The following is a 72,089-nucleotide window of genomic DNA, read 5'->3' as shown; positions in this document are numbered from 1 at the left end:
GGTATTGCAGTGGTGCCTCGATATTGAGGCATCATTGCAATACCCTTTTTTACCCACCGATGCAGAGAGGGCCACAAATAGACCATCAATGGTTCCGATCGTTGGTGGGTTGGAGCAGCAGCAGGGAGGTGGGTGGGCAGCCCATCGATGTTTAGATTTCGATATGGTCACACAGAAGTGTGCGTGATGTGGTGGGAGTGCGGCGGGGGCGGGCCTGGGGGGTTGTGCGCGCATGCGTGTACACGCGCCACATTTACATTAATATATTGCAAATGTATGGGAAGAAGGGAGAGGTAGGGGGGAATAAATGTTAGGCAAGGGATCTGGGAGGGGAAAGGGGGTAGAGTATTGAGGGGAGGGGCAGCTATACTACAGAAAATGTTTTATTTTGCACATAAAAAACAAAAAAAATTTTTGGCAAATAGATAGATGGCAGCAAATAGATAAAGGGTTAGAGAGCTATATGGGGGGGATCAGGGAGGTTAGGGCTAAGGGGGATCCAACACTGCAGAGTCAATATTAAAAAAAAATGCTTTTTATTTTAGTTCTGCCAGTACTTAAGATAGCAGTGACAATTGTGAGGTGGGGGAGGGAAGAGAGCTGTTTGAGGGGGTCAGGCTGATCTCTACACTAAAGCTAAAATTAACCCTACAAGCTACCTAATTAACCCCTTAACTGCTGGGCATAATACAAGTGGGGTGCGCAGCGGCATTTAGCGGACTTTTAATTACCAAAAAGCAAACGCCAAAGCCATATATGTCTGCTATTTCTGAACAAAGGGGATCCCAGAGAAGCATTTACAACCATTTGTGCCATAATTGCACAAGCTGTTTGTAAATAATTTCAGTAAGAAACCTAAAGTTAGTGAAAAAGTTAACGATTTTTTTTATTTGATCGCATTTGGCGGTGAAATCTTGGCATGAAATATAACAAAATGGGCCTAGATCAATACTTTGGGTTGTTTACTACACTACACTAAAGCTAAAATTAACCCTACAAGCTACCTAATTAACCCCTTAACTGCTAAGCATAATATAAGTGTGGTGTGCAGAGGCATTTAGCAGGCTTTTAATTACCAAAAAGTAATGCCAAAGCCATATATGTCTGCTATTTCTAAACAAAGGGGATCCCAGAGAAGCTTTTACAACCATTTGTGCCATAATTGCACACGCTGTTTGTAAATAATTTTAGTGAGAAACCTAAAGTTTGTGAAAAAGTTAACAATTTTTTTATTTGATCGCATTTGGCAGTGAAATAGTGGCATGAAATATACCAAAATGGGCCTAGATCATCACTTTGGGTTATCTACTAAAATATATATATATATATATATATATATATATATATATATATATATATATACATGTGAAGCATTATTCAGGGATTCCTGACAGATATCAGTGTTACAATGTAACTATCGCTAATTTTGAAAAAAAATAAATGGTTTGGAAATAGCAAAGTGTTAGTTGTACTTATTGCCCTATAACTTGCAAAAAAAGCAAAAACATGTAAACATTGGGTATTTCTAAACTCAGGATAAAATTTAGAAACTTTTTAGCATGGGTGTTTTTTGGTGGTTGTAAATGTGTAACAGATTTTGGGGGTCAAAGTTAGAAAAAAAAATAGTTTGTTTCCATTTTTTCATCATATTTTTTTATATAGTAAATTATATGATATGATGAAAATAATGGTATCTTTAGAAAGTCCATTTAATGGTGAGAAAAACGTTACATAACATGTGTGATTACAGTAAATGAGTAAGAAGAAAACTACAGCTAAACACAAACACCGCAGAAATGTAAAAATAGCCCTGGTCCTTAAGGGTAAGAAATTTAAAAAATGGTCTGGTCACTAAGGGGTTGATAATACTTCTGTTAAGTTTCTAAAACATAGTATTGATAATATTGTGCATGTTTATTTAACAGGTCACTCAAAATAGGCATAACTAGAGGTCTCAACTAAGACCTGGCCTTCACCTCTAGGGGGCTCATTTTGCCATACAAAAACTAGCGGCGTCACTACAGGCAGGCTCATTATAGGGGGTATCCTGACCCCTTATTTATATAATAAATGGGAAATGATGATTTACAGGCAAAGAGAAGCCACTTTTCTTGTTCCTATGTGGCTGTTAGCTGAGCTTCTGCCACTTGCAGAAAGGGGACTACTGAAATGGGGGCTAGTGAGGTATAGTTATGCCCCTATCAATTAGCAATTTAATAAGAAAAGTGTGCGGAAATCATCAAATAAATGTTGTTTTAAATTTAACTAATAGATAATATATGTAAAGGACCTTAAACATTAGATAACAATTTTGTAAAATGCTACATGTTCTTTTATTATTTATTTTATCAGCTTTTCTATAATTTAGTTCTGAGAATTTAAAGGGACATTATAGTATTTTTTTGCATCTGGAAGAATATATGATAAAAGGTATTACAGTTTTTGCTTTTGAAATGCAGACATCCCTCTGCTGGAAAAATTTCTTTGTTACCCATGTAGGACACGTTACAGTGCACTAATGAGAGTTGTCAGATAATCTGTAGCTAGGGATTCATTTGCTCAGAGATAATTCCTTTTAAACAAATATAACATTTATTTTTGCTTTCTTGCAGAAGAAATTATTTTAACTTGTTTAAATAGTGATGTCATTTTTACAGAGTTGATTTTACTTTTATAGATATTGCTGCTTTCTGACAATGTAAACTGCTATAAAGTAACATTCACTAAGAGGTCTCACCAACATCTCCAGCTTTACCTACTAAAGCAGCAACTTCAACTTCCCCAACTGTTGAATGGAGAAATGTATGCAAAACACACTGGTCAATTTGAACTACAGAATATCAGTATTTCCTATGTTCAGATAGCTTAAACATTATGGCCCAGATTATAAGTAGCGCACTGTGGGCTAGATTACAAGTTGAGTTCAAACAATTTTGCAAGGGTTTTCGCGATCATTTGCGCTCCGTTTAAATTGTTCTCATATTACAAGATGAACAAAATTGAGATTACATTGCGATCTATGGGGACTGTGTGTTTGCTATAAATATATATGTATATGCTTATATAGATATATATATATAATTATGTGTTAATATGTGTATTTTAATATTTTTTGAACAAAAGATCAAAAGGTTAAACAATTAAGACAATTTTTCACAGCCTTCTTTGCTCATATTTACCAAAGGTGCCAATATTAGTGGGGGGAACTGTATATATATATATATATATATATATATTTATATATGTTCCCTGATGAAGTGCCGTAATTGGCAGAAAATGCGTCAGATGTATGCTACTGCGGTAATGGAAAGCTTCAATGATGTTTTTGTGTAATAAACCTTGAACTTTTTAACACTCTCCTGAGCTTGAAATCCCAGTAATTTTTTGTGTTTGTGTATATATATATATATATATATATATATATATATATATATATATATATATATATACTGTATATATATATATATATATATATATATATATATACACAGTCATGGCACCCCTGCATTTTTGTCAGATAATATAATGCACCACTTCACCCAGAAAATTGTTGCAATTACAAATGTTTAGGCATTCTCATGTTTATTTCTTTTGTTTGTATTGGTATGATGCAAAAAAAGTGGAGAAAAAAAGCTAAATCTGACACATTTCACAGAAAACCTTATCAAAATGTAAGAAATACTTACATTCCAAGTGTGTGATTCTCCTGTAGTTTGTAATTAAACTCACCTGTATCAATTAACAGGTGCTGAAAATATAGAAATCACACCAGTGTTCTATCCGATTTTCATACCTTGTCCGAATTTGCTACCCTTTAACTAAGCATGCTCAGTAAAGGTAATTGCATTCCACAGCTGACTCAAAAGAATTTGTGTAATGAAATCAGACATGCACAGACCTAGTGGTAGCAGAAAAAGAATAGAAACACATTTATCGGACAAAGGGATTCTGTCCGACATTCATACCCCAAACTGCCCATGAGTGGCAGCCATAGGCTTCATTACCAGAAACAAGTGTTTTATTCTTAAAGGGGCAGGTGGGGAGGAATTTATCAGATATTCATACCATTTATACATTGTAATGCCCTCAAACTGCATGTCTTAAAGGGTTAGATGTTTTTTTTTTTTACTGATATCCCTGTGTCTTAAAGGGGCATTTGGGGGAATTTTACTGATTACCCTGTGTCTTAAAGGGGCAGTTGGTGGTGATTTTACTGATCATCATGCGTCTTAAAGGAGCAGTTGGGGTAATTTTACTGATCACCCTGTGTCTTAAAGGGGCATTTGGGGTTGTTTTTACGTATTACCCTGTGTCTTAAAGAGACAGTTGGAGGAATTTTACTGATTACCCAGTGTTTTAAAAGGGTAGTTGGGGGAATTTTACTGATTACCAATTTATTATTATTACAAACATGCTCATTTCTGCTCGATACCAGTGATCTTATTAGACTATTGAGAGGAGTAATGATCCCAGAAGGTGACCTATTGGTCATGCTAGATGTTAATAGTCTGAATACGATCATTCCACACAAAGCAGGTCTGACAGCTGTTAAGAAACCTCTACTTGGCACTGCCAACTATAGGGGACCACCCATTGAATACATACTCTCACTGATTGAATTCTGTTTGATCAAGAATTACTTTAGATTCAAGGAACAGTTCTATCTTCAGATAGCAGGGACAGCCATGGCTCTAACAAGGCCCCGGCATATGCAAATATCTTTATGTCCCACCTTGAAGACACACATTTATGGGGACAGAACAATAAGTCTATTATCTTATACCGGCGGTATATAGATGTCTTTTTGGTCTGGAGAGGAGGTCATGAATTACTTTGCAAATGGTTCAACACAATTAATAATACTCACACGACAGTTAGATTTAAAATAACGATAGAAGAAAAACAAATTAACTTTCTAGATTTGAGTATTTATAAAGCTAAAAACATACTGGGAACCATAATATAAAACAAACCCACTGATAGGAACTCTATCTTAAGGGCAGACAGTTATTATCCCCCATCCCTATTGAAAGATATTGTAAAATCCCAGTTGATTTGAACCATTAGAAACAACTCACAGAAAGAGATGGGGGTCTCCCAGTTGGACACTATGGGAGCGAGATTCCTACAAAGAGGCAACAAACCACAATTGCTTAAAGCTATAAAAGAGGCTGTACAAGATCTTACACAGGAATATCTGATAACTAAAGGAAGAGATAAATCTACAGATGAAGATAGAATCATTTTTGTCACAACATTTACAACTAGGTCCACAAACGCTGGTAAAATCTTGAATAGACACTGGCCAATCATGGCTTCGGACCCAAAATTGGTCTTTACCCAGAATTTAAGACCAATGCTGGAATAAAGAAGGACCACCAATATGTGGGACTTACTTGTGAAAACTGACCCAAAGCCAAGTTGCCAACAACGGAGTCAAAATAATATTAAAGGGTGCACAAATGTCTAGGATGTGTAACCTGCAATGGCCTCATAGCCACTATAACATTCCATCACCCTAATAAAAACAGGGTATACAAGATTAGATTTTCACTGACATACAGTACCATGCATGTGATATACTTCCTGCACTGCCCATGTACCAAATTCTATGTGGTAAAAATGAAGGGCACCTTGAAAGAAAGGGCGGCAAACCACAGATTGGCAATAAGGTAAGCATTGGAGAAGGTACAACTGCACGGCATTGTGCAGAATTTTCACACCCTGTATTCTAAATAAGATATATACTTATTGATCATGTCCCGAAGTTGGACTAGAGATGTGACAAGGATAAACTCCTACTAAAATGGGAAGCACAATGGATGTTTAGGCTGGGCACAATGAATCCAAATTGACTGAATTCAGTACCAGACTATAAACTTCTGATAAAGATGGGATATAGTGCTACATACCAAGGGTGACTTTATATCATGGTGACATACAGAGGGGTGGGGTGTGTGATCAGATCGTTAGATGGTATATACCACCCATAAAATCCCTCTAATTGGTAGAACTGGGGCGAGTCAATTTCCTCCTGGGATACCTCTAATGGTCACACATGAGCTTATAAGCAGTCACCTTCTAATGCACATAGACTTAGAATAAGAATCAGATTGATTTGTGTAAGCCTTGTTAATGAAAATTAATTAAATAATTAAATAATTAATTAAATTAATTAAATAATTTAAAAAAAATCATTACAGTGGAGTGGTAACTGTATCTGTTTTTTTCCCCATGTGTATAAATGCATGTAATACATTTCTATGAGCAATAAGTTGAAACTATTTGATATGGTTTGAAACTATGTAAAACTATTCAAAACTATTTGAAAAAATCAAATATAATTATGTATAAAGAAAATATGATAAAGCAAAACAGGAAGATACTGTGTGATTTGCTGCAGATAACAAATACATGTGAGATTGTTAAACTGCAGATACATTTCTAGATAAAAAATATACAGTATGTAAACTGTCTATAGGGCATATAACAAATACGGTTGATTGTATAGTTTACGCAATCCTTTATTACTTGTGTGTAATTCACTTATGGAGATAAGATAATCTCATATGAAGTTATGTTTATTCACTGATTTGATATTGACAGGTTGTTGTTGGAGGTTACCATATCGCACTTACGTTTGATTTTTAAGTATGTGTTAAAGTTTGGCATAGTATGATAGCGGTTGAAGTAGCACAATATGAAATACACTATGTTGAATTTGTATTAAAGTGTACACTATGGGGCCTATCTATCAAGCTCTGCTGCTCCATAACCTGTCCGCCTGCTCTGAGGAGGCTGACACACATTGCCGCAATTCAACCGATCGAATACAATCGAGTTGATTGACACACCCCTGCTAGCTGCCGTTTGGCCGCAAATCTTCAGGGGGCGGTGTTGCACCAGCAATTCACAAGAGCTGCTGGTGCAATGCTAAATGCGGAGAGCGTATTGCTCTCCGCATTCAGCGATGTCTGTCGAACATAATTCGCTGATCGGATCATGTCGGACAGGCATTTAATAATTAGCCCCCTGAGTGATGTTGAAAAGTCAATAACGGAAGCTGACGAGTAGCAACTTCCAGTTTTACGATGTAGTGGAACGCAGGCTAGCATTCAAAGGAGTCCACTTGTTAGTTGCTTGGTGCCACAGAAATTTGAATAATGAGAATGGGGGCATGTACAGATAATTGTTTGCACTATAAATGTGTTGTGATTTCACTATGTTTGTTGTTCTGAAGAAGGGGATGTAACTTTCCCTGAAACATCAAATAAATTTTGATCTACACTTTTTTAAAAACCCTGAGTGCATTTCATTATTGGTTGCTATTTTATTTCATATCTGCACCCAGGTAGCTTTCATTTGGTGGGTTTATTTACTAATTGGATATATATATATATATATATATATATATATATACACACACACATACACATGTATATACATATTTATACATATATATACACTTTGGAGCCCTTTCCACTCAAATACCTTAAACGTTCGGGGGTATTTAATTTTTATATTTAATAACTGTGTTTTTACTATATATTTTTAACATTCCAATGTTCTACACGTACAAGAAAATGATATATATATATATATATAGTCCATGTAAAAAACAAGGTAATAGCACCACAGCACACAATCTTCTTTTAAAGGTGAAAAATCTTTATTTGAGGTTTAGCAACCAGTAAAAAGCGACGTTTCGGACCTACATAGTCCTTAATCATGCATAAGTTAAAATCAAACAAACAGACTTTAAAAAGGGTATCTGGACCAATCATGCTTCAATTCTCAGTGTTAATTGGTTTAACCCATACCTATCCAGGTTTGTAAATTTCAACAACACAGTGACCTCTAGTGGTACCAGAATATATTCCATCATTTAAAACCATTATAAAAACAAATACAAATCATAATCTCTATTCAGACCATATGGATGTAATGTGTTCAGACGTTTAATCCACCATACTTCTTTCTGTTTTAATTTTAATTCCCTATTACCCCCTCTTCTATGATGGGGGATATGGTCAATCACTTGAAAGTGAAGCTGGCTTACTGTATGACCCATATTTGTAAAATGTGCTGATACTGGAAGTGACATATCTTTTGATTTAATGGATGCTTTATGTTGACTAAACCTATCCCTGGCGGCTTGGGTGGTCTCGCCAATGTAACAAAGGCCACATGGGCATTTAAGTAGGTAGATTGCATAGTTAGTTTGGCATGTATATAACCCATTGATTGTATATTGCTTTCTTTTGTCATTTTGTGCTAAGAATTTCCCTTTAATAACTGAATTACATTGAGCACAGTGTAAGCAGGGGTAACAGCCTTTATTAGGGGTAGTTAAATAATTTACATCAGACATTTTAGTTGTACCTATATCAGCTTTTACTATGTGATCCCTAAGATTTTTTACCCTTCTATATGATGGCATAGGGGGGAGTTTAAATGATTCTATCTCTGGATTATATTTTGACAAAAGATGCCAGTGTTTTCTTACTATTCTAAAGATGTCATTGCTCTTGTCACTGTATTCCATTGAAAGCACTAATCTATCTGTTCCTTTCTCTGTTGGTTTTTTATCATGTATTCTATCCAAATCCTGAATGTTTTTAGCGATATTTTCTTTTGGATATCCTCTTTGGATAAATTTATTGCCCATAGACACTAGTCTTTCTGGCAATACTTTTTGATCTCTAACTATTCTTTTAGTACGCAAAAGTTGACTCCTGGGTATGGATTTAAAAACAGTATCAGGATGGAAACTTTCATATCGCAGCAGAGTATTTCTATCTGTGGGTTTTACATATAGATCTGTACTTAATGTATTTCCATGTCGATATACAGTTGTATCCAAAAAGTTAATCTTTTGGATAGAGTAAGTAAGGGTAAATCTTAGGCCTGTCATGGAGGCATTGATATCCTCAACAAACTGTATCAGGGACTCCAATGAGCCCCCCCATATGCCAAAAATATCATCTATATACCTTAGCCACAGCTTACAATGGCTGATGAATGGCTGATTAGTGTAGACAAATTTGTTCTCAAAGCCACTCATGAACAAATTGGCATATGAGGGGGCTACATTGGAGCCCATGGCTGTTCCCCGCTTTTGCATGTAGTAAGTGTCTTGAAAGAGAAAATAATTGCAATATAGGACAAGTCTCAACATGTCATCAAAAAAATCAATCTGAGATAGATTATATAAGCCACTGTCACTCAAAAAACTTTTCACAGTCAATAGACCTGCCTCATGGGGAATAGAGGTATATAGATTTACCACATCCAGTGAAAAAATTAACCAAGTATCCTCTATTTCAATCCCCATAAGTTTTGAAAGAAAATCATTTGTATCCTTAATAAAGGATTTTTGCTGTTTGACAAATGGAAAGAGGACTTTGTCCAGAAAGATAGAGATATTAGAAAAAATGGAATCGGTACAGGCCACAATAGGACGTCCTGGTGGATGTAATAAGCTTTTATGGACTTTGGGTAATGTATAAAAAATTGGTGTTATAGGGTATTTATTATACAAAAAATCATAGACCTGTTTAGAAATAATGTTATGACTCAAAGCTCTATCTAATATGCCCTTAAGCTCTCTTTGTATTTCTTTAAGAGGATCATGATCCAATATTTCATAAACCCCTCCATCTGACAGCTGTTGTAATATCTCCTGCACATAATAGTCAGTGTCTAACACTATTATTGCTCCGCCCTTGTCAGCATTTTTTATGGTGATATTTTTGTTATTTTTCAAAGTAGATATAGCCTCCCATTCCCCTTTTGTGAGGTTATGTTCTTTTGTGTAAGGATTTAATCTAGTTTTTTTCATTAGATTAGCAACATCTTGTTGAACAAATTTAACAAATGTTTCTACACCTGAGTTGCTTGTTGGAGGTACATATGAAGATTTTTTGTGCAGATTTAACTTTTTCAAATTCAAACATTCACTCTGCATATCATCTTCATTTATTGCATTAGTTTCACTTACATTGGCTACATTTTTACCACCATATATTGATTTCAACCTTAGCAGTCTGAAAAATTTGTATAGATCTTTGTCAATTTCAAACTCATCACAATCTTTCACTGGACAGTATGACAAGCCCTTCATTAATAAGCTATGCTCATTATCTGTAAGCTTATATTTCGAAATATTAATAACCAGATTAGTTTCAACATTTGCCTGTGGACTAGCATTGGGTATCACTGGTATAAACTCAGACAGTGTACTATCTACTATGTCACACTCTAGGGAGTTAATTTCAGTCAGTTCATTTCCCCCTATTATACCACACTCTAAGAGGTTAATCTCAGGCAGTTCATTTCCCTCAAGTGGATTTTCAGATAACACTGGAGTACTAGCAATATTAGACAGTTCGTTCCGTTCATTTCCCTTTATAAAGTTAGTAACAGGCAGTTCATTTTTGTTAAACAGTAAGGGGTTAACAACCGGCAACTTTTTTACCTATATTGTTGTTTTCTCATACCCCTGCGATGTCTGGCTCCTCTCCGTGACCGCTGCGGCTGCCCTTGCTGGTTCCAGGAACTCCGTGTGTTCACAAAAGAGCACACTCCCATCTTCCAAAACAACTACCAGGGTGCAGGCGAATAAACTATACAGTTCCATAAAAGGCATGCACTCTCTGGATTTGTGCAAAATAGGTGCTTTATTGGCACACAAGAAAAACAGTGACGTTTCAGGGATCAATAACCCCTTCATCACTATATATACATATAGAAAATTATATATATAAATATATATATATATTCACAACTGCCTTCAGGTTTAGCGCTGTAGGTCTAATGCGGTGTTGGATTTTCACTTGAGCGATAAGTGTGCATTTTATTTTTTATTTATTTTTTTAGTTCTGGGCACTCTAACTCTATGGGAAGAAGAAGTTAACCTGATATCTGAAGTCCAGAAGTTAGGTTTCGCTCATGTGCAATAATTTACTTTCAACTTGTAATATACACACCAACCCACCCATGTCAAAGGTTTACTTTGAGAGGTGTTTGCGCACAAGCAAAACAAAATGTGTGCGTCACTTGTAATATGGCCCTACTGGGTTACCTTTGTATAAGCAGACTTTTTTAAATAATTATCTAGCGTTAGAATACCCAGTGGCCAACAATCAAAAGTAAATAAACCTTTTAATTATACATTATACACTTATAATGCAGCATGCTTTCATGCAGTATCTTTTATTTGTCCTTAAATCTCATAAATTTAAATCTTCTAAATCTTAAGAATATTTTTTTACTTGTCACAATGCTCTATGTACATCAGTTCCCTCTCTCTGCCTTTAAATATAACATGAACTATAGCAATTATTCTCCCTTGTCAAAAAATGTCCTGGTTATAAGACAGATGGGATGTTCAAAATGAAATGTACCTATGACTGTTTGCCACTATATATATAAAACGTCTCATTTAGTCTCATATGTGATTTTCCAACAGGAAAATGTTACAGGAGGTGATTTATCTCAGTCCCACATGTTTGCATCATTGAGTACGGAAACTTCAAAAAAACATTTAGATGCAGTCTTAGAAAGTTGGCTATTATTGTGTTATTGCTGTTAATATATTGCTATATTGTTGTAGGCAACTTGTTTTTTATACAATAATTTTAAATTATTTTCTATTATAAATGAATTGCCTTTTTGTGCTCATCTTAAAGCAACTGAAACATTTTTATAGTATAATGGACAATTAGATTGGTTCACCTGGTACATATCTGACATTAAAATTGATGTTTCAAATAAAAATGAAACAGTTTAACATTTCTAAGGCTGATTCAACTCCCATGGTGCTACCTTTGAGGATATCACAATGTTATAAAATAAACTGCTATTTGAAACTAAGGAGTTAAATGTCATTTGTAAACAACATACTCTAGTTAACAAATTTAGAACCTGATGACTGAAAGCTCTGCGCTCAGAAGAGATGATCTAAAATGGTTGCAGTAAACTCCCACGGAACGCCTATATATTCATTAGCTCTGCGATCAACTTTGTTAATAAAGAACAAAAAAAACTACACTTCCTATGTTAGAATATATATGTAAACTGTAAATATGGTTGCACTAATTTTCTATTGTGTCCTATATAGATATATATTGTTAAAGAACACGTTTGCTACAGTGCAATTGTAATATTATAAGTAAAACACAATCCTGCAATCTGATTCGCAATATTAGGAAATATGAATATTACAAACGCAAAACGCAATTGCAATATTGTGAAATATGAAATTGCGTAAATGTGATCCCAATATTGTTAAAAATGAATATTGCAATTGTGAATGCACTTTCTCAATATAATGTAAATACGAATATTGAGAACACACAACTGCAGTTAAAATAAGTAAAAATACAATAGGAGTTTAGTACAATCACGTTTATAGTTTACATACATATTGTAACATTATACTAGCTAATACATATACAGTAAACAATGTATATACATATTTAATATACCCACAACCCCCCAGCTCCTATAGGTGTATGATATGTTTAATTATATTGTATTGTAAGAACAGGGACTGAGTTTCTGTTGACACATGTAAATTGTATTGTCATACAGTACTGTGTAAAGGGATCATTTACATTATGATGCTGCTTTAAATATATATCACTGGTATCAGAGAAACATTACCACCTGCTGAAATGTATGGTAAAACGCCTCTTGGCAATGCTGCCTTTAGACAGTACTGTCGGACTTTTTAAATATTATGCTGGCTTTCTCAACATGGCGACAGATCCCTTTTGAATTTCTCATTGACTCATGGCACTTTCAATCATCAGGGCCTGTATGTGAAGGAGAGACAAGCCCAGTGCAATATAGAACTGTATGACATGACAGTTCTGCTGCAGTTACACATTGTGCTTTGTATTCTATATTACTTTACAATTCTTATTAAGATTCTGATTAAGGGCTAGATTATGATAATAATATTGAAAGGACTCAATCTGAAATGTAAAGTAATATAAAATACAAAGCACAAAGTGTAAGTGTAACTATCTCCTATATCATGCAGTGCTATATTGCACTGGGCTTGTCTCTCTGTCAGATACAGAAATGATGAGAGAAATCTCGCAGTGTTGGAGAGTTCTGCCCTTTTTTATTCTGAGCGTACAATGAGTTCAGCCCCTGTGAAATCTGAATTACAATTTCTCTCCAAGCTGAAGAATCGTTGATCATCAGGGCCTTAATCCCTATTTAGGGCTAGATTACGAATGGCATGCTAGCTGTTGTGTGAGAGCGATAAGGGCTATATCACGGGTCTTTGCACACACATAAACACACATTCTCATGCTCACTATCTTCCAGGCTACAGCATATAGACTAGTATCTGGGACTACAATTCCCATAATCCTCAAATGCTGCTATTGGGCATATATTTCTTAATAAATTCTAACCTATATACAGTATATATCTTCAACCATTACTAATTCTTTTTCCCAAGGAAACAGTGCAGAACACTGTTATATTTCAAACAGCCATTGGCTGCACACTCTAGTAACCTATTTCTAACTATCCCTAATTTGCCACAGCAGAGATAGTAACCTGTTACAACATGGCAGCTCCATTTTTATGTGTTTTGTGCCACCTTTTTGTCACACGTAACATTTAACCAGAGCTCTAATGTCTCGCTTACTCGTAATATGCACGCTATTTCCATCTAGAGCAAAAAAGCAAAAAAAATCCAGTATCGCTCACTCACAACAATTAGCGCATCACTCATATTCTAGCCCTTAATGATTACATTTCTATTTTGTAACCTTGAAAGAATATTGTTACCATATATTACACTGCTATATAATAATATTTTAAAAAATGCATTTTAAAGAACAGACTGCTATATAAGATTGAAAATACATATTACGCGGTAATTTTCTATAAAATGTTTTTTTTCTTGCATACTTAATTTATTGTTTACATATGAGCACCTGCTATTATGTGGTACGATGCTGTTTAATTTCCTGCATCTCTTAGACCACTGGATATTGGAATCTGCAAATACAGCAAATATACCAGAATGTTTTCTTATTCCAGTTTCACCTATAATTTCATGGACCTGAGCCCTATTGCTACACACTCTTTGATTCCATTTCCATGACTAATGGATCTGCAGTGTGGGTATAAAATCTGTCCCACAGTGGATAATTACAGCATTCCCATGCCCTCCCATTACATGGTTAGCTAAGACTTATTAGCGAACAAGCTACCTTCAGCTTTACTTGGCTTGGTGCTTCATGTATATTTTGTATTTTTGCTAACACTTTCCTCCCTGAAGTCTAAAGTTCTTTCCCGACTTGATTTAATTGGCACTGCTTTTGGAAGTTTCCTCTATGAGGCATATACTGTAGTTCAACCAGTTCAGAATGATTTGAGGGAGATTTAATCACACTGGGACTTAAAAACTAGCTTAGCAAACATAATATACTTACTAATAATATATTAATAATGATGTCTCAGCACTTGTTTAACATTGATTCATATATTTATGTAATTACATTCTAAATATAAAGTACATTTTTCCTACTAATTACTTGTGTAAGTCTTTGTATACTGCTTGGCATCTAAAATGTAATTTAACCTTAGGTTTGTGTGTTTATGCTGCCCTAGAGCCATACAAATATGTGTGCTACATTTCAATTACTGTCCTATTTTTTATTACAAATGCATTTCCTAGAAGCTTCAAAATAACACTTTTCTTTATATGAGTATGTATATAACACACATGCTTTGGCATATAGATGCAGTAGTAACAAGTTACTTGAGACAAATGCTGCCTCTGAAAATTAACTTTGCTAGTACATTCCAATCAACTATACTCTGATAAATAAATAATCTTGCAGCAGTTTTAACAATCTTCAATGGTAAGCTGCCCAACATAGACGACCCTAGTGTTAGGCCAAATAGGCGGCTGCCTAAGACCTCGGTAATGATGGGGCCACATGCCCCAGGACATTAGCTTTTAAGTAACATAGTGGCCCTGCCCACCAACTTTCTCTTTGCACAGCTGGATATTCCAACCCTCACAGCTACTTATACAACTGCAATTTCTGTGGCTGTCAAGTGCAGGATTCTCACTTCCCTCTACCTTCTGCCTGCCTCTGTGCGGTGCTGTCATCCTCAGCAAAATCAAGAGGGAGGCGGGACACAGGCAACAATGAACATGTAAAAGGAACAAAGGGATTGCGTTTTGAGCATTTTAACCTTCTTTGCAAGCAACCAGGGCTGATAAACTTGTAGTCTGGCCCTTAATAGGTAATACAAATTAAAAATACCAGAAGCCTCATATTTTAATTTTATCTAAGGCCTCACCAACTCTAGGACTGCTTTTCTGCTTTTTTTTTTTCTGCATTTTAGTTCTGAATAGAAGCATTTTTGTAATATACTGTACATGTATTAGCAAAAATGCTTCTAATAAAAGCTATAGCTGTTTCAAAGGTGTATTTAAGTATGCATCGTGCACCAGCATTTTAAACACAGCCCTTGCTCAGACAGCCTAAGGTGCTTGTACCATCTGGTAATGACTTAATTTGTTAATTGCTGACATGATACAAGTCCCACTTGCACTCTGAGAAGCTGCAGTATTTAAAATGCTGGTGCACGGATAATATCTAACTATGCTTCACATTCACGTGCAGATAACAATGTAAACACTAAAACAGTAATAACTTTTACTAGAAACATTTTTTCTATTACATGTATATTGCAAATGTGTTTCTATTAAAATATGTAATTCATCTATATGTATTTAAATCAGTCACAGCTTTCATGCATCTTGGCATGCTCTCCAAGACACAGAATCTTTTTGTTACTTTGACCAGTTGTCAATTTCTACAAAAAAGGCTTAAATTACGAGTGGAACCCAATATTGCACTTTCACCATTGTGATATTTGCGTTCCACTCAGTAATACCAGTGTGCTGAAATGTGCACCGGTATTACAAGTTAGGTGCAATGCGAACGCGACCTCGCACTTAGCACCTAGCGTAGTGCAGGGGGCAATTTGTGTTGCATTGGGCAGCAAAATAAAAATATATATGTGTATGAATATATAAATATATATTTATGTATTTGTGTATATACACATATTAATTAACACATAAATATATATGTTTATAAGCATATACATATACAGGTAAATTTACAGTAAAAACACAGTCACCCATAGACCGCAATGTAAAGGCACTTTCAGTGCTATTTTTTTCTCAAACACCCCACATCCCCTCACTTTAACCCCTTATAACTGCTTTGTGCTGTTTTTATTTTAAAAAAAATACATAATATTTTTTTAATTATATTAAGGAACTGTTCTCTTTATTTTGAGGGGCATTTATGGCACATTTTATTCATTAACCAGAGGTCTGATCTCTGGTTAACTGAGCTAAGCACAAAGTGAAATTGCGAGCTTGCGGGAGCATTAACCAGCCACTTGTAATGGTTATTTAACGTGCACGTTAAAATATCGCTCTAGCCCTAAATTTTCTAAATGACAATATTTTATTTGGAATCTGGGAGAAATGTTGTCAGTAGTTTATAGAATAAAACAAAAATGTCCATTTTACTTAAACACATACCTATAAATAGTAAAACCAGAGAAACTTATAATTTTGCAGTGGTCTGTTTTTTCCAGAGCTGATATTGCAAGTGAAGAACATATGAATTTCGAGTATTTCTATTAAAAAAAACATAAAAGCATTAAAACTGTTTAAAATGATATTGCATATTTCAGTGTATTTGACCGGAGAGGTCTCAGAAGTGTGTATATACTGTATTTATATATATAGTATATATGTGTGTGTGTGTGTGTGTGTGTGTGTGTATATATATATATATATATATATATATATATATATATATATACAGTATCTCACAAAAGTGAGTACACCCCTCACATTTTTGTAAATATTTTATTATATATTTTTATGTGACAACACTGAAGAAATGACACTTTGCTACAATGTAAAGTAGTGAGTGTACAGCCTGTATTACAGTGTAAATTTGCTGTTCCCTCAAAATAAATCAACACACAGCCATTAATGTCTAAACAGTCAGTGCTGCGGAATCTGTTGGCGCTCTACAAATAACCGATAATAATAATAATAACAGTTGGCAACAAAAGTGAGTACACCCCTAAGTGGAAATGTCCAAATTGGGCCCAATTAGCCATTTTCCCTCCCTGGTGTCATGTGACTCGTTAGTGTTAGTGTTATATATAAATGTGTTTATATGTATGTATGTGTGATCATATAAATTTACAGGTCGCACTACTTTTTTTAGCTCTATTTTGGCTTTTGTTCGAGCACAACCCATAACTTTCAACTTGTAATATCAGCAATATTTAGTGTGGTCGCAATATCCATTGAAAGCATAGGGATGTCAGCTGTGCTAAATCTTCGCTAGTAATTCTGTTTTACCATGGACATGAATTATCAATTTGTGCATTAATTTTGATATTGCACACTGTGCTATCATAAACACTCCTAGTGTAATCTAGGCCTATGTCTTTAGTGCGGATAATAACTTCATTTTATTATCCAGGAGGGACCTTTCAGAGCTAATCCCACATACAATGTGACCAAGTGGCCCAGCATCACCTGGGGAACCCATCCCAAGAGATCTGGAAGTGCAGGCAGCAGCTAGGAGCTTAGAATGACAGTTTACTCAAAAAATGTTCTCCCCTTTATTTTGTTCCCAATTATCCACTTTATCTGCTTGAGTGTATGAAATTGTTTGCAAGTATTTCCTTTACCCTTACATTGGCATTTGAAATAGTTGATTTAGCCGGTGGTATCCCCACCTATTCTGAAAGTTTATGGCCTTAGGTCCAGGGGTCAAGTCCAGCGGGAATACATGTGAAGGAAGTTCCTGCACTATTTTTGCAGGAGGTACTAAGTTCCCCCTGGACAGAGAACATAAATGCTTCAGTAAACACTGCTGCTGATGGGAGGAGCTGGAGCACAGTCTGTTAGAGGGATAGTGAGATCCTCTAATAATGGGCAGTAACACTTCTTACAAATCACTAAATGCAAGCCTTTCAGCAGTCCTGCTGTGTGATCACCCTGCACTGTGTGGAACACATGGTGCTAACATTTCTGTGAAGCTTGCTCTGGGGTTATTTAGCCATAAGTAAGGCAGGAGAACCCTGAAATGCATAAGACCGTGTTCCCTGTCTCTCTTTCTGTTTTTATTTATTTGTTGGCTCAATTTTACATAAAATGGAAAATTCAAGAACAAGGGGTCATGAGCTCAAGCTAAAGGGTAGTAGATTCAGGAGTAATTTGAGGAAGCACTTCTTTACAGAAAGAGTGATTGATTTATGGAATAAACTTCCTCAAGAGGTAGTAGCAACAAACACTGTGGGGGACTTTAAAAATGCATGGGACAAGAATAGGGCTATCCTACGAACTAGATAAGTTTATACTGTTAGGTAAGGTTGGGCAGACTTGCTGGGCCTATGGCTCTTATCTGCAGTCAATATCTATGTTTCTATGTTTAATAAATTGTTGGATTTTTACCCCTGTGCTCCGCTTCTCCTTGTGTTACTAAAGTAAAAATGTGCTCATCAACGAAGGAAGAGTCATGTCCTTCCAGCTTCTCTCTGATTGGAATTCCTTTTGGTTCTTCCAGAGATAGCTGGGATGAGGTTTGCAAGGGAACTACATGTGTACAAACAAAGGAAAATAGTGCTTCCAATAAAGGTGTTTGTGAACTATCTTGAAGTAGAACATCATCTATAAACAAATGCACCTTCACTAAAAAGTGTGTGTCTGGCTTCTCAGTATTCAGTATTAGTTGAATCCTAAATTATAAATAAAAATTTTACCCCTGCCATGTAAAATTGTAATCATGAGTGTTCATCCTCAGGCACAAAGGCAACCATTCAGCCCATTATTGGTTTAAATTTACTTTCATTAACCAGAGAGTATAAATTATATACAGTACATATAATTCAGAGGGAATTATCACACATTTTTTTTGTAGGACTTGACCCCTGCTTAGGTCCAAGCTATAAATAAGTTGTTTAAACACAGCCAGCAGTAGAGCTTACACTCCAAGTGGTATATAGAAGAGATAAGTTCTCTCCAAGTATTGGTCTTTGGTTTACAGACAGTTATAAGATAAAGAAGCATGTATATGTACACAATGTGATAAAGTAATGAGATCTGATTATACCTACAAGCTCAACCCATTTTATTAGTTTGTGGCTTCAAAACACAAATGTATCTATTTCATATGTACAAATAAACCTTAAAAAGCAAATTATCATACATTTTATACTCTGCAGTTGGTAAAAAAAGTAATTGGAAACACATTAAGGGAAAAACTAATTTATAGTATACTGTCCCTTTAATGGGGCTGAATGGAGGAGAAAATATTCAAACCCCTCGATTGGAGCTCCCTTAAGCCCTGGAAATACCCAATTGACTGCTCTTTAAATGGTGTGTGTCTTTAGTATGTAAAAGTAAAACATAATTTAATAAAATGTAAAAAAAAAAAAACACGTTGATTGGAGTAGCCGTGTTAGTCCAGTAATATAGATAACACAGTAACATTGCATCGATCAATGATACTTTTTTATTGGACTAACTATACATTTATAAGTTGACAAGCTTTCGGAAGTGTTCCTTCCTTTTTTCAAGTCTGAAGCAATACTGACTAATTCAATGGAATTTAAAGATTATATCTTGAAACACAGAATGGCTAAAAAAGACAGAAAGTATCACAGAGGTCTGAGTACAGGGAGAAGAGGGGGTGTCGTAAAATCATGAGGGGGATTTAGGTGACAGAGACAGACAGAGTACAGTGAAGGAGATCAGACAGGGTAAATTTATTGTTTTACATAGAGCATATACTGACATGAAGTTATAGATCAACATGGAATCAATATGTATAAAGATGTGAAATGATGTATACAGGGAGAATAAAATAGTCAAAAAAGAAGAAATAAAATATATATAATAATAATCATGGCAAACGTATGGACATAGGCTTACTATGTATAAAGAGTGTGGGATAGACAATGTAATAAACTATATGAAAGTACATTACAACATTTTTAAAAAATGTGTTAAGAACCCAGAGTCCACATTTAGTCCAGAATGTAGTGAGTTGAAGTTAATTATCATTTTCATTTCAAATGTTTTTCTTTCTGAGCTGGCTCTGAGAATCTTGATTTGAGGTTTAGTGAAATGGTGACCAACAGGGGTACAGTATTTTGTTTCACAGTGGTTTTTGATTTAGTGTCTGTGTACGTTCATCTGATGGTGCAGTTTTTGGCTGTTTCTCCAAGAGAAACTTTATTAAAATGTTAAAGGAAATATACATTTTTCACACACTGGGCTCCATTTATTAAGCAGCAGATGCTGTTTCAGAGGTCCATTATTTCAGGCTCGCCTATAACGGAAGTTAAGAAGCAGCAGTCATAAGACTTTAACCTGTCCGCCACCTTTCAGGTTTCACTAGACTGCGTATGCTGTCAGCATTTAGCGATGACGAGCAGACATGATTCGCTAAAGCGAATCTACCGACTGAGTAGATATCGTATATGTCATGATATATACACAAGGTATAGTTTAAATCTGTTGGGTCTATAATAATATAATATGTGTGAGTTTCGTACTGAAAAATGGCCTACAGTAGGGCTTATATGTGATCAGCATTAAAAAACTCCAAAACAGCTCAGCACATGGGGTGGAAAATGGGTCAGCAGTTTAGGGGTTAAAAGAGCTTTAAACACTACTTGATTTGTGTAAAATTTGGGCTTTCTTCATGCTCCCCAGAGAAGCCAGAAAACAAATTTTGTAACTTACAAGTTCTGCAAATCAAATTGCTAGTTTAGCGGCAATTTGCTGCATTTTGACACAAAACCAGGTGCTTCATGTCCATTTAATTGATTAAAGGTATTCAAGTGGTCAAGGCTGTTGAAATAGACAATTGCTAATCTAATTAATTGCAATATCCTTGAACTTGAAAAGCCCTTTAAATCCTGTGGTAAATATTCCACTAATTCTCGTGGATTAGAATAGACTCCGAGAATGGAAATTAATAAAGGAATTCAAAGTGAGAGAAAATCATAAAGAAAATAGTGACTGAAAATTGCACAGAGTAAAAAAGAACTGTGTGCAGGTGCAGAAAAAACAGTGAGCATTCTATAGAAAGAAAAAAGCTTAGTAATTAAAGGGACACTAAACCCAAAAATTTTCTTTCATGATTCAGGTAGAGAATACAATTTTAAACAACATTCCAATTTACTTCTATTATCTAATTTGCTTCATTCTTTAGATATAATTTTCTGAAGAAATATCAATGCACTTGGGTGAACCAATAACACGAGACATTTATGTGCAGCCACCAATTAAGCCTATCCAGATATGATTTTCAGCAAAGGATATCAAGAGAATGGAGCAAAATAGATAATATAAGTAAATTAGAAATTTGCTTAAAATTGATTGCTCTTTCTAAATCATGAAATAAAAAAATTGGGTTTCATGTCCCTTTAAGGGAAAACAGGAATGTGTGGTAAATATAAATACTGTAAAAAAATTCTATGGTTTCTGAAATATGCATAAGTATTCAGTGGGATAGAGTAATGGGCAGACTACTTAGGCTTATTTGCTCTAATCTATCATCAAAATCTATGCTCCCGTATGTTTGTCTCAGTCAATATTGTGAAAATGTAGCCGATGGAAGTCATAAATATGCTTCATTACAATGCAATAAAAGTAAAAAGCTGCAAAAATACTGGAGTGGGGAGGGTAAACAAAGTAGGCTAAGTGCACAGACTGGAAAAAAAATATGCAAGTATAAATTAGGGCTGGCTTTTAGTTAGATTTCCACATAAGTTCTTCGTGACATTGGCTAATTTATTTTAGCTTCCCATTTGTGTTGCACAAAAATAGATTCCAAGATCTAAAGGACAGAGGATTCCTCTTGCTGAATGAAAAGTCTATGTAATTTGTGCAACATGTGATAAATATTATCAGCAGTGTAGTACAGTATTGCTATTTATTCACAATGGTGTGGATAGAAAAGCTCCAAGACCAGCAAAGTGGGGGGGGGGGGGTGACATGTCCAAAAGAACAAAAACAATATTTGTAAAGATAAACATCTAAAAATATATTTAAAGATATTATTTAATAGTTAAATTCCCTATTAGTTAGCCATTTAAGTTATCAACATTGTTTGTTTGTTTGTTTGTTTTAAAAATACTCTTTTTTGCTTCAATATTCAGGTTAACATAGAATCACAGCAGTTTATTTAATTCAGGGTGACCAGACATTTTAATGTGATTACCTTGTTTTTGAACACACTGGGTCCCATTAATCAAATGCTGGGAGGAAAAGGTTTTCTCCCTGGTACATGTCCGCCCAGCAGCTGCTTATGCAACAATGACCCCTACTCTCATGTGGCAAATCACACGTGAGCAGGGGCTGTCAGTCATCCTGGTCAAACTAGCCCAGGTTGTCTTTAATCCACCAGCTCAGAGCTGGCTTATAGGTTAGGAAGCAGCGGTCTGATGATCACTATAGTATACTAGTCAGGGGCTAAAATCTACTAGCCCAGAGGGACAATGTTACTAGTCCATTTAATATTAAAGATAGGAAAAAGTCATATTTTTTACTCTTCTTACGTGTCTGGGACTAGTGAACTAGTGGAAATCTCAAGTTTTTAATCGGTGTAGAGCTCACATTGGTATTATTTCTTTATCCATCACAGCGCTATGGCATGCAATATCTGCAGCTGTTAGCTGCTCTGTAGCCGGGAAACTACAGTTCCCTTCATGCTGCAGTGGTGGATGTGTGGAAAAGCAAGTAGGAGAAGTGTGCACACATTTTTGGTGGTGCCTTATTGGGAGTGGGGGCAGTCAGCTTTTTTGCAAAGAGAGAGTTTAGCAGCAGAGACTGAGAGAGTTGCACAGAGAGAGTTGAAAATCAGAAAGATTACTCAGTGAGTCTATGGTTAATAACTATACATGTACTGTATTGTAATGTGATATCTGCTGTGAATATTATATTTTTATTACTATATGTGTTATGTGAAAGGTAGAAGAAAGTCATTTAAAAATATAAAATAAAAATGCCAGACATAGATGAAGTCTTCTGCAGAGCCAACTTAAACAATTACCAGCTATGGCTGGTAGGAATTACAGTTGATTATGCCTGGTACATATAGTTTTCTGTATGTTCTCAGCAATGTTGCATGTGAAGTTGTTATTTAATAATCTGTATATAATTTATAATTTGTATTTATTGATAACATTATTACTAATGTTTTCTCTGTTTCAATTGTTTGTTTTATCTTTATTACATGTCTCCCACATCACTCTATTTATCAGTGATGGTCAATTTCCTAACATATGGAGCCGCAGATCAATATGTTAGAATCCTTAAAGGAACAGTAAATACTGACATTTTTGTATAAAATGTTTAGTTATGGGTAATAAAACAACTTTGCAATATATTTTTATTTTTTTATTTTGCCCACTTACTATTTATATCTGAAAATTGAGTATTTTCTAATTCTCTAACTTAAATTGCACACTGCTGACTTCTCATAGCTAATTTCTTTACAGAAAGAGTGATTGATTTATGGAATAAACTTCCTCAAGAGGTAGTAGCAACAAACACTGTGGGGGACTTTAAAAATGCATGGGACAAGCATAAGGCTATCCTACGAACTAGATAAGTTTATACTGTTAGGTAAGGTCGGGCAGACTTGCTGGGCCTATGGCTCTTATCTGCCGTCAATATCTATATTTCTATGTTTCTATGTTTCTATGTGTATTTTTATAATAAAATCTTAATCTTTGAGACATCTGGAAGTCTGAGTTTTTTATTATCCAGCTCACAGCACTAGGAGTGGTCAAGAGGTGAATCGTTGCTCTTTGGATCAGTGAGCTGGGACACTGAGAGTTCCCAGAATGCAAAATATATAGATATGGTGTGTGGAAGCACACCAATCCTCAAGGGGGCGCTCTCAATGAAAACAAATGTAACACAATGTAAAAAGTACAATAATAATGTATACAAGAACACTCTAAAATGAACAGCAGAATACCAGAGATAAAGAGATAACCTATGACTGGAAACACAATAAATGTCCAAAACCTAATGATATCCAGTAAGTCATAATAGTTCCAGATGATTGCAAAGGTCAGCTCTCTGTCGTAGGGGGGTCAAAATCCTGATGATAACAGATGGTCTGAAAAAAGAAACACAGAGGTGCCCAATGGCCTAATACCACAATACCAAGGGACAAGCAAAATATGTAAGATGAATACTCACAAACGAATAGCACCAAAAAGTGCCAGGAAGCAGACTGGAACCTCACAGTTGCCCAGCAAACTGAACAGGTGCAAAGATAATTCTGTAGTAGTTCTTCAGCAGTGAGGTCCTCCTGGTTCCTAAAGGGAAGGATATAGAGCCAACATAGTCCAGTACAGTTTGTATAAGTATATGTGTATACAGGGAATATGCACACTTACATGTAGCAAAGCACCTCCAGGTGCAATATACACAGACTGGGACATCTCAGCCACCCAGCTGACTGTTTCAAAGGTTTCAGCAGATAAGATAGCTCCCAAAACCGATGCAGGAGTATGGATGGATTCCCAGATAAAATCCAGCAGCAAGTGTATTAGTTAAAAGGAATATTTTTATTTAAAAGCAACGCGTTTCTCAGCCTACAACTGGCTGTTTCCTCAGGCTATCTCTGCATCTATTCCATTTGCTGGGCAACTGTGAGGTCCCAGCCTGCTTCCTTGCACTTTTTGGTGCTATTCATTTGTGAGTATTAGTCTTACATATTTTGCTTGTCCCTTGGTATTGTGGTATAAGGCCAATACCAAGGGAAAAGAGCTGGTAAAAGGTAAAAGAGCTGATTACTTTGGGGCAATGCCCCGCAAAAAGCCCTTTTAAGGGCTAATTGTAATTTAGTATAGGGTAGGGAATTTTATTATTTTGGTGGGCTTTTTTATTTTGTTAGGGGGATTATAGTAGGTGTAATTAGTTTAAAAAATTGTAATTATTTTTTTATTTTCTGTAATTTAGTGGGAGTTTTTTTGTACTTTAGTTTATTTAACTTAATTGTATTTAATTGTAGTTAGTTTAGGTAATTCATTTAATGATAGTGTAGTGTTAGGTGTAATTGTAACTTAGATTAAGATTTATTTTACAGGTAAATTTGTACTTATTTTAACTAGGTAGTTATTAAATAGTTAATAACTATTTAATAACTATTGCACCTAGTTAAAATAAATACAAAGTTGCCTGTAAAATAAAAATAAACCCTAAGATAGATACAAATGTAACTATTAGTTATATTGTAGCTATCTTATGGTTTATTTTATAGGTAAGTATTTAATTTTAAATAGGATTAATTTATTTAATTGTAGTAATTTTATTTCATTTTATTTAAATTATATTTAAGTTAGGGGGGTGTTAGACTTAGGTTTAGACTTAGGTTTAGGGGTTAATAAATTTAATATAGTAGCGGCGACGGTGGGGGCGGCAGATTAGGGGTTAATAACTATAATGTAGGTGTCGGCGATATCGGGGGCGGCAGATTAGGGGTTAATAAGTGTAAGATTAGGGGTGTTTAGACTCGGGGTTCATGTTAGGGTGTTAGGTGTAGACATTAATTTTATTTCCCCATAGGAATCAATGGGGCTGCGTTAGAAGCTGAACGTTGCTTTTTTGCAGGTGTTAGGTTTTTTTCAGCTGAATCTGCCGCATTGAACCCTATGGGGAAATTGTGCATGAGCACGTTTAGCCAGCTCACCGCTACCGTAAGCAACGCTGGTATTGAGGTGAGATGTGGAGCTAAATTTTGCTCTACGCTCACCTTTTCGTGGCTAACGCCGGGTTTAAAAAAAACCGTAATACCAGCGTTGTCTTAAGGGAGCGGTGAAAAAAAAAAGCTCATTAGCAACGCACCCCTGTTACCGCAAAACTCGTAATCTCGGTGACTGTTATATGGGTCCTAAAAAGTATGTGGCTTGCTCAATATTTTTACTGCCTCCTAAAAGTTAAATAAATTTGTCCTCTTTAAAAATGTAAATAAAAATACAGGAAAATCATAAAGCAATTTTGTTTAAAAGAGTATTTCAATGGAAACTATAGCTATAACATTCTATAATCTGATATACAGTACATATACACATGGCTTTTATTTGCCATCACAAGCAACAGATGCAATGGATTCACAGTGTTTTCTAGTGTCTAGGGTGTTAATATAAACAGACAGCCTGTATCTATTTACAGTGTGACTGTCAATAACAAGCTGTCTAAGCAGGGGAACGGTTCAACGCCTCACTATCTCTATCTCTATTTCTAAATAGTTAATTTTTAGATTACTGAACTATTTAGATATAGAGATAGAGATAAAGAATGATGAAATGAAAACGAAGACTTTTTTCAAAAAAGTCGACTCTAACAATTACGTAGATGCGGCCAGTTGCCATCACATTAAATGGAAAAGAAATATACCGAAAGGCCAGCTAATGAGAGTTAGAAGGAATTGTACGGATGTAAAAGATTTTGAGGAACAATCCGAAGTATTAATACAAAGATTTGGGCAGAAAGGTTATAATACCAATAAAATCCAAGATATAGCGAAGGAAGTAAAAAATACAGATCGAGAAAAATTATTACTTAAAAAAGAAAAACCTCAAAAAGGAAGTTACAAGGAAACAACTGATATACCAGTAATTACAACCTATTCTGCACACCATAAATTATTTCAAAATATAGTCCAAAAACATTGGCATCTTTTATTGAAAGATCCACTAATAGGGCCGAATCTAGGAAGGAATCCAAGATTCATCTATAGGAAGGCAAAGAACTTAAAATCAATGCTAGCCCCCAGTGAGTTTAAAGGTGATATTAAAATGTGTAATAGAGGTTATAAGACCCTAGAAGGAGAAAGAATTGAAGGTTTTTTCCCCTGCCACCAATGTAAGGCGTGTAAGGACAGCACTAAACTTAAACAGGTTAAATCTGAGAAAGATGGAAGGGTTATAAAGATAACCGATATTATAAGATGTACGGATATTAACATCATATACATGCTACAATGTAGCTGTAATCTAAGATACTTCGGACAGATAGGAAGAAAACTTAAAGAACGTATACGTGAACATTTACTGGCAATTGAGCATGAGAGAGAAGATACCGTCCTGTATAAACACTTCAAAGAAGTCCATAGGGACAATATAGGAGCTCTTAAATTCTGGGGAATTAAAAAAAGTTACGCTGGATGGGAGGAGAGGGAATCTGACTAAGAAATTATTAAAACAGGAAGCTGAATTTATTTTTAATTTTGGGACACTACACCCTAAAGGTCTCAATAGTGAAATGGATTTAAACTCTTTCATCTAATCAAGTAATTTTTTAACAAATATCAATCTATTATTTTACTATATGATAGATATCAATGACAATGACCACACATTTCCCACAACCCTATATTACATAGTGTTCCAAAGGATTCAAATAACATCCACCTGATTATCCTTTCTCTTATGTGAAAGTCATGAGTTGGAGTCGAACGAGCTAAGATTAGGGGTAATGTAAGTAATTTTTAAACAGTTCCCAGATAATACATCTTCTGAGATATATAAATTTGGACAGGATATGCTAATAATTAAAAAAAAATTCCTCTGTGGAGAGTAAGGTGAGATAATTATCCAAGAAATTAAACAATAAGTTTAGGATCCAGATAAAGTTATGCTAATTATACAGCTAGCACAGTGGATAAGTTGTTTACCGCAGATAGGAAAGGTCCAAAGGTTCGTATCCAGTGAGGAAAACAGTAATTTTTATATTAGGTGAGGATGAGATAAGAGATTAGATTCCTTTATGTATAGACAACAATGAAGAAGCCGTTATAGCTGAATGGTTAATTATTTGGGCTTGAAAGCCCAAGGCCCTGAGTTCAAATCAGGTCAAAATTCTTTATGACTATCATATATATAAAAGATCTTCATTTTTACTTTTAATTTTTTATTTTAACTTTTGTATTTGATGAGAACGATATATAACCTATTAGAAATTAATTCCCCCATAGAGAGTAAGGAGTAACAAATGTTCAAAATTACCCTAAAGAAATTATACAATAAATCTATTATCTAGACTTGTTATATGAGCTAGCCAACCAGCTTAGTGGATAAGGCGTCCACCACTGATAGGATAGGTCCAAGGGTTCGTATCCAGTGAGGAAAATACAATTACTTTTTTTTCTTTAAATGATGAATAGATGAGAGATTTGATCCCCTTAATTTTAGCCAACAAGTAACTGATCAGCTATAGCTGAATGGTTAAGCTTGTTGGTTCCAAAGTCTAAGGTCCCTGGTTCGAGTATGCTCTACACCTATTAAAAAAACAATATTTTCTTTATTATTTTTTACTCGACTAGATTAATTTATAACTTATTATATTAATAAATTTGTATTGCTAGAGAGGTAAACCTTTTTATTTGGATGTTCCATAAAGCGAATTGCTATGTGAAAGAGGTGTGACTTAAAGAGTATATATAACCAATTGATTAGACTAGCCGATTGCTATCAATGTTTTGAGAAACCAAGTCTGTTGAAAAACTTTTCTAATAATTGGATGATGGAACATGATACTCACATTCAATGGACTAAAAAATGAAAAACCAAGAAAGAGTTAATAGGGACAAACCCTATAAAATGAGGTAGCGCGGCTGGTGGAGGTTATCTTGACAAAGGCTCCCTGGAGAGCTGAAACGCGTAGAAACCACACCAGGACCAAGTTTGTTTGGAAGAGACACAGAGACACAAATTGATTTGGCTCCCAGGTCCGTTAAGCCAGCACCAGTGGAAGGACTGCACCGCTGAGCAGACGGAAGGAGTAAAGACTAAATTGTAAGTGTGCACACTTAGAGGAAAATAGAAACATTAAAACCAGCATTTACCTAATAGTACATTGCAGGCTCACAGGCGAGAGGCTAAAGCTTGCCACCTCCCATACCGGAACGCCGGGCAGGAGAGAACTGAAGCGGTGAACTAAGAAAGAACTGACAACAGCTGTTAAAACAACCGCTAAAAATTTGAAAGTATATTTGAGATTGAACTATCCTTTTTTTCTGTTAGTAACTTCCTGACAGCGTTCTGATAACATCATCCAACACAACAGACTCTAGGAATAAGGAGTACAACTTTTCCTTTGCTAGTAAAACCAAAACTTAATAGCAGTATAGATACTCTGACCGCCGAGTCTTTAAGTACTGCTTGATTTTTACTGTGTTTATTTATAACGATATGAGCATTGCTTAATTTTTATGGTCATTGCCTGATTCTTATTTTTATTTTTATTTTTTTATCACTTATCATTGAGGATTGATTTGAGCAGTAGGTTAGTCTTATATTGCTAGTATGATTTTAGAATAGACACCGGTGTTTTTAAGATATTAATTGATTGAATCTTTAATTCTAATTTATTTTGATCATTATTTAAACTTGCCAATAAATTGTTTTTTATACATCTTTTGAACTCTTAGTTGTAGCAATTTGCTTTATTTATTCATCCATATTTTGGTACACATTTTTCTAATAACCAGATAGCCTTGAGTTGGCGCCACTTCCACCCACTGTGTACTTTTGGACATCCCGTAGTGATTGCATATGTGGTGAAAAGTGCAATCAGGAGGTTGGCTAATCTGATATTTACCTATCTCCAGCTAACACACTCTTTGCTTTTTACTATGCCACCAACACCTGTTTGATCTGAGAAAAAAGGGAATATTTTCCTATGCATCTGTGCGAGGCCCCATCATGGGGCACATACAAGCTCTTTAGCGCAAAGTTTTTACTTGCCTTGCAGATTGGGGACCCTCCTCCTGCACACAAACAATCTGTAATGCAGATTCTGAGATAATTAGCATGGAATGGAACAAACCAGACATTCCTTTTGTTCCCTTTGCCAAATTAAAAAATATCTTTCCTTTGTCCGGAACTGAAAAAATGGAAGCATTGGAGACTATTCCAAAGATGGGCAATGCTATTTCCACTTTCACTAAATGGACTATATATATATATATATACTTTGCAGCCCTTTCCACTCAAATACCTGAAAACATGAACTATCATTTTTAATCAGTATCAATATTTAATAAAGTGTTTTGGTATTCATGTACTGTGAATAGTTTAATAATAAGAGGAGGGATAATGTTACCTTTACATTTAATCAAAAAATACAAGTGGTTTATTATTTATGCATGTATTCGCAAACCATAGAATTTTTTGGAGTATAAGGCAATAATATACAAGTTTATGTACAAAGGAATGCAACTAGGGTTGCATAAAAGACAGATTGCCAAACTCCAAGCAAATATTATTGAAAAGGTAAAGTAGCGAAAAAAGAAAAAGTATATAATTACCAACCGGACTGTACACACACGATTTAAAAATTGCTTAAACTCAGAGAGTTCATGGGGTTATTATAGTGGTCACAGTGGTAAGTCAGAGTAATAGTAGGTTTGCTGTTATTTTTTGCTTTTATTCTATTTTAACTGTATCAATTGTAGACAGTTTTTAACTGAAGTTGTATTCAAATTCCCTTTGGTGTTGAATATCGCCATATATACAACTATATGGTATAAGGATTTCACATTGTATTCAATTTGTATCAACATCCTGCTTAAAGTTGTAGGTTTGCTAAGACACCTTAATTTGTTTGGTGTGAACTACGCCCTAGTGCGTTCTCTGTAACAATTCATATTTGATTGTTTTATAAAAATAAAATGCTTTATTTTAGATACATTTTTTTGTCATATTAATTATTTCTACCTCGATTTAAAATTAGCGCTGTTAAAGTGTTTTGATATATATATCTGTATATATACATGTGTGTTTATGCATATAGATATTTTACAAAAGATCAAAAAAATATATATATATATAAATAAATAAATATATATTTAAAAATAAAAAGAATATTTTCTTCTATGTAAAGAACATTGGAATGTAAAATACTCAATTATAACTCATGTTGGCTATAGCACATTTGATAAAACGCCGTCGGGTTAGTGCTGGAGCGATAGGTGTTAGGTTTTTGTTTTAACTTTGCTTCTCCATTAAAGTCTATGGGGAGAAGTTAGCGCGGTTGCGATATCTGAAGTCCATTTACATTTAAATTGTAATATGCGCGCTAACCTGTGTCTTAAAAGCTTAAATCTGGTGGTGTTTGCACGTGAGCAAAATCACAAAATCACACACCACTTGTAATCTAGCCCAAAATGTGTAAAGGAAGACTTCTTTCCCTCCAATTTCAGGAAAAGATCATGGGGGTAGTTATCAAGCCGTCTACTTTTCTGCCTTCGCCGGCCCAATACGCCCGCCTAAGCTCGCCTACCTTCGCCGCCGCGGACCTTGAATACGTTCGCCTAAGTTATCAAAAAAAGCTGTCAAAAAGCCGTGGGGCGATGAGCAGCGGACTGTGAGAGTTATCACTCATCAGATCTCGCTGCCCTTCGGCTTTTTCCCAGCTTTATTGCTAGCCTGTCACTAAGCACCCACACTAAACTACACTGTTCAATCCCTATACCGGCGCCCCCGGAGCCCCCCGCAACTTAATAAAGTTACTAACCCCTAAACCGCCGCTCCTAGACCCTGCCGCAACTCTTATAGATGTATTAACCCCTAAACCGCCGCTCCTAGACCCTGCCGCAACTCTTATAAATGTATTAACCCCTAAACCGCCGCTCCCGGACACCGCTGCCACCTACAGTACACCTAGTAACACCTATCCTGCCCCCCCTACACAGTCGCACTCTATAATAAAGTTATTAACCCCAATCCTGCTGATCCCGCACCTCTCCGCAACTAAATAAATAGTTTAACCCCTAAACCGCCGCTCCCTGAACCCGCCGCAACCTATATTAAACCTATTAACCCCTATCCTGCCCCCCCTACACCGTTGTCACCTATAATAAATTTATTAACCCCTAATCTGCCTCCCCTACACCGTCGCCACCTATAATAAATTTATTAACCCCTATCCTGCCCCCCACTACGCCGCCGCCACTGTAATAAAATTATTAACCCCTAAACCTAAGTCTAACCCTAACCCTAACGCCCCCCTAACTTAAATATTAATTAAATAAATCTAAATAATATTTTTATTATTAAGTAAATTAATACTATTTAAAACTAAATACTTACCTATAAAATAAACCCTAATATAGCTACAATATAAATAATAATTATATTCTAGCTATCTTAGGATTTATTTTTATTTTACAGGTACCTTTCAATTTATTTTAACTAGGTACAATAGCTATTAAATAGTTATTAACTATTTAATAGCTTACCTAGCTAAAATAAAGAGAAATGTACCTGTAAAATAAATCCTAACCTAAGTTATAATTACACCTAACACTACACTATACTTTAATAAATTATTCCTATTTAAAACTAAATACTTACCTGTAAAATAAACCCTAATATAGCTACAATATAAATAATAATTATATTGTAGCTATCTTAGGATTTATATTTATTTTACAGGTAACTTTGTATTTATTTTAGCTAGTTAGAATAGTTATTAAATAGTTATTAACTATTTAATAACTACCTAGCTAAAAGAAATACAAAATTACCTGTAAAATAAATCCTAACCTAAGTTACAATTAAACCTAATACTACACTATCATTAAATTAATTAAATAAACTACCTACAAATAACTACACTTAAAAACAATTACATAAACTAACTAAAGTACAAAAAATAAAAAAAGCTAAGTTACAAAAAAATTAAAAAATAAGTTACAAACATTTTAAAAATATTACAACAATTTTAAGCTACTTACACCTATTTTATTAGGGGGCTTAGATTAGGTGTAAGTAGCTTAAAATTGTTGTAATATTTTTAAAATGTTTGTAACTTATTTTTTTATTTTTTTGTAACTTAGCTTTTTTTATTTTTTGTACTTTAGTTAGTTTATGTAATTGTATTTAAGTGTAGTTATTTGTAGGTAGTTTATTTAATTAATTTAATGATAGTGTAGTATTAGGTTTAATTGTAACTTAGGTTAGGATTTATTTTACAGGTAATTTTGTATTTCTTTTAGCTAGGTAGTTATTAAATAGTTAATAACTATTTAATAACTATTCTAACTAGCTAAAATAAATACAAAGTTACCTGTAAAATAAATATAAATCCTAAGATAGCTACAATATAATTATTATTTATACAGGGAATGCAGAATTATTAGGCAAGTTGTATTTTTGAGGATTAATTTTATTACTGAACAACAACCATGTTCTCAATGAACCCAAAAAACTCATTAATATCAAAGCTGAATAGTTTTGGAAGTAGTTTTTAGTTTGTTTTTAGTTATAGCTATTTTAGGGGGATATCAGTGTGTGCAGGTGACTATTACTGTGCATAATTATTAGGCAACTTAACAAAAAACAAATATATACCAATTTCAATTATTTATTTTTACCAGTGAAACCAATATAACATCTCAACATTCACAAATATACATTTCTGACATTCAAAATCAAAACAAAAACAAATCAGTGACCAATATAGCCACCTTTCTTTGCAAGGACACTCAAAAGCCTGCCATCCATGGATTCTGTCAGTGTTTTGATCTGTTCACCATCAACATTGCGTGCAGCAGCAACCACAGCCTCCCAGACACTGTTCAGAGAGGTGTACTGTTTTCCCTCCTTGTAAATCTCACATTTGATGATGGACCACAGGTTCTCAATGGGGTTCAGATCAGGTGAACAAGGAGGCCATGTCATTAGATTTTCTTCTTTTATACCCTTTCTTGCCAGCCACGCTGTGGAGTACTTGGACGCGTGTGATGGAGCATTGTCCTGCATGAAAATCATGTTTTTCTTGAAGGATGCAGACTTCTTCCTGTACCACTGCTTGAAGAAGGTGATTTCCAGAAACTGGCAGTAGGACTGGGAGTTGAGCATGACTCCATCCTCAACCCGAAAAGGCCCCACAAGCTCATCTTTCATGACACCAGCCCAAACCAGTACTCCACCTCCACCTTGCTGGCGTCTGAGTCGGACTGGAGCTCTCTGCCCTTTACCAACCAGCCACGGGCCCATCCATCTGGCCCATCAAGACTCACTCTCATTTCATCAGTCCATAAAACCTTAGAAAAATCAGTCTTGAGATATTTCTTGGCCCAGTCTTGACGTTTCAGCTTGTGTGTCTTATTCAGTGGTGGTCGTCTTTCAGCCTTTCTTACATTGGCCATGTCTCTGAGTATTGCACACCTTGTGCTTTTGGGCACTCCAGTGATGTTGCAGCTCTGAAATATGGCCAAACTGGTGGCAAGTGGCATCTTGGCAGCTGCACGCTTGACTTTTCTCAGTTCATGGGCAGTTATTTTGCGCCTTGGTTTTTCCACACGCTTCTTGCAACCCTGTTGACTATTTTGAATGAAACGCTTGATTGTTCGATGATCACGCTTCAGAAGCTTTGCAATTTTAAGAGTGCTGCATCCCTCTGCAAGATATCTCACTATTTTTGACTTTTCTGAGCCTGTCAAGTCCTTCTTTTGACCCATTTTTCCAAAGGAAAGGAAGTTGCCTAATAATTATGCACACCTGATATAGGGTGTTGATGTCATTAGACCACACCCCTTCTCATTACAGAGATGCACATCACCTAATATGCTTAATTGGTAGTAGGCTTTCGAGCCTATACAGCTTGGAGTAAGACAACATGCATAAAGAGGATGATGTGGTCAAAATACTCATGTGCCTAATAATTCTGCACTCCCTGTATTGTAGCTATCTTAGGGTTTATTTTACAGGTAAGTATTTAGTTTTAAATAGGAATAATTTATTAAAGTATAGTGTAGTGTTAGGTGTAATTATAACTTAGGTTAGGATTTATTTTACAGGTAAATTTCAGTTTATTTTAGCTAGGTAAGCTATTAAATAGTTAATAACTATTTAATAGCTATTGTACCTAGTTAAAATAAATTGAAAGTTGCCTGTAAAATAAAAATAAATCCTAAGATAGCTAGAATATAATTATTATTTATATTGTAGCTATATTAGGGTTTTATTTTAAAGGTAAGTATTTAGTTTTAAATAGGATTAATTTAGTTAATAATAAAATTATTATTTAGATTTATTTAATTAATATTTAAATTAGGGGGGCGTTAGGGTTAGGGTTAGACTTAGGATTAGGGGTTAATAATTTTATTACAGTGGCGGCGGCGTAGTGGGGGGCAGGATAGGGGTTAATAAATTTATTATAGGTGGCGACGGTGTAGGGGGGGGAGATTAGGGGTTAATACATTTATTATAGGTGGCGACGGTGTAGGGGGGGCAGATTAGGGGTTAATAAATTTATTATAGGTGGCGACGGTGTGGGGGGGCAGGATAGGGGTTAATACATTTATGATAGTTGCGGTGGGCTCCGGGAGCGGCGGTTTAGGGGTTAATATGTATAGAGTAGCTTGCGGTGGGCTCCGGGAGTGGCGGTTTAGGGGGTAATAACTTTATTTAGTTGCGGCGGTGTAGGGGGGCAGATTAATGGTGTTTAGACTCGGGGTACATGTTAGGGTGTTAGGTGTAGACAGCTCCCATAGAAATCAATGGGATGTCTGTCAGCAGCGAACTTGTACTTTCGCTATGGTCAGACTCCCATTGATTCCTATGGGATCCGCCGCCTCCAGGGGTGGCGGTTTGAAAACCAGGTACGCTGGGCCGTAAAAGTTCCGAGCGTACCTGCTAGTCATTTGATAACTAGCAAAAGTAGTGAGATTGTGCCGCACTTGTGTGCGGAACATCTGGAGTGACGTAAGAATCGATCTGTGTCGGACTGAGTCCGGCGGATCGAAGCTTACGTCAAAAAATTCTACTTTTGCCGGCTCGAGCCTTTGATAACTAAGGCGAATCAGCCTCGCCACAAATACGCTGCGGAATTCCAAGCCTATACAGCTTGGAGTAAGACAACATGCATAAAGAGGATGATGTGGTCAAAATACTCATGTGCCTAATAATTCTGCACTCCCTGTATTGTAGCTATCTTAGGGTTTATTTTACAGGTAAGTATTTAGTTTTAAATAGGAATAATTTATTAAAGTATAGTGTAGTGTTAGGTGTAATTATAACTTAGGTTAGGATTTATTTTACAGGTAAATTTCAGTTTATTTTAGCTAGGTAAGCTATTAAATAGTTAATAACTATTTAATAGCTATTGTACCTAGTTAAAATAAATTGAAAGTTGCCTGTAAAATAAAAATAAATCCTAAGATAGCTAGAATATAATTATTATTTATATTGTAGCTATATTAGGGTTTATTTTAAAGGTAAGTATTTAGTTTTAAATAGGATTAATTTAGTTAATAATAAAATTATTATTTAGATTTATTTAATTAATATTTAAATTAGGGGGGCGTTAGGGTTAGGGTTAGATTTAGGATTAGGGGTTAATAATTTTATTACAGTGGCGGCGGCGTAGTGGGGGGCAGGATAGGGGTTAATAAATTTATTATAGGTGGCGACGGTGTAGGGGGGGCAGATTAGGGGTTAATACATTTATTATAGGTGGCGACGGTGTAGGGGGGGCAGATTAGGGGTTAATAAATTTATTATAGGTGGCGACGGTGTAGGGGGGGCAGGATAGGGGTTAATACATTTATGATAGTTGCGGTGGGCTCCGGGAGCGGCGGTTTAGGGGTTAATATGTATAGAGTAGCTTGCGGTGGGCTCCGGGAGTGGCGGTTTAGGGGGTAATAACTTTATTTAGTTGCGGCGGTGTAGGGGGGCAGATTAATGGTGTTTAGACTCGGGGTACATGTTAGGGTGTTAGGTGTAGACAGCTCCCATAGAAATCAATGGGATGTCTGTCAGCAGCGAACTTGTACTTTCGCTATGGTCAGACTCCCATTGATTCCTATGGGATCCGCTGCCTCCAGGGGTGGCGGTTTGAAAACCAGGTACGCTGGGCCGTAAAAGTTCCGAGCGTACCTGCTAGTCATTTGATAACTAGCAAAAGTAGTGAGATTGTGCCGCACTTGTGTGCGGAACATCTGGAGTGACGTAAGAATCGATCTGTGTCGGACTGAGTCCGGCGGATCGAAGCTTACGTCAAAAAATTCTACTTTTGCCGGCTCGAGCCTTTGATAACTAAGGCGAATCAGCCTCGCCACAAATAAGCTGCGGAATTCCAGCGTATTTGAGGTTGACGGCTTGATAACTACCCCCCCATGTTTCTAGCTCATTATCAGGTAATAAATTGAAACAGATAGAAGAGTTACGAGGCTATCATTTTTAATGGTACTTGTACACTCATTTACACCACTTCCTTAACACTAATAAGCAAAATCTCACCAGATCATTAACAACATATGAAACATTATGCCTTATGCGCCCACTCCCTAGGCATCTTATATCTCTGACATATCATCTGCTCTTTGTTCCAGAGTGAGGCTCCCTTCCTACCTATGTCCACAAATGGATCCGTGATTTAGGCGATACTTTGACTAATAAAGCCTGGCGAAATATTTTCATACATCACACTAAGGCTTCCATCTCAGATAAAACCCAAGAATCCAACTTTAAATTTGTATCCAGTTGGTACTTAACACCTACCAGACTCAAAAGCATTTATAAATGTTCTGATGGCAGATGCTGGAGAGGCTGTGGTGAAGATGAAAACATACTGCATACCTGGTGGGGGTGCAAGAGATTAGGGAGTTTCTGGAAGAACATTTTTAAAATAATGGAAGCAAAAATAGGGCCCCCCATCCTAATTCAACCACATATTATGCTATTACATGGCTTGCCCAAATTAAAATACAAAGCAAAAAAGAATTTGCTTTATTAAATGCTAAACAGTACCAAAACACTAATACCTAGATATTGGAAAGCACAAACAAAATGGCTTCTACAACTCAAAATATATTGTTTCCTAAGAGATGGGAGATTTGAAACCCATGAATACATGTTAGGGAGGTGGAAAGCTGATAAACCTTGAATTTACAAATTATCAGCCCACCCTAGATGATCTATTCGATCTAGGTAAGGTTCTCCTTACCCCATTTTTTACCTTCCCTCTGCCCCCTCTAACTTGGTCTTAATTATAATGTTAAATAACTGTTTTTGAAAGTTTGAGCTATTACATTTCTGAAGATACTGGACTAAAGACCAACAGGATAAGTTGAATTTTATTTTTTCCTTTACAATATTACAAGGAATGGTTTTGGATGCTTATGAACAAAGAACATTCTTTTCTGTAGTAATCTAATGTCTATGTACCTATATACACATAATGTTGTATCTTTTATGTACATCAATAAAGCCCATTTAAAACTGGAAAAAAAAAGCCTGTGAGTAATATAAATAATAATGCAGCATAGTAATTGTACTGGTAACTGGCATTATTCAAGTGCATTCAAATTGTGTCTACATTCCTTACATCTATAATACCCCATTACCTCATTAACATTAAGCGCATGCAGACACCACAATGTGCCAAGATTATTCCACACACAAACTTAAAACACAGCCACATGATTAAAATTGGCTGCATTGCTTTATTTGACTTTATCAATTAGCCCTCTGTACATTATTGTACTTTTAATTTTGCACTTCCTTTGATATTATTTTTTTAACACGTATGCATGTCTAGCTTTGCTTTTAAAACTAGCCCATATGGTACTGTCGGGGACACCAGCTGAAAATGAGCTGGAGTTAAGTGATCTTATTATATTAATGTCCAGGTGATTTGTGATGTCTATTAATGCATCACTAATGAGATTGCAATCAGTGCTGGACAGGCTAAATGTTTAGTTTTGTTGTAACCTTGTAATATTCAGCAGGACACAGAGAAGGAAGTGAGGCCCAAAAACCTCATGGTGTTTGTGTTCAGTGTCATCTTTCTACAAATAAATAAATAAACACAATGAAAAATGCCAGTATACAGTGCAATTGCAATTGTTTAACTTGTTACATATAATAAATTACCAATGTGTGTGTGTATATGTGTGTGTATGTTTGTGTATGTGTGCGTATGGATGTGTGAGTGTGCGTATGTATGTTTGTGTTTGTATGTGTGTGTGTGTGTGTATATATGTGTGTATGTATGTTTGTGTGTGTATTTATGTGTGTGTATAAGTATGTATGTGTGTGTATATGTGTGTATGTATTTATGTGTGTGTGTATGTCTGCGTATGATGTGTGAGTGTATGTGTGTGTGTGTATTTACGTGTCTGTATGTATGTGTGTGTATGTATTTATGTGTCTGTCTGTATGTGTGTGTATGTATTTACATGTCTGTATGTATGTGTGTGTATGTCTGCGTGAGTGTGTGTATGTATTTACGTGTCTGTATGTATGTGTGTGTATGTATTTATGTGTGTGTGTATGTATGTGTGTGTATTTGTGTATGTGTGTGTATTTATGTGTGTGTATGTGAGTATGTATGTGTGTATGTATGTATGTGTGTGTGTGTGTATTTATGTGTGTGTGTATGTATGTGTGTGTATTTGTGTATGTGTGTGTATTTATGTGTGTGTATGTGAGTATGTATGTGTGTATGTATGTATGTGTGTGTGTGTATTTATGTGTGTATGTTTGTGCGTATGTATGTGTGTGTGTGTATTTATGTGTGTGTGTATGTGTGTATGTGTGTGTGTGTGTGTGTATTTATATGTGTGTGTATGTGTGTATGTGTGTGTGTGTGTATGTTTGTGCGTATGTATGTGTGTGTGTGTATTTATGTGTGTGTGTATGTGTGTATGTATGTGTGTGTGTGTGTATTTATGTGTGTGTGTATGTGTGTATGTGTGTGTGTATGTGTGTGTGTGTGTATGTTTGTGCGTATGTATGTGTGATTAATACAACAGCTTTCCAGCAGAATTATCATTTAATTACTATCTGGTGTGTATACACATTCATGTACACTTCTCAGCACACAGACCTCTAGCTAACTCAGGCTTTTAATTGGATAGACCTCATCATAGTAACTCCATAGGGTGGCAATTGGCTACCTGCCCCACTCTGTGCTGATCCCACAGCCCAAATTAGTTAGAGTGCAGTTTGTTTGTTTATTTTGTATTGTTGCAATTTTACTTATAATACAGAGTTAGGTCAGCAGCTCCCAGTGTCCATGCTGATAGCTGATGATGCCAGCTGAGGTTCCCTGCTTCCCTGTTGGATCAGTAATTTCACATTCACATTAACAATATATAAAAAAAATGTTGTGCAGCTTAGAAGAGACAAGAGAAATAGTTGATATTATAGAAATGTTCAAGTATATATAAGGGGCTTAAAAAAACTGAGGCTTTAAGTATTTTTTTTTTCACAAAAAGAGCAATTCCAGAACAAGGGGCCATGCTGTCAAGTTGAAGAGTAGAAGTTCAGAAGAAATTTGTGGAAGCCCCTTTTCACAGAAAGGGTGGTTGATTCTTGGGATAAACTTCCATTAAAGGTGGTAATGACAAACACTGTGGGGGACTACAAGAATGTTGGGGATAAGCATAAGTCTATCCTATGAACTAAATAAGTTTACTCTTTTAGGAAATTGTGGGCACACTTGTTGGCCTTATGGTGCTTATTTGCCATTAAAAGATATGTTTCTATGTAAATATTCATCTTAAATATTCCTTACATAGTTCCACTAATTTAATTTCTGGGAATTACGTTTGATATTTACTAGATAAACTTAGTACAAGTACATAAGTAAATTTAATAATAAACTTAGTTCACCATAACTAACTCTAGATCTAGTAGAGAAAAGATGCACTTGCTTAAAGAAAAAAATAGATTAACTTGTTGACTTTTTATCCCTATGGTAAAGTGCAAAAAAATCTGTACTGTAGTTTTAAGTAACCATAATAATTTTTTTATACTTCTGCACATGCACGTAACAATTTTTTTCCCCAATGTTATGTCTATATATATTCATCAACATGGAAAGAATCATGCAAAATCTTTTGGTGCTTGTTTTAGCATTACATTTCATTGTACAGAACTCTGCATAGCTAGATAAATAGTTTTCAAGATAACTGGTACAGGAGAGAGCAATACAGTGGTATTTTATAGTGCATATTGTATAATATGGTGTTTTTAGGTGGTACCACCCTTTTGTAACTGTTTATGCTCTATTAATGCTATCATTCACTGTGTTGGAAATATCATAAATACATTTTTTAAAGGCTTTTTTTTTAAAAAAAAAAAAGAGTTCTGTTTTCCCTTTCTTTAAGAAGAGGAGTAATGTATATGCAGCATGCTGAAACAATTGACAAACGAGTGGTGAGATTATCTACATTTGCCGCGTGTGTTAAGTGGAGAGATGGACCCATGCTGTAATGTGTATTAACATTGACGATGTTGGTGAGGTGCTATAAATCACTCCAGGTGATGTTAGAAGGGGCTGATCACATTTAGCCTTTGATTCCACAGACACCCATAACCGAATGAGGACCGACAATGAGAGGTCAAAGACCTCAGTAGTCACATCCCATTGTAAAGGACTTTTAACCAGTCAATAAGGATGCTAGTCCTAGAAATTACAAGGGAGCGTGCATCTGGCATCTGCAGGCACAGTCATGTTATTTCCCTCCTCATTAGTTGAAGTATAACTGTTCACAGATCACTTACTAATGGAAGCTAAACAAACTTTGAGGTAAAATATATTTGTTTATTTACATAGAGCTGTTCATTCATCTGATATTTTCTTACTAGCTTTTTACAGTTCTACTGCATCGATTTCAAGTGATTTAGTATATGGGTATTATGTACCTTAAAATCTCCTTTACTCTAGCCTTAAAGTGTGACCTCTTGTCACAAACAATTGCCTTGGAATAAAAAAAGCTTCCTCCAACTCTGTTTATATATTAAAGCAAAGTAATCATATGGCCTCTCAAGTGGCTATTTCTAGAGTAAAAAGAAACAATTTTGATATCCTCTACACATAGTTTAAATCCTCCATTATCCTTATTAGTTTTGTGGCCTTTCTCTAATGCTGCTTTGCCCTTTTTTTTTTTTTTTTTAACAATTGTCCCCAGAACTGAACTTCATACTGAAGGTTACCAGGGATTTATATAGCTACATAATTTTTCTTTCCTCCCTTGCATCTATGCCTCTTTTAATACATGCTATTATGTTATTATGATCCATTTACTACAACTCATTGGTTCCTGCCTTTATCCAGTTATTTAGCCCATGAGCTAACATTATCAGGTATTCCCATTCACGTGGCACTGTATTAAAAGCATTTGCAAAATCCAAGTATATCACAACAACTGATTCACCTTTATCTATATTTATACTCACTTCCTCATATAATCTAATCAGATTAGCATGACATGCTCTATTTCTCATAAAACCATGATAATTTGGACTCATAATCTTGATTTCAACATATATACTCTTCAATATAATCCCTTTTAATCAGAGGTGGCTCTAGAGTTGGCGAGGCCTTATGAAAATTTCAAATATGAGGCTTATTTTATGTTTAATTTGTATTATTTATAAAGTATGCCCCTGTAATGTACACCTAGTTGTGTAGGGTAAGAAAGAGTTAGAGAAAGAAGAGGGAAGAAATAGAGTGGAGTGATAGAGTTAAGAAAAAGAGAGTAAGGAGAGAGAGAATAAAGAGACAAAGCAGATGACAATAGAGGAGGGGGGAAATAGGTAAAGAGAGAAAAGAGAGGGGAGTGAGAGAGAAAAGAAATAAGAGGAAAAGAGAGGATAGTTTGAAAGAAGGGACAGAGGAGAGAATATAAGAAATATTAATAGCGGCTTATCACTCCTGATTGCAAAGGGCTTAAAACGCTTAAAGTGCAGCTCCCCTGTGCCTTTTACATGTTCATTGTTGCCTGTGCCCCCCCCCCCACTTCCTAATTATGCTGAGGCTGACAGCACTGCACAGAGGCAGGCAGAAATTTGAGGGAAGTGAGGATCCTGCACTTGACAGCAAGAGAAATTGCAGTTGTGTAAGAGGCTGTGAGGTTTAGAATATCCAGCCAATGTCCCAGAGCACACAAAAAAAGTCACATTGTTTTCTATGTCCCTCTGTGAGGCCCCATCAAGAGTCAGGCCTAAGGCGGCTGCCTAATTGGCCTAACACTAGGGTCGCCTATGCTTATAATTTATTCCAGTATTTTCCCCACTACCAATGTCAGGTCTACTAGTCTACAGCTTCATGGATCAGCCGTGGTTCCCTTTTTAAAAAGTGGCACCTCATCACCAGCTTTACACCAGTAGAGGTTTGGCTATAACAGTGCTAAGTTTCCTTAGAATCCTTGGGTGTAGACCATCTGGACCTGGAGTTTAATTTACCTTGATGTTATCTAGTTTTTTTTTCTGATATCTGGAGATCACCCAGTTATTGGTATGGGCCTGTTTTTTTTTTAGTTTATTTCCATGTTTCTCCTATTAGTTCCTCTCTTGTTATACTGAAGAAAACAAATGGTTAATGTTAATCATACTACCCTTCTCATATTTCCTTGTACCTTTTTATTTTTTTTGCCATTAATATACTTAAAAAAACCATTTAGGGTTTGTCTTAGAATCTTTTGAAATTAATCTTTCATTTCAATTTTGTCTGATCAGATTGCTCTTTTGCACGTTTTCTTTCATTCCTTATATATTTTGAATAATAAGTTTGTACTATTTTCTTTGAATACTTTAAATATTTTTTTCCGAATTTTTCTTAACACATTTGTATTTAACCACATTGGCTTGAATTTATTTCTATTAATTTTACAAGCACGTGGTAAACATATAACAACATAAAAGTAAGGAAGTACATTGTGAAAGGAGAACATGAAGATGGGTGTTGGTTTCATTCATTCTTGTGGCATTAAATAAGGGAAAAAACAGAGAAAAGGACATTACAGGAGTTTGTAATGAAATACAAGCTTTATCTAAATAAGAATTTATATTTTCTTTACAGCAGAGTATTTAAATGGTTTCTGATATGTTAAAAGATGTCATTTTTGCATTTATAGCCCTAAGTAACTGTGTTTAACCTCCACAAAGAACCAATTAGGTGCAGCACCACCTCACCGTTACTGACTGGGACTTTAATTTGTGCTACCATTTTTCTTATTGTGAACTTTAAATATGTGTTTAATGCCATTGTGGAGCGTAAAAACATATGGCTAGATTACGAGTTTTGCGATATGGGTGAAAAAGCAGCGTTAAGGCTCATAACGCTGCTCTTTCACTACCGCTGGTATTACGAGTCTTGCAGGTTTAGGGGCACCGCACACTTTTTTGGCCGTAACGCAAATTAATTTACACAATTTGCGTAAAGTCTTTTTTCAATGGGACTTCCATAGCGCTGATATTACAAGCTTTTTCTGGGAGGCCAAAAAGTGAACGGTACAGCCTATCCCGCAAGATTCGTAACGCAATCTAAAGTCAGTAGTTATAAGTTGTACGCTACAAAGCTGTAGCATAAAACTCATAACTAAAGTGTTAAAAGTACACAAACACCCATAAACTACCTATTAACCCATAAACCGAGGGCCTCCTGCATCACAAACACTAAAAGAAAATTATTAACCCCTAATCTGCCGCTCCCGACATCACCGCCACTATAATAAACATATTAACATAAAAATCGAAAGAGAGAGAACAGCACTCCCTAATAAACATATTAACCCCTAAACCGTCGTACTCCCGCATCGCAAACACTAGTTACATATTTTTAACCCCTAGTCAGCTGTCCCTAACATCACCGCAACCTACATTACAGTTATTAACCCCTAATCTGCCGCCCTCAACGTCGCCGCCACTATACTAAAGTTTTTAACCCCTAAACCTAAGTCTAACCCTAACACCCCCTAACTTAAATATAATTAAAATAAATCTAAATAAAACTTACTATCATTACCTAAATAATTCCTATTTAAAACTAAATACTTACCTGTAAAATAAACCCTAAGCTAGCTACAATATAACTAATAGTTACATTGTAGCTAGCTTAGGGTTTATTTTTATTTTACAGGCAAGTTTGTATTTATTTTACCTAGGTAGAATAGTTACTAAATAGTTATTAACTATTTACTAACTACCTAGCTAAAATAAATACAAATTTACCTGTAAAATAAAACCTAACATGAGTTACACTAACACCTAACCTTACACTACAATTAAATTACCTAAATTAAATAAAATTACCTAAATTACAAAAAACCCCCACTAAATTACACAAAATAAAAAGACATTATCAGCTATTTAAACTAATTACACCTAATCTAAGCCCTATCAAAATAAAAAGCCCCCCCAAAAAATAAAAAAAAACCTAGCCTAAACTAAACTACCAATAGCCCTTAAAAGTGCCTTTTTGCAGGGCATTGCCCCAAAGAAATCAGCTCTTTTACCTGTAAAAAAAATACAAACAACCCCCCAACAGTAAACCCCCCCCACCCACACAACCAACCCCCCAAATAAAATCCTAACTAAAAAAACCTAAGCTCCCCATTGCCCTGAAAAGGGCATTTGTATGGGCATTGCCCTTAAAAGGCCATTTAGCTCTTTTTCAATTGCCCAAACCCTAAGCTAAAAATAAAACCCACCCAATAAACCCTTAAAAAAAGCCTAACACTTACCCCCGAAGATACACTTACAGTTTTGAAGACCAGACATCCATCCTCAATGAAGCCGGGAGAAGTATTCATCCAAGCGGCAAGAAGTCCTCATTGAAGCCGGGAGAAGTCTTCATCCAAGCCGGCAGAAGTGGTCCTCCAGACGGGCAGAAGTCTTCATCCAGACGGCATCTTCTATCTTCATCCATCCGGCGCGGAGTGGGTCCATCTTCAAGACATCTGGCACGGAGCATCCTCTTCAATCGAAGTCTTCTGGCGTCCCTTGAATTCCGATTGGCTGATAGAATTCTATCAGCCAATCGGAATTAAAGGTGAAAAATCATATTGGCTGATACAATCAGCCAATAGGATTGAGCTTCACTATTGGCTGATCCAATCAGCCAATAGAATTGAGCTTGCATTCTATTGGCTGATTGGAACACCCGCACCCCTCATAACGCAAAACTCGTAATCTAGCCGATAGTTACCTATACTTGTGCTAAAATGGCATACTTTAATTAATTAGAATGTGTAAGAGGGCAAAATAAATAATGAAAATATATAAATATATTGCAAAGTTTTTTCTTTTAATTACACATAATTAAACATTTTATATTTAAATTCACAAATATATTTATGTCTGTTTAAAAGGACAGTCTAGTCAAAATAAACTTTCATGATTCAGATAGGGCATGCAAATTTCAACAACTTTCCAATTTACTTTTATCATCAAGATTGCTTTATTCTCTTGGTATTCGTTGTTGAAAGCTAAGCCTAGGTAGGCTCGTAAACTGATTTCTAAGCCATTAAAGGCCGCCTCTTATCTCAGTGCATTTTGACAGTTTTTCACAATTAAACAGTAGTTTGTGCCATATAGATAAACATAGTGCTCACTCCCATGGAATTATTTATGAGTCAGCGTTGATGGGCTAAGATTCAATTCTGTCAAAAGCACTGAGATAAGGGGCAGTCTGCAGAGGCTTAAATACAAGGTAGTCATATGGATAAAAAGTATATTAATACAACAGTGTTGGTTATGCAAAACTGGGGAATGGGTAATAAAGTGATTATCTTTTTAAACAATAAAAATTTTCAAGTAGTCTATCCCTTTAAGTCCTTTACCTCTGCTGGTGTTGTGGTTCTCTGTCATAAACTGCAATGCTTGCCAGGTAACCGTAACATGTTAGGCTGTCTAAACTAATAAGTGTACAGAAAATTAGAAGTAAATATACGTTCAGAGGCGTAACTAGAAACCACAGGGCCCAGGTGCAAGAATCAAAGAAGGGCCCCCCACCCCCCCTACCCCCACAAAAAAGGTGAATTTGACACATATCTTTTTTTTTCCCTTTTTTTTACATTTATCACAGAAAAAAAAATGTGAATCGGATTACATGTCTGCAAAAGGAGGAACCCTGTGCCCACAGTCTGTGAGATGGTCTGACCCCCTATTACTGTATATAGTGACACTGTTTAACCCCCCAGTACTGTATATAGTGAGTTAGTGACACAGTCTGTAATCTGCCGGTGAGATGGCTGGCCTGACCCTACCCGCCCCAGTACTTTATAGAGTGACCACAGTAATCTGTGACATGGTACAGCCCCCCCCCGTACTGTATATAGTGATAATGTATAGTGACACTGTTTACCCCCCGCCCTCCCATGCTGTAGTAACAAGGTCTGTAATTTGCTGGTTCCACAATCATACACACATACATGCATAAATACACACACAGTCACATACAAACATACACACACACACACACACATACATGCATAAATACACACACAGTCACATACATACACACACACACACACATAAACACCAATGGGTAAAACAGAAACACTAACCCCTGTAGTCAGAGACACTAGTGAGGCATCATGTCACATGCACATGATATCAGTGCAGGCAGTGGCAGGTCAACGTTTTTTATTGAGAGAAAAAATTTTTTTATGAAGCTGGGCCCCCACCCTCAGGGGCCCAGTCGCAGTTGCAACCTCTGCACCCCCTGCAGTTTTGCCCCTGAAATAGGGGTTGCTATTGTGCAGTCTATAGTATATAAAATGTCCAAATAGATATCTCTATACTCCTCTTCTTGTAAGGGCAGGCAGCTCTCTCAGGACTAGATGGGCATATCAGTCAGTATATAAAGTAGGATCTGTGAAACGTAAAAGGTGCCACATTGAGTAGTATATCACAGATATTATAAATAAAGGCAATATATAAAATTTGTACAGACACCACCAGCTGTTCAAAGGATTAAAAACCTTTAATAAAACCAAGTGCAGCACTCATGCAAGAGTGTATTACAAGCACTTGGTTTCTCGGCCTATAAATGGCCATTTTGTCAGGGTTGTTATTCCAATCATTAAAATAATCATTTAAAATCAACATTGACAAATCAAAATCTTCCAATAAAATCACATGAAAAAGTAATTCATCATATGACTTATCCTATGATCAGAATCATATTCCATTACATTTGCTAAGAGGCAGTTGGCTGGGTCAATGAGAGTTCTCAGCATGCTGATACCACACCACACTGGTGGTGTCTGTTTGTGAGTATGAATTTCATCTACAGCTTTTAATTATGAACTATATTTTTACATTATTTTTGAACATTCCAAATGCATTGACTTCTTAAAGCCCTCTGTGGTCTTTTTTAAAATTGCACATCTCATCTGATGTCCTATGTTTACATTTTAGCTCATACTCATAAATTAAAGGGACTTAAAACCCACAATTTTTTTTTCATGATTTAGACAGAGCATACAATTTTAAACATCTTTCTATTTTACTAATATTATTTCATTTGCTTCCTTCTCGTGTTATCCTTTGCTGAATGGTTTATCTAGGGAAGCTCAGGAGCAGCAAATAACCTAGGTTTAATCTCCTGCAACGGAAACATTTTTTCACTGTAAGAGCAATATAATTGTGGAACTCATTACTGAAAGAGGTAGTGAATGCCAATACCCTAGATACATTTAAAAATTGTTTGGATAAATTTTTGGCTAGAAACAAAATTCATGTATATGATTGCTTGTATTAAATGGATAAGTATATTAGATTTCTATAGGTTGAACTCGATGGACTTCGGTCTTTTTTTAACCTCATCTACTATGACTGGTGGCTGCATATACCACCCCATATGTTAAGTTAGAAACCAGTAGTGCTGCTCCTTCAACAAATGATACCAAGAGAATTAAACACATTATATAATAGAAGTAAATTAGAAAGTTGTTTAAAATTGTATTCTCTATCTGAATCATGAAATACATTTTTTGGGTTTCATGTCCCTTTAAGTATTTGGATGTTTAAAACAGTGTCATCGATAAAATTCTTCATATCCTGAATTGATATTTTAAAATGAAATAACTATATTCTAAACATTATTCCTTATCGTTTTAAATCAATTAGCCGCCATGGTATTTGTTTACTTTAGCCATATATATTTTGCTTCTGTTTAGGTTTGTGAAGTCTGTTTCTTCAATATTTTTTGGATACCTGATTTAAGCAGACAGCTTCTAATGGACTGGAACAGCGCAGGAAAGGAAGCTAAGAAACACACACAAGAAAATGAATAGGAAATAAATAGGCAAGAGGAGCCCAATTAAGAAAAAAATATTATTAAAGGTGCAGAATGAGCTATTGTAGTAGCTAAAAGTATTATTTAAAAAAAAAAAAAAAAAAACCTGTGGGCTCTGAATACGTTAATTTCACTAACAACATCATTTTTTTCATTTGTATTGCCATCAGACGTATTAACCTTCTGAAATATTATGCTTTCCACTGAGACCCAGTAAGTATTTTTGTGAACCAATTGCTGGAATTGTGAGGTCTATATTACATTGCTTAGTAATGAAATATGTTTCACAAATGATCTATGTTATTGTTAGATTTGTAGGCAATATATTGAGGCAAGATCATTACCCCACACACTACTACACTGTGACTATAATATTGTATTGGCAAATATATTTAGCAGGGCATATTAAGGTTTAGGTTAGGTTACTTAATTGTTAACTGAAGAAAATAATAATAGCTAGACAATAACACTTTAAAGAACAGAGAAATATGTGTGATACAACCCTTTCTGGTATTTGAAGAGTTAACAAGATTTGCGTCCAATGTTGCTACCCAGCAATATCAGCTAGGTAATGTTGAGGAAGCATTTCCACAGCTGCAAAATTATTCTCCTGATTATATCATGCCCTGGTGATATTGTGAATAATATCCTTCAAACTCTATTTTGATAAAAAAAAAAAAAACTACTCTTTGCAGTAATTTAACTCTCACCCATATTATTTAAATATTTTATTACATGTCTATTCAAAATCTAAAAAAGTTTAGAAAGACACGAATACTATAATTTCACAGCCTATTTCATCATTAGTGATAATGGGTTTTAGGCCTCAATTCAAAAAGCTGTCTGGGCTGGTGAGATTCTATAAGAATGCTTGCCAGTCCTTCTATTAGAATTATCTAAAGCCACTTTTTACCCTGAAAACAGGGTGTTTCGCTTTCGCTATTGGGCATATACTCCATTTTCATATGGGATGGAGACTCATACATTACAAACGTGCACAATAAAATTAATAAGTTAAAAATCTTACAAAATGAATAATTGAACCATTCACACAAAAATATGCAGGGAAAATTGTTTTGTTAGGGAGCATCAAAATTCATAACAAAATTGTTCAGCTGAAAAAATAATAAATGTAAAATTTGTAGGTAAATTACACAGGAATAAATCTAATTAACTATCCACAGCATAAGTCATAATTTAATCCCACTGGATGTGCAAAAAATTTGTAATGATAATTTCAAAATATAAAGTATAATTGATGTTCTTAAGTAAAATGGGCTGAACATGGCTATTTATGAAATTTTCTCTCAAATCCCAGCGTAATTCTATAAACATTTTCTAACTACAGATCTCACTGTTTTTTCACGACTCTTAAAAAGTGGTGAGTTTTTAGCAAAATACTCAAAACACTAATTATTCTGAAAGGAAAACCTATGCATACAAAAATTACAGCAAATTTAAGGTACAGAGCACTGAAAATAGTGTAATTTCATTTGTATTAAGGGTACTAAGTTTTAAAACACGCCCGTTTCCACCTCTGTACTTCGCCCTCCATTGCAAACTTTTACCTGGCAGTGAGGTCACATTATTTATATAGGGGGCGAATTGTTTAGAATCACGGAGAACTTATGTGACACAATCTTGTCTGGTATACAAGAGGTTAACACAACTTGCATCTTTCACCACAACTGCTGAGTTTGAGGCTCTGTCTGCTCTTATATTTCTGCAGAAAAAATACATTGATAGAATAATATTAAGGCTGAGAACCATGAAAGTATATATATATATAGGAGGTAGGTTAAGGGCCATGGGTAGTACTGTATCCCATAAATCAACTTATCTATACATATAAAAGTATAAATATGCCTCTCAACCACAATGCACACAGACTTAGCAAGCCTAGAGGAAATGGAACATGCCTCACTCAGTTATACTAAACAGCATATATGGGGCCGCATAACACCTTCAGTGAGCCCGGCGAATAGGTCCAGTGTGGATTTATGGGATACAGTACTACCCATGGCCCTGCCCTTGTTTGCACACATGCCGCTAGCATAGTACAGTACATCTGCTATCTAGTTTCCCCAAATAGGGCTACTGAGGATAGGCGATATATGTACCTTAAATCATAGGCTTAATGACAGTACTGACCAGTTCTACCTCTGATCCTGTCCCTTGTTTAGTGACATTTGCGTAGTTAGACGATATGCATCACTTTGGTATATTTCCTACGCCATATATGATATTTCTACCTGTACTGAAGTGTTTCAGTAGTTTACCAACGCTTGTAATACTTTAAGTTTATTGTAACAAGTTTAAGAGCCACGATCATATTAGGGGCGTGGCAATGACGTCATTGGGTGGCGGTTACTCTCCCTCTATTTACCTTACAGGCTGCATAGCCCCTGTAACAGAGCCAGTGATTTTCTTGTGCTTACCAGCGTAAGTACACTACAATTATCTAATTAAGTGATTTGCTTCATCAGCCTTGCTAGTCTCTCAGTACCTGTGAGCCACTCTACATTAGGCATTAGCATGATTTAACCATCTATAGGATTGTCAGCGCTAACTGTGGTGTCTTTTGCCTAATGTGCAATACAAGTAAAATTTTGATACACAGAACTGCTTTGTTTGTATCCATATTTGAGACAGATTGTTGCATATTTCACTCAGCGCTAATAATGGGTTATGTATATATTGTATATATTTTTTTGTATGATACACATAGGGTATATTGATTCACCTATACTGTACTTATTTTGTATGTTTTTTATATTTTTTAACAGATGTTTTCTTATTGGGGGTGTATGTTGCCAGGGTAACCCCTTGGTGGTTTTTCTGGTAGTTGGATAGGCCTAATGCCTTTATATTGTTGGTCACTCTGTTCACTCTTGTTGGTCTGATGAAGGGGTGAGCACCCCAAAACGTCACTGCAAATAAAACTCATGTTTGAATATATTTCAAGACCAGTGACTGCTTTGTTCAACATCTACTATAAATATATATATATATATATATATATATATATATATATATATATAGGGAGTGCAGAATTATTAGGCAAGTTGTATTTTTGAGGATTAATTTTATTATTGAACAACAACCATGTTCTCAATTAACCCAAAAAACTAATTAATATCAAAGCTGAATATTTTTGGAAGTAGTTTTTAGTTTGTTTTTAGTTTTAGCTATTTTAGGGGGATATCTTTGTGTGCAGGTGACTATTACTGTGCATAATTATTAGGCAACTTAACAAAAAACAAATATATACCCATTTCAATTATTTATTTTTACCAGTGAAACCAATATAACATCTCAACATTCACAAATATACATTTCTGACATTCAAAAACAAATCAGTGACCAATATAGCCACCTTTCTTTGCAAGGACACTCAAAAGCCTGCCATCCATGGATTCTGTCAGTGTTTTGATCTGTTCACCATCAACATTGCGTGCAGCAGCAACCACAGCCTCCCAGACACTGTTCAGAGAGGTGTACTGTTTTCCCTCCTTGTAAATCTCACATTTGATGATGGACCACAGGTTCTCAATGGGGTTCAGATCAGGTGAACAAGGAGGCCATGTCATTAGATTTTCTTCTTTTATACCCTTTCTTGCCAGCCACGCTGTGGAGTACTTGGACGCGTGTGATGGAGCATTGTCCTGCATGAAAATCATGTTTTTCTTGAAGGATGCAGACTTCTTCCTGTACCACTGCTTGAAGAAGGTGTCTTCCAGAAACTGGCAGTAGGACTGGGAGTTGAGCTTGACTCCATCCTCAACCCGAAAAGGCCCCACAAGCTCATCTTTGATGATACCAGCCCAAACCAGTACTCCACCTCCACCTTGCTGGCGTCTGAGTCGGACTGGAGCTCTCTGCCCTTTACCAATCCAGCCACGGGCCCATCCATCTGGCCCATCAAGACTCACTCTCATTTCATCAGTCCATAAAACCTTAGAAAAATCAGTCTTGAGATATTTCTTGGCCCAGTCTTAACGTTTCAGCTTGTGTGTCTTGTTCAGTGGTGGTCGTCTTTCAGCCTTTCTTACCTTGGCCATGTCTCTGAGTATTGCACACCTTGTGCTTTTGGGCACTCCAGTGATGTTGCAGCTCTGAAATATGGCCAAACTGGTGGCAAGTGGCATCTTGGCAGCTGCACGCTTGACTTTTCTCAGTTCATGGGCAGTTATTTTGCGCCTTGGTTTTTCCACACGCTTCTTGCGACCCTGTTGACTATTTTGAATGAAACGCTTGATTGTTCGATGATCACGCTTCAGAAGCTTTGCAATTTTAAGAGTGCTGCATCCCTCTGCAAGATATCTCACTATTTTTGACTTTTCTGAGCCTGTCAAGTCCTTCTTTTGACCCATTTTGCCAAAGGAAAAGAAGTTGCCTAATAATTATGCACACCTGATATAGGGTGTTGATGTCATTAGACCACACCCCTTCTCATTACAGAGATGCACATCACCTAATATGCTTAATTGGTAGTAGGCTTTCGAGCCTATACAGCTTGGAGTAAGACAACATGCATAAAGATGATGATGTGGTCAAAATACTCATTTGCCTAATAATTCTGTACTCCCTGTATATATATATATATATATATATATATATATATATATATATATATATATATAATTCCTCTTTTCAGTAATATACTCTTATTTTATGTTTGTTTTCATACACATTCATTTTCTAAATATTTTATAAAATCCAAAAAATATATAATATGCAACAAAAAAAAAGAGAGAATGATGCATTGCTTTGTCATCTACTGACAGATTTATTATAGTTTCACTACTCTTTTTCCTCATTAGTGATAATAAGTATTACAGAGGACAGAGTGAATAAGTTATTAATATTCCTCAGGTGAAGCTGAATGGTATTCTGTGGATAATTTAATATTCAAACACAAGCAGAAAGAACAATTACTGTAGCTCAAATCTTCTATAGGAAATACATTTTTCATAACAACACCTTTTGTTTTGTGGATTACTTTGCAACATAGAAGCAAAATAAAGTATTTACCATTTAACATATTAAAATACATTCTATTTGTATTTATTTATTATTTTTATGTAATTGTAGGAATATTCATAAAGAAAACGTAGCATAAGTATTTTGACTATTGTGCTGTTATGCTTACTTTTCCTGTGTGTTAAAGAGTTAACAATATTACATGCAGAATGCTAGTAAACAGTTAACAGTAAATGAAAGTAGAGATTACAAATGTAACAACTCAAAGCCTAGCCACTTTGTATTGCTTGTATAGCTACCAACATTGAGCGCTTCAGGACATGGAACAACAAGAGTCTGTTCCTTAGTGATCTGGGGACTTGGTTGTATTTTGGGGGTCAAGGGAGGCTTCAGCAAACCTAGCTACTTTCTTTTCTAGAACATAAATAGGAAAAACAAAATTGAAAATGGAGATGAGAACACGCTGTATAGCTATATTAGACATCTCTTGCACCCCCCCAGTTATATAGCTATCTAATGGCTTATACAGGGAGTGCAGAATTATTAGGCAAGTTGTATTTTTGAGGATTAATTTTATTATTGAACAACAACCATGTTCTCAATGAACCCAAAAAACTCATTAATATCAAAGCTGAATATTTTTGGAAGTAGTTTTTAGTTTGTTTTTAGTTTTAGCTATTTTTGGGGGATATCTGTGTGTGCAGGTGACTATTTCTGTGCATAATTATTAGGCAACTTAACAAAAAACAAATATATACCCATTTCAATTATTTATTTTTACCAGTGAAACCAATATAACATCTCAACATTCACAAATATACATTTCTGACATTCAAAAACAAAACAAAAACAAATCAGTGACCAATATAGCCACCTTTCTTTGCAAGGACACTCAAAAGCCTGCCATCCATGGATTCTGTCAGTGTTTTGATCTGTTCACCATCAACATTGCGTGCAGCAGCAACCACAGCCTCCCAGACACTGTTCAGAGAGGTGTACTGTTTTCCCTCCTTGTAAATCTCACATTTGATGATGGACCACAGGTTCTCAATGGGGTTCAGATCAGGTGAACAAGGAGGCCATGTCATTAGATTTTCTTCTTTTATACCCTTTCTTGCCAGCCACGCTGTGGAGTACTTAGACGCGTGTGATGGAGCATTGTCCTGCATGAAAATCATGTTTTTCTTGAAGGATGCAGACTTCTTCCTGTACCACTGCTTGAAGAAGGTGTCTTCCAGAAACTGGCAGTAGGACTGGGAGTTGAGCTTGACTCCATCCTCAACCCGAAAAGGCCCCACAAGCTCATCTTTGATGATACCAGCCCAAACCAGTACTCCACCTCCACCTTGCTGGCATCTGAGTCGGACTGGAGCTCTCTGCCCTTTACCAATCCAGCCACGGGCCCATCCATCTGGCCCATCAAGACTCACTCTCATTTCATCAGTCCATAAAACCTTAGAAAAATCAGTCTTGAGATATTTCTTGGCCCAGTCTTGACGTTTCAGCTTGTGTGTCTTGTTCAGTGGTAGTCGTCTTTCAGCCTTTCTTACCTTGGACATGTCTCTGAGTATTGCACACCTTGTGCTTTTGGGCACTACAGTGATGTTGCAGCTCTGAAATATGGCCAAACTGGTGGCAAGTGGCATCTTGGCAGCTGCACACTTGACTTTTCTCAGTTCATGGGCAGTTATTTTGCGCCTTGGTTTTTCCACATGCTTCTTGCGACTCTGTTGACTATTTTGAATGAAACGCTTGATTGTTCGATGATCACGCTTCAGAAGCTTTGCAATTTTAAGAGTGCTGCATCCCTCTGCAAGATATCTCACTATTTTTGACTTTTCTGAGCCTGTCAAGTCCTTCTTTTGACCCATTTTGTCAAAGGAAAGGAAGTTGCCTAATAATTATGCACACCTGATATAGGGTGTTGATGTCATTAGACCACACCCCTTCTCATTACAGAGATGCACATCACCTAATATGCTTAATTGGTAGTAGGCTTTCGAGCCTATACAGCTTGTAGTAAGACAACATGCATAAAGAGGATGATGTGGTCAAAATACTAATTTGCCTAATAATTCTGCACTCCCTGTATAAACAGTCTCAATTGTTTTAATTCCTAGGTTAAACGAGTTATGGGTATAGGGTTTGGCAACTCTTATTTATCAAACATAATCCTGCCCAAGCAAGGTGCAATCATTGCTTGACTCATAAGTTGACCAAATCCATCATCCTGTGGTGTTCTTTCTTCAGAACTATAATCCCTGATGCTGCTTGCATTGCAGATTGACCCTCTGGATGATGTGCCACACAATTAGAAGGGTGGTGATTATTAAATTGTAAAGTCAATTAAAATAAATTATAGCTGACTAATTAGAAAAAACTTTATATACAATAAAAATTGTCCATTGCATCATTCTTTTATATTTGTTGTATTTACTGCTCAGCTTATGCTAATCTTATTTACTTAAAATGAAGAAAACATTAGCAATAAAGAATGGCATTGTGTCTATCACATAGTACACTATAGTCTCTTATCTATTTTGAAAATATTGTAGAAATAATGGTGGTTAGGGGTTTTTAAATTGCTATATTTACAAAGAGGACAAGAGTGTTGATTAGTGTTTTAGTGCATCTTTTACTATATGAGCATTCAAGAGGTGTCTTTTGCCTTCATTAAATTTGTTGTAATATTGATATGTACATATATAGAATTTTTAGGTTAATCAAATGTGCTGAGTTTGTAAACATCAAGTTAAAGGGTCACAATGTGATAAAATGACATGTACTAGTTAATTGGAGCATATCATTTTATCACTAGCAACTCTGCAAGGCTGTGTTATTGCTTTTTTGTTGCTGCAGTTTTCACCCAGGACCAGTAGTGCTCTGCGGGGGCAGAGCCGTACTTTAACCTCTTTTTCCAGCATCCCTAGTGATAAAATGATATTCCCTAATAAATAAGAGCATGTCATGTGATTGATTTTATGACTCTTTAGGAGTAAATTAATAAAACATTCAATTAAACACAATTTGTATCAAATTAAAAACTGGAGTGAAATACTGCATTTACAGTTGTTAACAAATCCTCATATGAAATCAGTTCTGATGTCTTGGGATCAAGACACTTACTTGATTTTAATAACATCTATTACTTTTATATGTTACATTTGTTAAGGTAGAAAGTTTGCATTACACTTTTATAAAATATGTTTGTTTCTTCTGATAGTCATAAAGATTGGCTTGTTTTAGAGACATCAAATGATTGCAACAATGAAGAAAATACAGAGAGCCCTAACTATTAACAAAAGCCAATTTCAGTTTCTAAAACAACTTTCTCTGGAATACTGATCCTATTGAGTTTTAATCAACCAATATTTAACAATATTTTCTTATTTTCATATAAATATTGCAGCACTACATTTCTTATTTAGATGTTATTTATAGGCTCAGGTTTGTTTTTTTTGCTGCCTAATAACGAATGGATTTTTTGAGATGAGAATCTTCTCATCAGATTTTAAACGTTTACTTGGTCTTCCAGTCCTTTTTTGTCCTCGACCTCTACTGATTCTTCAAATTCTTTATAACACCTTGAATACCACATCTTGAGTATCCAGTTAGTCTGATGATTTTCCTTTGAGAGTGGCCTTGCTGATGCAAAAGTATGATTTTATGTCTCTCAAATTCTGTGATCTTTGGCATTTTGAATGGAATAATGTGATTGAAAGTTGGTCTTATAAGCAAGCTTTCAATGAATTAAACTCATACCACGGGTGTATGTAATGCTTAAGCATGTATTGCACAAACCTGTTGTAATAGACCTTTTTCACAGCAGTCATTTTGACATGAAATAGTAGGACAAATACAGGTGTTTGCAATGATATAAATTAGGGTTCCATTCCATTTAGGTTTACCAGAGCCAGGTTCCTGCTATTGCTCAAGTGTACACTAAATATTTTCCACTTTAGCCTATAGAAACAGTTTTTCAGATTTTTTTTAATACTGCATACAAATATCCTGTATTTTCTGGTTGTATTTTAATAAAGAGACTGAGAAATAATTATATATAGTAATTATACCATTGCTAAAACAACAAATCTAATGGTGGCCTAAGACTTTTGCACACTACTGTATGTAAATATATATATATATATATATATATATATATATATATATATATATATATATATATTCAAAGCATATTAATGACACAATAAGGGGCATGGCCTATAAACCACAGGACACCGATGGCACCTTTCGTGTTTTAGATTGTAAGTTTGTGTATGTGCGTATATATATATATATATATATATATATATAGAGAGAGAGAGAGAGAGAGAGAGAGAGAGAGAGAGAGAGAGAGAGAGAGTGGTTTTATGTTTGTAAGATCTCATGTTGGAAGATTATGTGAACCCTTTTTCTATTTGATAAAGGTACAAATGTGTACCGAAACATCATGGGATTTATTTATTTTTATACAAGCCAGTGAGTACTTTCTGCTTTGAAGATTTGTATTTTTCTTTTGATATATGCACCCTGGGAATTGCTTTGGACATAAAAGGCATTGTGCATACCTGATTTTGTGGATATATATATATATATAATCTTTTTTTCTGCCTATGCAGCAGCACATAGTTAAACCTAGTAGTTTTGGTGCCTTATAATGAGATGTTACTGTTTATCATTGTAGATAAGTGTATTAATTTTTTAGATGTCTGCAAGCCAACTGAGCAGAATCAAGTACTAAGCGGGATTCGCTAACCCTGTATTAAAAAATAAATAGTAAACATCAATCGTTAGAAAACAAAAGAATGATAGACATTATGCAGAGAAATGGATCTATAACTTGAATTAATAGGAGATATGCTTTAATTCTCATTTATTATTTAGCTGCATTTTTGCACTGTAAATATTGATATGAAGAGGATATTGCAAGTGCATTTTATAGTAAGTCCTTATAATATTTATAATAGATGAAGAAAGCCACAAAGTGTTCAACAACATTAAGGATGTCTGTGTTCATTGAGAAATCTTGATAAGAAATAAAACTTAACAGGGAAATGATTTTGTTAAAATTATAAAATTAGATTATTTTTTGTTTAAAACACGCTTCTAAACTAAATATTTTATCAAGGAGTGGAAATATAAGATCATTTTGAGTTAGTAAAATACATAAAGTGATGTAACGTGTTTGTTGCAGTTTATTGTTTAAATTAAAATTGCTAGAAAATATTTGTAATTCATGTTCAGGAGTGTTATGGGAAAATTAAAATTACCCCCACCCTACTAGAACACTAGCAAATTAGCGTAATTTAAATGGGCTAAGATAATCAACGTTTTCCTTTGTTCCATCAAAAAGAGAGTATAACAGTGCTCTGATATTTTTTCTATTTCTTTTAAATGGATTTTACTCTGCTGAGCAAACCAACTTTTTCTGTTGGAGTTGTCACTCTCAGCCAATGAGCAACAGATTCTTAGATATTAGTTGTTAGATCACCTTAATCCCAAAAAGTTCTTGCTTAATATAATAAAAAATATATTACTTTTTTTAACTACTTTTCTTTTATATACACTATGGCCTAAATTAAACAGTGGAAAGCAAAACTATTAGGGCTATTGAGCGCTAACTGTGCTCAAGTTGAATCAATAGAGCTCCTTTTCTTGCACTTGCATTACTTCCGGCTTTTGTTTGTGCGCTAATCCGAAGGTTCTCTAGGACCCCTGTGCTAAAGCCGAAGATAACTTAAGAAATACTTTAAATTCCTTTGTTCTTCACTTATAAAAACATTTTATTTATATAAATATATATATATATATATATATATATATATATATATATATAATATATATATAACTTTAGCTATATATCTACATAAATAGATAGATCTATAGATTTGTAATTGATATCCATAAAATCTCTTTAGACAATCATTGGCTGTAAAATGTGTTGTACTTAGGAGAATAGGGACATTAAAGGGAAAGTCAAGTCCAAAATAAACTTTCATGATTCAAATAGAGCATGTAATTTTAAACAACTTTACAATTTACTTTTATCACCAATTTTGCTTTGTTCTCTTGGTATTCTTAGTTGAAAGCTAAACCTAGGTAGTCTCATATGGTAATTTCTTAGACCTTGAAGGCTGCCTCTTATCTGAATGCATTTTGACAGTTTTTCATCACTAGAGCACATTAGTTCATGTGTGTCATATAGATAACATTGTGTCTTACGCACATGGAGTTACCTAGGAGTCAGCACTGATTGGCTAAAATGCAAGTCTGTCAAAATAACTGAAATAAGGGGCAGTTTGCAGAGGTTTAGATACAAGGTAATAACAGAGGTAAAAAGTGTATATTATAACTGTGTTGGTTATGCCAAACTGGGGAATGTGTAATAAAGGGATTATTTATCTTTTTAAACAACAACAAAAAAATTGTGGTGTTGACTGTCCCTTTAAATGTGGCACTGTCACAGGATGCCAACATTGTCACGTCAGTTCATTAAATCTCTGCCCTACTAGCTCTCCCCCAGTCAACTGTAAGTACTATTATTGTGAAGTAGAAGCATCTAGGAGCAATGACAGCACAGTCACAAAGTAGTAGACCACAGAAAACTTATAGAATGGGTTGTTAAGTGTTGAAGCTTGCAGAGTGAAAAAATCACCTGTCATTTGTTGCATCAATTACTACAGAGTTCCAAATTGCCTCTGAAAGCAACGCCACCACAACTGTGCATAAGGAGCTTCATGAAAAATGGGTTTCCATGACCTAGAAACTGAACACGAGGCTCATATCAACATGCATAATGCCAAGCATTGGCTGGAGTGGTATAAAACATGCTGCCACTGGACTCTGGAGAAGTGTAAATGTGTTCTCTGGGGTGGTAAAACACTCGTCACTATCTGGCAGTCTGATAGAAGAATCTGGTTATGATGAATGCCAGGAGAATGTTACCTTCCGGAATTCATTGTGCTTTTTGTAAAGTTTGGTGGAGGAGGAATAATGGTCTGATGCTGTCTTTCAGGGTTTGGGTTAGGCCCTTTAGTTCCAATGAAGGGTCGTCTCAAAGCTACAGGATATAAAAACATTTTAGATAATTGAATGCTTCCAATTTTGCGGCTTCAGTTTGGGGCTAGCCCTTTCCTGTTCCAACATGACTGTGCAGATGAGTTTGGTGTGGAGGAACTCAAGTGACCTACAAAGAGCCCTGATTTAAACTCTATTGAACAACTTTGAGATTAATTGGAATGCTATTTTATAGCCAGACGTTTTGTCCAGCATCAGTGCCTGAACTCACAAATGCTGTTTTGGTTGAATGGGCACAAATTCCCACTGAACACTCCAAAATCTCATGAAAAGCCTTCTAAGAAGAGTTATATTTGTTATGGCCGTAAAGGGATAGCCAATTCCATATTAATGCCCATGGTTTTGGAAAGGGGTATCAAAAAAGCTGAACTAGGTGGCCATATAGTGTAGATGACAGGAAAATGTAGTGTAATACCCTTTAAATTATTCTACAGAATGTAAAAAGGTTAAATACTTCAGCTCTTGGCTTTAAGTGTTTTCCATCTACAAAATGAAGATTATAACTTGCTGATCTAATAGTGGCCTAGATTCACTGGGGCTGATTTATCAATGTCTATCCGACATGATACGCTGTAACGTATCATATCCGACAGACATCGCTGAATGCCGACAGCATACACTGTCGGCATTTAACATTTCACAAGCAGTTCTGGTGAACTGCTTGTACCATGCTGTCCCCTGCAGGGAGTGTCAATCAACCTGATCGTTTAGGATCGTGCGGATTGATGTCCGCAGCCTCAGAGGCAGCGGACCAGTTAAGGAGCAGTGGTCTTAAGACTGCTGCTTCATAACTGCTGTTTCCGGCAAGCCTGAAGGCTCGTGTGGAAATAGGAGCATCAGGGGCCATTCGGCCCTTGATAAATCGGCCCACTGTATCAAATAGCTCTCCAATGTCTCTGTTTTGTTTTTTTGTTTTTTTAAAGAAACATATTCATTATGATTTGGATAGTTATATCATGCTTTTGTGAATTAGTTCCATAAAATAATTCTAATAACCACCATTGCCAAACTTTGTAGCTCCTTCCTTTCAGGCTCTCGATCACGAGGAGATAGATTCTCTAATTGTGAACCTGTCCATCCACACAATAATAAACCAGTGTATTTAACACAATAATTGTGCATATTTCAGAATTAAATGTATTCATTGTATACAGAGGTCCCATGCACACATATATTCATATAGAGTTCCCAGGTTCCATGGTTTTGCAGGCCAAACCAATGCAAGTTCTTTTAAATGTACAAATTCAATTACATTTCGCAGTGCATCATGGTAAGAACAAAAATATTTCAAGCCAATTATTTTCATGACATTAAAACATTGGTGTGCAGAATACATGTGAACACATACGTGCAAACGGTTGCTATAGAGCTGTATAAGTTACTAGCAAAATCTTTTGACCTTTATTGGTTCATCTATGGTGTGGTTTATTTTATTTTTGTTATCACTGGGCCTCTGTAAAAACAGGAGCAGCATTGTTGTGACTGTCTGATTTCCTTTAACAAATAGATTCAAACTCATACATTATTTTATTGGACAAATCATATTTTATTGTCTATTAAATATTTGATTCCCTTGTCTAAGAGCAAGTGCCTATTAGAAGCAATCAAGATAACATCATTCTTACAATATATTCTGCTTTATCTCTAACAGGACCACATGTCACATGTGCTTTAGTTTTATTATAAGCAGCTTGGAAGGAAAGAAATGTGCTGTCCTTTATTAACATTTATAATTACTTTAAGTTCAATTTGGAAATAAATGTTAGGCTTTGCGGTGTACTTCAGATTTGCAGCTGCATTAGTTTAGTGACTTTCAAAGGAGCCATTAAAGGCTTCTGTGCTTCATGATCAGTTTTGTTTAGCTGCTCTTGTGTGTGGCGTGGGTACAAGCTGACCGTGTAAGCACCTTTATTGTTAGTTACTGCTATGATTTATACCATCAGAGCTGACGTTACACAGTTAATACTGTGATGTTCTTAAAATTCATATCATCTGTATTTTTACTCGAAATGTTTATACATTTTCATATTATTATTATTATTATAACTGTTGTTAGTTTTGGTGTAGTAGCACAGTACATGAAATAGAATTAAGCAATACCTTAAACTTGAATAAATGTCATTATATCATTTTAAATAAAACCATCTACTTTTTTTCTAGAATAATCACAGGATTAGTTATGTTCTTCTTTTAAAAATGTGTTTCCTCTACTGAAATATTTTACTTCAATTATTAAAATGTGCACAGTCTTTTTATATGCTCCTACTGAGCATGTGCAATAGTAACCAATATATATATATAGCAATCAAAGAGGATAAAGTAAAGGGACTCCTGAATATAAATATTTGTAAAGCCACCATGTGGATATCTATTCCACTCGACCCCTTATGTAGGTTTAAAAGACAATTCACTGTAGAAAACCGCAATATCCAAAACCAAAACCAAAAAGCACAAACATCCCCTCAAGCAAAAATAGCAGGAATAAAGTTCATCATTGAAGTAGGCAGGTGAGTCTCATATAAGGCAAACGGTAAATACGTCACCCTCAAATAGGCAATACAGTGTTGCCACAGGATATCGATAGCAATACCCAAACAGCTAGTAGCTGTATGACTCACCCTTCTTGCTTGTAGTTTCAAACTTACAACTTGAATGAGAGAATCCTGCTGAATGCTCCGTGATCCACGGCATCTGAGACAGCCTTGATGCCACTATCCAGCCGGTTCCGGTCATGTGATGGGCGTCGGGCGTCACAGCCAATGGAGTTGATTAGCCTACCAGGAGGCTTTCAGAGTTCAACGTCGGAGGGGATGCCCAATGTCGAAAGTAGTAGGGGGAGTGGAATAGAGGCACGCTCCTGATGCAGCCCAGAGCGCTGGAAAAATAGGCATCAAACGAAAAAAATGATATCCAGGCTGCAGTTAAAAACAAAGTCTTTATTGAATTCCACTTGGGATAAAAAATGAAAAGATAGGGGGATCCAGCATAACAGTGTTACCAAAGTTGTTCCGCTAACATGTTTCGGTAAAGACCGTAATCATAGCTAATTGGAAACTGGTGTGCTGGCTATTTAAAAGACAAAATCAACACTCATTGGACAAAGTTAAGACCAATGAAATGGTACACTGTTAGTCATAAAACGTAGTAGAATGAAAGAACTTATACACCCTGACATGTTAGTACATAAATAGATAAACTCACATAGCACACCACAAAAAATAAAAACATTAGAGTGTGTGCTGCGAACATTAAAGAAAGAGGAAATAACAAATAAAGGTAGCGATAGGGGCATAAAATACTCTCATAGATTAAGTGTAAAAGTATGAAACACATACCAAAATGCACGAACCACCTAGCATATAAATGTGTATGGATGTATAGGCAATGTAAAATGTATGTAATTAAACTGATATATAATTTTACATACAGAAGCATATATATATATATATGGAAAAGGTAAAGGTATATCTGTACATGCATATAATACATATATATAAATATATTACATCGCTAAAGCAATATACAACTAGCTAAGTGTGGCCTACTGAAATAACTACAACTCAAACACAAACATAGCGATAGTACATTATGTTTATATTTATATTCACTCCGTTATATTTACTCCGTTATATTTAGCGTAAGGATCCCTATCTAGTGAGAGTTTAGATCTCAAATGCGTATCAATGTACACGGGTAACAGTGACCCATATATAGGGAAATAGAGCAATTGAAAATACAACTACACTAATCTAAAATACTGAGTAAAATACACTAAATGAGTATAGTGGGGAGTAATTTGTAAAAAACAGTAAAAGTACACTGCACTGTGGTGTGGGTAAAAATAAGAGAGCCCTATCTTAAAAAGATGTATATAGAGAAAGTGTTAAGGTAACAAAAATCAGGAAAATGCTTGGCAAGCGTGAGAGGCAATGGTAATTATTTCCAATAGTTAATCAAATCATATTCAGAGTTTAAACCCTCTGGTACTCTAGTACGCAATTTAAAAATCCAAAACATCTCACGCTTGCCAAGCAGCTGATTCCTGTCACCTCCTCTAGGTGGTGCCTTGACATGTTCAATAGCCTGCCATCTGAGTGTGGCATTACTCTTATTGTGAAAAATCCGAAAATGCTTAACCAAGGGGGTACTGGCTTTGCCCAGTTTGATTGTAGAAAGATGGTTCCTGATTCTAGTATTTACATCCGTGGTGGTGAGTCCTACATACTGTAGATGGCACTCTATGCAGTAAAGTAAGTAGATAACATAGGAGGATGTACAGTTGAGGCAAGATGATATCTTAAAAATCTCTCCAGTAACCTCTGATCTGAAGTCATCAGAAATAATGATAAACTCACACGGTCTACATCTCGATCTGCCGCACCTGTACATCCCCCTATATTGCAACCAAGAGCTCTGTCTGTCGGGTTTCTTAGTCAAAACTTCTGAGGGGGCCAGAATATTACCCACGGTTCTGTTCTTCCTATAGGAGCAACGTAAGCCTCCCTCCACACAGCTAACAAGGCTGTCATCTGCAGAGAGTAGACTGAAATGTTTTTTGACAATCTTACAAATGTCTCTGTAGTCAGTACTGAAATCCGTCACAAATGTGACTTTGTGTGGGGTATTGATGTTCACACCAGTCTTAGCACAATTAGATCTGTTTAAAAGAGACTGCCGATCCAAAAGATCGACCTGTCTCTGTGCTCTGTCTACTATATGTCCAGAGTATCCTCTTTCTCTGAGTCTATTTTGCATGTCTCTACTTTGTGCTTTGTAGGTATCACTATTGCTGCAGTTCCGTTTGACCCTAATGAGCTGTCCCTTGGCTACTGCCATAGGGACATGTGCGGGGTGGCAGCTCTTTGCATGCAGCAATGTGTTTTTCGATATAGGCTTCCTGTACATATTGCTTATAATTTTTCCATCATCCCCTGCAGTCAAAGTAAGGTCTAAATAGTTAATGGTCCTAGAGTTCATCTCAAATGTAAAACTCAGGCCAACATCGTTGGAATTTAAAAGACCAACGAATTCAGAAAGAGAGTCCTCAGATCCCTGCCATATGAAGAGCAGATCGTCAATGTACCGCCTATAAAAGGCGATACAGTGTCTGTGTATATTACTATCTCCATAGATGTGGGACAGCTCCCACCAACCCATAAAGATGTTGGCATATGAGGGCGCAAATTTGGCCCCCATAGCTGTCCCACATCTCTGGAGATAGTATTGCTCCCCAAAACGGAAATAGTTGTGAGTCAAGGCAAAACTAGTTGCCCTCACCACATATTTCACCAAATCACTATCCAAATCTGATAGGTTCTCCAACATAAAAGACAGAGCCTTCAGACCTTCCTCATGTGGAATAGTGGAGTACAATGACACCACATCTATTGTTAACCACTTGTGCCTATCAAGATCCCAACAGAAGGTATCCACAAGATTTAATAAATCCTTGGTATCTTTTAGGTAACTCTGTAAGGAGGCAACTAGAGGAAACAGTATGCTATCCAGCCACTGGGACAGGTGTTCCAAAAGGGAGCCTATCCCACTGACTATAGGCCTTCCTTGTACTTCCATTAAGGATTTGTGCACCTTTGGAAGATGGTAGAAGATGGGTACCACCGGATGATCCACCAACAGATAATCATATGTGTCACGGTCAAAGAACCCATCCTCCAAACCATCATCCAAAAGGCACCTAAGTTCTTTCTGGAAACGCCCAGTGGGATCCCTGTCTAGTCTCTGATAATTTACATCATTATGGAGTTGTCTATGGGCCTCCTTAACATATTCACAATTTTCACAATAAGAGTAATGCCACACTCAGATGGCAGGCTATTGAACATGTCAAGGTACCACCTAGAGGAGGTGACAGGAATCAGCTGCTTGGCAAGCGTGAGATGTTTTGGATTTTTAAATTGCGTACTAGAGTACCAGAGGGTTTAAACTCTGAATATGATTTGATTAACTATTGGAAATAATTACCATTGCCTCTCACGCTTGCCAAGCATTTTCCTGATTTTTGTTACCTTAACGCTTTCTCTATATACATCTTTTTAAGATAGGGCTCTCTTATTTTTACCCACACCACAGTGCAGTGTACTTTTACTGTTTTTTACAACTTACTCCCCACTATACTCATTTAGTGTATTTTACTCAGTATTTTAGATTAGTGTAGTTGTATTTTCAATTGCTCTATTTCCCTATATATGGGTCACTGTTACCCGTGTACATTGATACGCATTTGAGATCTAAACTCTCACTAGATAGGGATCCTTACGCTAAATATAACGGAGTAAATATAACGGAGTGAATATAAATATAAACATAATGTACTATCGCTATGTTTGTGTTTGAGTTGTAGTTATTTCAGCAGGCCACACTTAGCTAGTTGTATATTGCTTTAGCGATGTAATATATTTATATATATGTATTATATGCATGTACAGATATACCTTTACCTTTTCCATATATATATATGCTTCTGTATGTAAAATTATATATCAGTTTAATTACATACATTTTACATTGCCTATACATCCATACACATTTATATGCTAGGTGGTTCGTGCATTTTGGTATGTGTTTTATACTTTTACACTTAATCTATGAGAGTATTTTATGCCCCTATCGCTACCTTTATTTGTTATTTCCTCTTTATTTAATGTTCGCAGCACACACTCTAATGTTTATATTTTGTGGTGTACTATGTGAGTTTATCTATTTATGTACTAACATGTCAGGGTGTATTAGTTCTTTCATTCTACTACGTTTTATGACTAACACTGTACCATTTCATTGGTCTTAACTTTGTCCAATGAGTGTTGATTTTGTCTTTTAAATAGGCAGCACACCAGTTTCCAATTAGCTATGATTACGGTCTTTACCGAAACATGTTAGCGGAACAACTTTGGTAACACTGTTATGCTGGATCCCCCTATCTTTTCATTTTTTATCCCAAGTGGAATTCAATAAAGACTTTGTTTTTAACTGCAGCCTGGATATCATTTTTTTTGTTTGAATATATATATATATATATATATATATATATATACTGTACAGTATATAGCTGTCACATGACACATATGCCATTCATATAGTATTAAATAAATAAACAAGTAGCCTGTCTGATTATGTTTTGTCCGTGTTATGTAATCAGAATACAATTTCTTACTGTGCTGCAACATAAACAAAGGATAAATGGTTTGTATATGTCACTTGAACCATGACGTGCTTTTTATATACTTCATCTAATTAAACTGTATTACGCTATGTACCTTCTTTGTATTTTTTTATACTACATAACGGCTGGACCTACGGAGGAATTCTTAAGGATTCTCTCTCCAGGCAAACACACCATACTCCAAAAGGAGAAGAACGGGTACACCTTCCATTTGGATTTACACACAAGATATTACCGGAGGCTCTTTCACTGACAGATACGGCAACTTACCTCATATGATTGAGGTACTTTCTAGTTAGTGCTATACCTACCGGCCATTATTGAGTGACAACATTATCACATTTGTTTTTATCACCTTATCATTGTGTGCTTTATAAAGCCTAATACGGAACTATTACTTGTATTTGGACTATTACATCTGATTTCATATTGACTGTTTATTTACATTCTTGCTGAAGTTATTAGACCCCTGTACAGTGATGCCTCACCCTTCCTTTCTCCTACTTCGTGTTTCCCCCTTTTTCTACCTCCTAGTGATGTTTAGATTTAGGGGTTACTCTTACAGAGGTTATAGCAGCTGTATAGTGTCTCCATTCTTTGGCATTAGTTTGAAGTGAGCTCTGCAGCGCAAACTTTTGTGCATTTTGCCTTCTTTACTCTCGTGGCAGTTTGGCATTCTGTTTTTCTTTTTATATATATTTATATATACAGTATCTCACAAAGTGAGTACACCCCACACATTTTATTATATCTTTTCTTGTGACAACACTGAAGAAATGACACTTTGCTACAATGTAAAGTAGTGAGTGTACAGCCTGTATAATAGTGTAAATTTGCTGTCCCCTCAAAATAACTTAACAAGCAGCCATTAATGTCTGAACCATTGGCAACAAAAGTGAGTACACCCCTAAATGGAAATGTCCAAATTGGGCCCAAAGTGTCAATATTTTGGTGGCCACCATTATTTTCCAACACTGCCTTAACCCTCTTGGGCATGGAGTTCACCAGAGCTTCACAGGTTGCCACTGGGGTCCTCTTCCACACCTCCATGACGACATCATGGAGCTGGTGGATGTTAGAGACTTTGCGCTCCCCCACCTTCCGTTTGAGGATGCTCCACAGATGCCTAATAGGGTTTTGGTCTGGAGACATGCTTGGCCAGTCCATCACCTTTACCCTCAGCTTCTTTAGCAAGGCAGTGGTCGTCTTGGAGGTGTGTTTGGGGTCGTTATCATGTTGGAATACTGCCCTGTGGCCCAGTCTCTGAAGGGAGGGGATCATGCTCTGCTTCAGTATGTCACAGTACATGTTGGCATTCATGGTTCCCTCAATGAACTGTAGCTCCCCAGTGCCGACAGCACTCATGCAGGCCCAGACAATGACATTCCCACCACCATGCTTGACTGTAGGCAAGACACACTTGTCTTTGTACTTCTCCCTGGTTGCCGCCAAACATGCTTGACACCATCTGCACCAAATAAGTTTATCTTGGTCTCATCGGACCACAGGACATGGTTCCAGTTATCCATGTCCTTAGTCTGCTTGTCTTCAGCAAACTGTTTTCAGGCATTCTTGTTCATCATCTTTAGAAGAGGCTTCCTTCTGGGACGACATGCAGACCAATTTGATGCAGTGTGTGGCGTAAGGTCTGAACACTGATAGGCTGACCCCCCACCCCTTCAACCTCTGCAGCAATGTTGGCAGCACTCATACGTATATTTCCCAAAGACAACCTCTGGATATGACGCTGAGCACGTGCACTCAACTTCTTTGGTCTACCATGGCGAGGCCTGTTCTGACTGGAACCTGTCCTGTGAAACCGCTGTATGGTCTTGCTCACCGTGCTGCAGCTCAGTTTCAGGGTCTTGGCAATCTTCTTATAGCCTAGGCCATCTTTATGTAGAGCAACAATTCTTTTTTTCAGATCCTCAGAGAGTTCTTTGCCATAAGGTGCCATGTTGAACTTCCAGTGACCAGTATGAAAGAGTATGAGAGCGATAACACCAAATTTAACACACCTGCTATCCATTCACACCTGAGACCTTGTAACACTAACAAGTCACATGACACCAGGGAGGGAAAATGGCTAATTGGGCCCAATTTGGACATTTCCACTTAGGGGTGTACTCACTTTTGTTGTCAATGGTTTAGAGTCTCATTAATGGCTGTGAGTTTAGTTATTGTGAGGGGACAGCAAAGTTACACTGTTATAAAGGCTGTACACTCACTACTTTACATGGTAGCAAAGTGTCATTTCTTCAGTGTTGTCACATGAAAAGATATAATAAAATATTTACAAAAATGTGAGGGATGTACTCACTTTTGTGAGATACTATATATATATATATGTGTATATGTAAATCTAAGGTTTCTATATCTATATGGATACATATATATTTAAAACAAAAATACAAATTACTTCACAGTGAAGAAAAATAGAACAATACTATTTTAAATATTTCTATTCTAAAAACAAAAAGAAATACTGATTTAGGGATATGGTAAATTACAAGTTGTTGGACTGAGAAAGACTTAATGGTGTGTGTTTGTGTGTATGTGTATATATAAATAAATATATATACGCATATATATATATATATATATATACACATATGTATATATACAGTGTATAGTGCATTGATTTCAAATATATATTTTAAATTCAATACGTATATATGAACATAATATGTTAATGTTTTACATGTGTTTTGATATACTTTTATCTAACCCTAACCTTAACCCTATACTTCAGATGTCAAGTCGCTGTAAAAATGTTAGCAGTGTTACGCGTTGCACTAAAGAGATGATGGCAGTGCTAAACATTCTCTGGTAATTGTTTTACCATGGACTTCTAATTCCAGATTGTGTGCTAATCTTAGTTTTGTCCAGCAATATTGATAGTGCACCCTGCTCTATTATTAGTGCTCCACTTGTAATCTATGCAAATGTGTCTTTCTCTCTCAATATTCAGAGTCTGGTATTAAGTGCTGTATATATCCTCAGCTTGGTTTCCCCCTCTCTCTAATTTTGCAACATTACATTTTAGCATAGCAAGGTCCTGGTTATTCTGTCCTGCAGATTCATCTCTGCATTCCTTTCCCTACACACAGCCTATCATATGTCCGTGGACTACATTCATGAAACCCATTACTGAAGGGTAGATTGTGTTAATGCATAGGCATAAATGCACATCACTAGTTTCGTGAGATCTAATAACGCCCCCAAGAATCCCCTGAGGAGCTCAACTTGCTCCCTCTTCCTTGAAAACTGCATGCCAGTGTAGGGCAGAGAAATTATGGGGGCCGATTTATCATGCTCAGGTGGACATGATCCACTGTAGAGGATCATGTCAGCCTTACATCGATAAATGCCGACAGCATATGCTGTCAGCATTTATCATTGGACAAGCATTCCTTGTGAAATGCTTGTGCAATACCGCCCCCTGCACATTCGCGGCCAATCGGCCGCTAGCAGGGGGTGTCAATCAACCAGATCGTATCCGATCAGGGTGATTGCTGTCCGCCGCCTCAGAGGTGGTGGACGAGTTAAGGATCAGCGGTCTTAAGACAGCTGCTTCTTAACTTATATTTCTGGCAAGCCTGCAGGCTCGCGGGTAAACATCTGCATCGGCAGCTTAGTAATTTAGGCCCATAATGTGCAATATCTGGGCAATGCTATGCTTATGTC

The sequence above is a fragment of the Bombina bombina genome, chromosome 1 (genome assembly GCF_027579735.1).
Source record: "Bombina bombina isolate aBomBom1 chromosome 1, aBomBom1.pri, whole genome shotgun sequence".
Classification (NCBI taxonomy): Eukaryota; Metazoa; Chordata; class Amphibia; order Anura; family Bombinatoridae; genus Bombina; species Bombina bombina.
Note: the sequence above shows the minus strand (reverse complement) of the source record.